This window comes from Delphinapterus leucas, chromosome 6, assembly GCF_059928025.1.
Source record: "Delphinapterus leucas isolate spDelLeu-1000000601 "Yukka" chromosome 6, BTC_Dleu_Yukka2, whole genome shotgun sequence".
Classification (NCBI taxonomy): domain Eukaryota; kingdom Metazoa; phylum Chordata; class Mammalia; order Artiodactyla; family Monodontidae; genus Delphinapterus; species Delphinapterus leucas.
Genome location: NC_143134.1, coordinates 98,736,866 through 98,808,954, shown reverse-complemented (window position 1 = coordinate 98,808,954; position 72,089 = coordinate 98,736,866).

Sequence of the window (72,089 nt, the reverse complement as noted above, 5' to 3'; positions counted from 1 at the left end):
GCCAAGGGATGTGCCTCCCGCCGGAATGCGCAGCCCAGAAGCTCCTCCTCGAAGCCGCGTCCGTTTGGTTTGGTTCTGTGGGCGTGTTTGTGTGTGCCCGTGCCCACGTGGCATGTTTTGTTGTGGTGGTGGCGGCGGTTGTGGCTGTTTTTGTTGTTGTTTGGGCCAATGACAACAGAGGCCTCGCTGGCTGGCTGCTGCTTTCCACTCTTGGCACTTCCCAGACTCCCAGACAGGAAATTCGCCTAACGTTTGCAGCTGTGAATTGGCCCATTTTTCTGGAAAGAGGATAAAGAAAAGAGTTCTGTGGGATCTTTTGCTTCTCTCGCACAAGCAGGGACGCGTTGAATACAAACAGGGACCTGGGGAGGGGGCGGGGGGGAGGACGGGGGAGGGAGAGACTGTGCACTTGGAGCATGCGCAGTGCTGTTCCCGGCGGCTTGATGTCGGGCTGCCCGGCAGGTGACACTGCCTTGGGTCCTGCTGGGGTTTCGGCAATTTGAACCCATTTGACAGCCAAGAGAGACACATTTGCTTTCATTCCTTCAACAAATATTTAGAGCTTGCTCTGCGACTGGTGGTTTGCTGGGGGCTGAGGATACACCAGGAAACAAAACAGATAAGGTCTGTACCTCATGCAACTAACAGCTGGGTAGACAAAGTGCAAGTAAGCAAACACATATCACAATCACACCCTTTTGGCAGTGTTTTCCATGCAACTTAATAGGCTGCCATGGTAGAGAATGATGATTGTAACGATAATGATGATGGTGATTCACAGTTTTTAATGAGTACTTCTTATATGTTAAGCACTGCTCTGAAGGCATTGCTCACTTAAACCTCATAATAACTCTATGGGGTGAATATTATGCAAATAGGCATTTGGGGGTGGTCAGGAAGGCCTCTCTAAGGAGATGAAATCTGAGCTGAGATATGGAGGATACAAAGGAGTCAGCTGTTTAGGCAGTCAAGGGGAGGGAATAGCAAGGACAAAGGTCCTGAGGTAGAGAAGAGCTTATGTGTATTCAAGTCATTGAGAAAGACCTATGGGATAGGGTGTAGAAGTAAGACGGTGACTGGAGTAGGAATTGAGGAGACTGGTGTGGTGTGGGATAAACTTGGGGAAGTAGTCAGGGCCCTTGTGAGGACTGTGTCCTGGAAAGCCTTATAAGAATGGGAAGCCACTGTTGGATTTAGAGCTGGGAAGAGATGTGATTGGAATTACATTTTTAAAAGATTTCTCCATCTGTACTGGGGAGCATGAAATGGATTGGATCATACAAGTGTGGAAGTGGGAGTACAGAAAGCTATCACTGGCAAGAAATGATGGTGACGTGACTTAGGATGGTAGCTATGGACACGGAGAAGTGGAGGATTAGGTCTCTATGTTGGAGGTGGACACAAGAGGAAGTGCTGACCCACTAAGTTGATGAGGTGGTGAGACAGAGCAGTCACGGCTGGCACCCTGCTTTCTGGCTCTGGACACTTGATGGTGACGGATGGAAAGGACTGATGATGGACCACGGGTTCCTCCCTTGACACACAGAGCAAGTTTGTACCTCTTTGTATACTGGAAAGGTCGGTGCCCAGAGAGGAGATCTGAGGTCCTGGAACGAAGCGGAAATACCTTCAACTGAGGGGAAAAAAGAACCACCATATCATAGCAGGAGAATAATCACCTTACCTTTGTGACGTGATGTTTTTACGCTTTAAGTTCTGTCCCTTGCCTTATTTGTTCTTCATTATAATATTGTGATAGCATTATGATTAGTTCAATTTTATAGATGGAGAAAACGAGACTTGTGGGAGTGAAGTGACGTTTCATGGTCATGCAGCTGGTAAAACTAGTTATTGTCAACATGCATTGAAAACTAACTTTGTACCAAGTGTTCTTCTAGGTACTTTACATATGCTGAGTCTTCATAATCATCTAAGGTAGATATTACTTTTTCCCCATTTTTGCAGAGGGAAACTGAGGCATAGAATGTTTAAATAACTTGTTCAAGGTTGTATAGCTATCACTGTTACTATGTCTATAAGTAACAAAACTGGGCTGCAAATCTAGCTATTTGTGTCCTCAACCACCATGCTACACTGAGAATGACTGAATTAGGACTCTGACTGTCACAGCCTCTTTACTATTCTGAAATGCTTCCTCAATGCTACTTCTGCTGATACTCTTCCCCTCCAATGGATTTGTGTATCTAGGCCATTTGCAGTTTTGCTTTAGGTAGCCCATTTAGATGCCCATTCCTCAAATGTTTTCCTCCAGAGACTCTACAGCATCATGATGTGACATCCGACAAGAGACTAGAACTCTTTTGTTGAAGTGACATACCTTTCAAGCCAATCAAAATTCAAAAAGAAAAGAAAGAACCTGTGAAATAATTTGGTCTGTATTTATTTATTTATTGGAAACCATTTTTCTTTTCTGTTCTAAGTTTAAAGTTAATACGTACGTCATGGGATGTGACTTCTTATTTTCTTGAAATTCTTAGGGCCAAGTAGGAAGGCAGGCATGTAAACATTATATCAGTTTCATTTTCCTGTTAACGATGATCCGTGCACATAACAAAGGTGAAAGACTTAGGCCACAAACAGTCTCCATGTATCCCCTGATTAAGATCCTGTGGGTGATCATCTTGGCAGCACTGAATGTACTTCATGTCACATTTCTTCATCGAGGGCAGACAGGAGAGCGATAAGTCCAGCTTTCTTTGTGCATATGTATCCGATCAAGCTTTCTGACTGTGGATGTGAGAGTGATGACGAACATGCAATCCGGCACTGCACAGCCTTCCAGAAAGTGGCTCTGTTCCTGAGTAGGGTTGAAACAACCACAGGCAATGTGCTTTTTTTTTTTTTTTGCTATTGATTGGTTGAGTAACAGTGGAGCTGGGTCCTCATTCTGAAAATGCTCTCTTGGTATCTCTCATCCCCAGATGGTGGTGAACAGCTGCCTCACTTCAGGCTGGTTGTTCTGAAGATGAGGTGAGATGATTTCTCCATTCTGGCCACCATTCAATCAGGTAGTGAGGACAAGAGAGGCAAGATGCCTACACCATAGTTCTCAAAAAAATTACGGCAAAAGGTTGCTTTACGTTGTTCCCAAAACGTGCTCCTCAGTTAGGTTTGGGAAATCTTGCATTCTATTTCTGCCATGTATTGGCATATGAAAAGCTCTAAGTCCTACAGTAAAGAAACATGTTTGATTTTGCTGAACATAGCACTTCCCAAACTATCTATTGTCGTGTGTGCTGATAATCAGTTGCGTGAATCATGCCCCAGCCAGGTCATTCTTTAGCCCATTCAATGTGTGTTGAGACCAAATATGCCTTAAATAAATCCCTAAGAGAAAAAAATAATGTCTAGGGTAAGGTGTTTCCAGTCAGATGACCTGGAGCTCATGAACTGGCTTAGTCTATTAGAAATTCTGTAATTTTGGGGAAGCATACTTAAATTCCTTGAGTTCCTTCATTTGTAAAATGGAAAAAGGAATATTTTTTTAAAAGGTGATTGTGATTTATTTATTCATTAGTGAATGTATTCACTGAACAAATATTTATTGAATATCTTCTCCATGCCAAGTATTGTGCCGTGGACTGGGGATTCAGAAGTTAGCCAGCTCTATTAGTCAATCAGCGTTCTCTAGAGAAACAGAATCAATAGGAGATAGATAGATAGATAGATAGGGAACCAATCATAGATATATATTATAAGGAATTGGCTCGTGCAGTTACGGAGGCTGAGATATGCCAACTGCAAGCTGGAGACCCAGGAAAGCCAGTGGTGTAATTCAGCCCGAGTCCAAAGGCCTGAGAATCTGAAGCTGTGAGGCAAGAGAAGATCAATTTCCCAGCTCAGGCAGGAAGGGCCAAATTCTTCCTTCGCCTGCCTTTTTGTTCTGTTTGAGCCCTCAGTGGATTGGATGATACCCACCACATTGAGGAGGGCAAGTTGCTTTACTGAGTCCATTGATTCAAATGCTAATTTCATCTGGAAACACCCTCACAGACACATCTAGAAATAATATTTAGCCAAATATATGGGCACCCCGTGATCCAGCCAGGCTGACACGTAAAATTAACCATCACACCAGCACACTTGGAGTTGTATTGTTTACTCACGAGAAGTTCCTGATCTACCTTTTGCCTTTATACTGTCCTGGGACATCAGTTTCTGGTCCTATGTTTTGGTATTACATAGCAAGAGAGATTCACCAGTAAGGCTGGTCTCTGCCAGACCAAGCCAGATGTTTTTCAGAACCTCCAAGCAGAGAGGAGTGTTACTCACAGCCTGGATGGGTAATGTAAAATATGCCCAGGCGAAAAGCAGCTACTTGTCAAGGCTTCTCCTACAAAAGTTTTAAAAATGCTATTCTGACTTCTACCCTTTGTACTTTTTATTTTTTATTATCCTGTAGTATTCAATCTCTGCTCTTTCATTGGAGAAATTTATTTTTAAAAATTGACGTATGAAAGATTTTCCTTTGAAGATGAATATATTACTAAGGGGAGAGGGGGAAAACATGGCAGATGGCTGGTTCACTTGTGTCCCATGTTGTTATTACTAGTGCCTGGATAGAGAAGATACTTGGTCTCCTTCCCTCCTCCTTCCCTCCTGCTGCCCTCCTAGCCTTGAAGGGAGCCCTTTTAAAAGAGGTCACCCTTGAGGAAAGCACTAAATTAACCATACAGTCAATACAAGGCCTTGGTATCTAGACAAAGGGCTTATGGACCATCGTGCTTTTGTTTGTGGTTCACTGACTCCTTGCTTACATTTGTAAGAAGTTGGTCCAATAAATTCTTCAATACTCATAACTCATCCTGTTCAGAGCTTCTTGCTCACAGATCTAGGGCAACTTGTAATACTTGGAGATGGGGTGGGTACAAGAATTAAAAACAAAAACAAACCTACTTCCTCTATGTGATTACTCAAATGGAGGGCAAGAATATCAAAACAGATGACTCTAAGTGGGAATTCAGTGGGAATGGAGAGACTAGCAACTTTTTGGCCTTTTGTTGTATGTTGCTCCCAAATAGGGTTTCTCAAACTCAGCACGATTGACATTTGGGCATAATTCTTTGTGCATGGTTGCTGTGCTGTGCACTGTAGAACGTTTAGCTGTATCCCTGTACTCTACCCATTCAATGCTAGTAGCAACTGTTTCCAGACATGTACCCAGGGGACAGGGACAAAATCATCTCCGACTGAGAACCATTGCTCTAAAAGCAAGAATTCTTAAACATTCTGTGGCAATGGATCCTTTTGGTAATCTGGAGGAGATGATAGACTCTTTTTTTTAGATTAGTGTTTCTAAATGTATAAAATAAAATACACAGAATAACAAAGGAAAACATTTATTTTAAAGTTATCAAAGTATTAAAAAATCAAATTTGTGCTATGGTAATTTATGTGCTTCTATTAACATATTAAATAAAAATACCTGAAGCTGGACCCAAACAAGTACCTTACTTTCAAAGCAGTGGTGAGCTCATAAGCTATTTCAAGAAACCTGCAACAACCATTATGTAGATATAAACATACCTGTGACTTGAATTGTGACAAAATTCTAAGACTACTACAGCCTGTTCCCTACGTTTATATCTGAAGGTAATGTTAAATTTCAGTTAGCAGTTGATGGAAACGAAGATGTAACTTTTTCTTGTCCATGTCCACAGAGCACCTGAATTCAGCGGTACTGAATACAGAATTCCCTTTTCTAAAGCGTGAAGGAAAGAAACCATGTAAGTTGAAGTTCTTTTTGTGATATTTAATTAATAACCCCAAATTCAAATCAGAGTGCCTGAAGTGAAGGTGAAGCTTTGGCAGTCGATCAATTATGAGCAAACCACGAGTGCAGAGAGAATCTTTAAATCCAGGAAAGCACGCATTTTACAGGCATAACCTAAGCACTCCATCTTACAAATGCAGAACTCAAAGACAGCAGAAGAAGGACTATAAAATAATTGGGCTGAAACCAAAGAAGGTATCCTGGTGTGGCTGAGGGGTCTGAAGGTCTACTGGGCTCTGCTGATGGTGGTGACAGCAGTGCTGTTGGGAATTGGCGCGGCCAACAGCTAGCTGCCCATCTGAGCAAGTTTCCTAACCAGCTGGGCCTCAGGGCCTTCTCTGTACAGTGATGGACTCAGCTCGGGCCAATGTTGATTGAATATCTGTTGCTCACTGACATAGTTTAATACGTTTCCACCCATACAAAACTCACTTAGGCTAACCAAAATCGCAGAAACGTGTACTTTAAGGTGAAGGCATTGAGATGGAAAGAGAGATTGAGTCCCGTTGTTTAGTTGTACAGGTAGTTAATGGAAGAGTTAAGTAAGCTTGTTGGGACAGGAGCTGAGTTTATGTTTTTTTCCAGGAGTCTTGGCAAGTGCCAGGAATATATTAGGCACTCAGTAAATAGTTGTTGAATGAATGAATAAATGAGTATATGAATGCATCCATAAATCACAAACTTCCATTTTTAGAGCTGAGTCAACCCATTTATCTCTATATTATACTCTTTGAGTAGAGGAATTGTGGGGATACATTTTTATCTCATTTTCTTACTTATTGTGTAATTCTAATACACTTATCTACTCATAAAACACACACACACACACACACACACACACACACACACACAGAAGTGTCTTATTTTGTGGGCCTGTTGGCTTCTGTGGGATAGAGAAGTCCAGTTCGGGGTTATCTTCCAGAGAGTCCTGTCAGAACCTTAACCAGGTTCTACTGACAGCGGGACGGCTCCTGCAAGATTTATTGCCATGTGATGTTACCACCCTACTGAAGTCAAGTTTCTGATAAACTGATTGGGCCAGTGAACATGTGGTAATAAAAACTCTATAAAAAAAAACAAAAACAAAAAACCCACAAAACTACTATATAGAGATTATTTAAAGTATACCTGAGGATATGCACAGGTTATATGCAAATGCTATACCATTTTATATATGGAACTTGAGCATCTGTGAATTTTGATATTCGTGGGAGTCCTGGAATCAATCCCCCGTGGATACCTAGGGACGACGCTACATGTCCTGTTTTTTTTTTTTTAATAAATTTATTTATTTACTTGGCTGTGTTGGGTCTTCGTTGCTGTGTGCAGGCTTTTCTGTAGTTGCGGCGAGTGGGGGCTACTCTTTGTTGCAGTGCGTGGGCTTCTCACTGCGGTGGCTTCTCTTGTGGAACATGGGATCTAGAGCGCAGGCTCAGTAGTTGTGGTGCACGGACTTAGTTGCTCTGCGGCATGTGGGATCTTCCTGGAGCAGGGATTGAACCTGTTTCTCCTGCATTGGCAGGCGGATTCTTAACCACTGCGTCACCAGGGAAGCCCTCTATATGTCATGTTGAATGAGGCGCATCTATTCACTTTTAGTTCATTATTATCATGCTAGAATGTAGGTCTAAAGTTCTTCCAGATTTTAAAAAATATCTGAAATTTGAGTTTTAAATGTTGACAACTCGTTTCAAATGTTGAAGACCCAGTGAAGGCCAGATTTGATCCTAGGCTGGCCTTGGACGGTCTCCAAAGTCTTGCAGTATCAACAATTCAGTGAATACAAGTAGATGTGCTTATTGTCTGTGAAATAATTCTTTAAATTCACTTTTTATAGTGCTTTACAATTTGCAAGTCGTTTGCATGATTTTATCTGAGTCCCGTGAAAACTTTGCGCACTGCTGTTACCCTGTTTTACAGAAGGGGAATCTTAAGTTCTGGAATGTTGAGTGACTTGTTCACAGGTCCAGAGCAAGAAAGTGGCAGAACCTAGATCCATTCTGTAGTCTTGAACTCCCTGGCACTTCTGCCAACTATACTGCCTTGTCCCATCACACAAGACCTTTGTAACTGTATTTCTGGGGGTCAATAAGAGGAAACATCACCACTCCAACCATTGACCTGTGCAATTCTGTCCTTGGAATTAGGAAAGGTTATGAGATGATCAGTCTTTCAGAAGGAAAATCTGAATCTCTGTTCTTGTACCACGTTGATGCCAGGTCAATATTTCTTCTAAAGCTTCAGGCATTCCCCAGTCACTTCAAAGTAGAAGTAGGACTGGGGGAAGGAGCCTTATATCCTGATCATGATTCAACTGCTAACTGGCTGTGTGACTTGAGGCAACAATTCCTTTGTCCTCTCCCTGAACTTTAGGTTCCTCATCTGTAAAACAGGAACTGTGATATGTTAAGTGGCAGAGCTGGAGGCCAGATCAGCACCCCACCCCATCCCATGAAACGTCACCAGCTTATCCTTTAGAGATCACAGGCAATTGGGGGAAGCAGCCCTCCGACATGCAATAGCTCTACAGGGTGATATGCGCTACTAATGAGAGATGCATGGAGAATGATACATAAAGAAGACACACAGCAAGGCATTGAGGTATTTAGTAATTATTAACTCTTTCTATTAGTGGTTATAAGTAGATGTAGCACAGAAGCTGGCTCAATTTGTGCTATTATCTTAATACCTTTCAGAAAGAATTAAAAACTGTTAGTATAAAAGGATATAAGATAGAAAGGAGTCTCCCTCTCACTCTGACCTCAAATTCTACTTTCCAAAAGGTAGCTTATCATAGATTTTTGTGTGCCTTCTCAGAATTTCCTAGATTTATAGAAGTACATTTTAGTGTGGTGTATATGTCTATCTCTATTTGTGTCTGTATCTAGTTTTATATTCCCTGTTTTTCACAAATAGGAGCATGCTACACACATCCTTCTCTACTTGCTCTTCTTAGTTAAAAATTTAGTACATATAGATCTATCTCATTCTTAATAGTAGCTGTATAGTATTCCATCATTACATCTCTCTCTTCTCTCTCTCTCTCTCTCTCTCTTTTTTTGGCCGCACCATGTGGGATCTTAGTTTCCCGACCAGGGATCGAACCCGCACCCCCTACAGTGGAAGCGTGGAGTCTTAACCACTGGACCACCAGGGAAGTCCCACCATCACTGCATCTCTTTATGTGCCTGTCTTAGTCAGTTATGTCTTCTATAACAAATCCTCATAGACTTGGTGGCTTAAACAACTTTTGTTTTTCACAGTCCTAGAGACTATAAAGTCCAAGATCAGGATGCCAGCAGTGTCGGTTTCTTGAGGAAGGTCCTCTTCCTGGTTTACAGAGGGAGCTGTCTCTTCCATGTATCCTCACATGGCAGAAAGCAGAGAGGAAGAGGAAGCAAGCTCTCTTGTGTCTCTTTTTATAAGGGCACTAATCCCATTTATCAGGGCCTCACCTTCATGACCGAATTACCTCCCATAGGCCCCACCTCCTGAAATCATCATAGGTTAGGATTTCAACATATGAATTTGAGCACACAAAAATATTCAGTCCATAATATTTATTTAATAATTTCTAATTGATGAACATTTAGTATATGCCTACTCCTTCGCTGTTTCAAAATGTTTCAATGTACATTTTTGTGTATATCATTGTATACAAGTTCATCTTAAAATAAATTTCTACTATTGCTTTATTATAGGTTTTGAACATTTACATTGCTCTTTAAAAAGACTGCACCCTTAATACTTTAAGGAACATTTTGAGAAAGTACTGGCACATTTTTACTAATGTGCTGTCTTATAAAGCTTTGATTTTTGTCCACTGAGAGGTGAAAATATTCTGTTTTTATTTGCATACTTGCTTTTAGTGAAGTTGAACAGATTTTCAAATGCTTTCTAGACATTTGTGTATCCTGTGAAGAAGCTCACTTGTGATCATTATCCAGTTTTCTATTGGGTTGTTAATTTTCTTTCTTATTGAATTATAAGAGCTCTTCATATATTAAGGAAACCATACTACTTGTATGTCACAGATGTTGCAGTTTTTTCTGCTGTTTGTCATTTGTCATAATATCTTCTACATACATCTTTTTAAAGGTCTGTTTTTCAGTGGTTTAAAAATCAAGATTATTCCTCAATATTACTCTGATTATGTGGCTGATGCTGCTGAGAATTGGGTTTGCACAGCTTCACTAAGAAGCTTCTCTTTGTTTATCACAAGGGGATGATGTAACACTTCTTGAGGACCTGGTTTCTGCCACTGTGAGTCATTCAATTACTGGAAAAACTAAATGACCACTGGATACTATTGGAACATTTCCCATAATTCTCTAAGGAATCGAGGGCATTCTAGAGGGAATGTTTCTCATTCCCTCTGTAACCAGTCATTATCCTGACTGACTTCAAGGCTTTGTCTCTGTGTGAAAAATTAAGGAAAATCCCAATGCAAGAAAAGTTGCCCAAGTTATTTTGAGTTTATAAAAAAGTGTTCATCAATGGAAGCAGGAATTTTGGAAGGAAGATCCAGAAGACTTATTGGAGAAGCTCAGTGCCTTCAGCCATCATGATTTGGTTTGCAGGCCACACAGTGAAGTGCTTAGAGTGTCCCAGCCAAAGAAGAGAGGACTTCCATTAACCAGGCAGAAATATCGACAGAAGAACTTGACTTCAGCCTGAACCAGTGGAGACAAAGATCATACACAGTCACCGAGGTAAGAGAGGTGCACGATTTTATTCTGATCCAGATTTGATAAGACAAGACACAAAAACAAACCCCTCACTATGGACTTTGAGGATGGGCTGTTCATTTGAAAACCATCTGGCATGGAGCGGTCAGATTCACCATCTGAAACAGCATCAGAGATATAAGGAAGGGAAGACTACCTTTCTTCCAAGGTCACAAGCACCACCAAAACAGAGGGTAGGGTCCTGGCAGTGCACATCTATGCCATCAGAGTCCTAGCTGATTGACAAAAAAAAATGTTTATTTAAGGGGGAAAGGTGGTAGTGTGCATACTAGTCTATAAGGGATGTTTGCCTATAGTTGCTTATGACTCTTGGTTGTCTATTTGTTTATAGTAAGAAATAGAATGTAGTGTGTTGTATGGCTGTTGGCTTTTCCGGCTTAACCAGAGATAAAAATTCTACATTAGGTGAAGTAGAGAGACCAATTCACCCTGTTTACCCAGGACTGTCCTCGTTTTAGTGCTGAACCTCCAGTGTCCTGGGACGCCCCTCAGTGTCAGGCAAACTAGGAAAATTGGTCACGCTAGACCTTAGTCTTGTCCAACTTATTCTTTCTCTAGTCTTGTTAGTCTACAGAGAAGTTAAAAAAGATAAAATGGGTTTAAATTTAAGAGGAAACTTGGTAATATATAAGTAGGATCACAGCTTTGGAGTGAGAAATACTGGAATAAGATGTGCAAGACCATACTCTCAGGAAGAGAAAAACACTTTTTGAGATCACTTCTAGTTCTGTGATTCCCTGATTCTACAATCAACTCCTATCATCTTAGGAAAGTTAGGTGAGCTGTAATGAAAATAACCTTTATTGCCATTTATTGAATAGTTACTGTGTACCAGGCACTGTCATAAATTCTTTCATTTTAGTCTCATGACAGCCTTAGGAAAAAGATATTATAGATATAATTTATAGGTGAGAAAAGCCTAAAGAGGTTATGTCATATCCAAAGTTACACAGGTAGCAAACGGTGAAGATGAAATTTGAATTTAGGTCTGTGTTGTTACAAGGCCCACGCTCACACTAGTTCTACCGCATCTTCCATTATCCACAAATAGTTCTGAGCAATCATTTCTGCTGTCTCTCTGATGTGAGGTTATCAGTACAGCCTATAACATGATCCCTGGAGACCAGAGAAATAGTGATACTAACGTGCATTTGCATACCTTATTTTGCATTTCAACACACTTTTACTTCTCTTTTCTACTGTCATCATTCTGAAGATGCTGGGAAGTAGCTAACATTGATCTTATCTCTATGTGAATGAGTATGGTCAACAGTTGATGGACACACAGGGGATTTGTAGCAAAGCAGGACTCACAGCTGCAACTCATGATCCTAACTCTTGAGTACCAAGTCCATTCTGCAGAGATTAAGGGATTCTGTGACTTTCCTGGTTGATATCAAAGGCCTTCCAGAATGCGGCAGGAATCAGTCCAACTACATTTTCCCCACTTCTTTGTCTCCCTCACTAGATGGTAAGCTCTGAGAAGGCAGGTTCAAGTGTCTGTCTTACTCATTTCTGTATCTCCAGAACTTGACACACAGATTCTCAATAAATATTTGATAGATAAATGGATATCCTGCACAAACCTTTCTCTTAATTCAGATGGTGGTTCCCATTTCCCAATTCCCGTGCCATGGTTGCTTGCCATCATACTTTCTTTCACACCATTTCCTCTGCCTGGAATTCATGTTTTCTTCTCTCATTTCTACATGATCTTCAAAGTATGGCTCAAATATCACTTCTTCCAGGCAGCTCTCCTAGCCCTCTCAGCTGCAAATGTTCTCTCCTTAATACCCAGCATCTGCCACTAGCATCCCCTCTTTTGTTGTGTTTACCTCTGTCTCTCTTTTCTTATAGTGATTTGTAACTTGTGTAAGCAAAAGGGAATAGTGGGGACTGTGGCTAACCACCTGGTAGCTCTTCCATCTGATAGTGGCACAGCTGCTCAATTTTAGTCCATTAGATTTTCCAAATTTTTTTTAATGGAAACTGAATTTGAGTTTTAAATCTTGGTGATGCTTTCAAAGTTCTAAAGACACAGTGCAGGCCAAATCTGAGCCCAGGATGGCCAGTGTTCCAATATTAACCATTCAGTGAATGCAGTAGATATGCCATTGTCTGCAAAATCATATTTTAGTTAACATTTTACGTGCTTTAATGGTTGCAAGTCACTTTCATGATTTTCTATGAGTCTTGTGAAAATGCTGTAGGGTCCTGTTATTCCTATTTTACACAGAAGGAAACTGAAGCTCAGGATTGTTGTTAAGTGACTTACCTAAGGTCACACAGCACGGAAGTGGCAGAACCTGGACGTGTTCTAAAGTCTTGACACTCCCAGCCCTTTCTGCCAGCCATATTACTTTATCCCTCTCCTCCTGGACATGTTAAGTGTAGACACCTGTATAAATCTTTTCTGTTAGCCACTGTTACATAGTAGTGTCTTATATATATAAGTGCTCAATGCATGTTTGTTTATATGAAAGGAAGAAAGAAAATATATAGATACACTTAGAGGTAGAAAAACAGCCAACATGGATTATATTTCCCTTTTTATTCCAATGGACCGGTTGCATTACAATTTTCGTGACTACTTTTCGTGATGTAGGAATCCACAATCAGAAACTCAAACCATTCCACTTCTTGGTGGGAATTCTTTGAGTTCTCATTACTTTCATGGATGTAGTCTGTATTCAAAAGTGTTTCTGTAAATATGTATTGATTAGCTGTGCTAAGCCTTCCTTATAAAAGATTTGAATGTATGTGTATGTGTGCATGAGAGAGAGAGAACAGAGAGGTCTGGATTATTTGAGGGTGTGCTTAGTGTTATGGAATTAGGGAACCAAAAGAGATGAATAAGTAAGTGGTCTCTGTACTCTAGTAGTTTGTATTTCATCAGAGTTTCTAATATGTAGACGGGGAAAATAGTACCGTTTTAAAGAAAAGAAAGACTGGGAGAGAAGTAGATCTTAATGAATCAATACAAATTTATTTGATTCCAACTCAGCCCAGATATAAGAGCCTCTGTCTTCAAAAGATTTACTATCTAGTTGGGAGACAAAGTTTATACATGTTCACACGGATACACACACTTATATTCACATGCAAACTCACTAGCCAGAAGTATCTTTACTTACTTTTATCTCTAAGGTGATTTAGGGCTAAATCATTACTTTTGGTCCTCTATTATTTTTTAGACACACTGAATATTTTTCAAAACATGTAATTTTGGAAACCCAAATAGTTTTTCTTCTATTTAGCCAATCATTCTCTAACCTAATTTGTATATTTTCCTACTTAGCTACTCTGAAAAGAAGCCAACTTGCCACATTTTCATGTAAGAAAGACTCCTTGGTACTTTCATTTGCATGATGCCAGGAACTGTTATTTCCAGTCTGAATCAAATAAAAATCACTCTACCCCCAGGAGATGCTCTTGTACCCTATCGAGAGCCCCCTGTTCCCCAAACACAGTTTCTATCCCCCTCCCTGGGGGCCAGGAGGACTTCATTTTTATATTTTGTAGGCTCTTTAAGGCAGCTTTGGATGAACTGGACCTCTCTTTATTTTGCACAGCTCCTGTGAATAAGCCCTTGAATCATGAGTCCACAGCTTGGTCCACTAAGTCCAGGGGCTGCTGGAAAGAACCCATAGTCTCTGCATCCTTGGGCATCAGCCCATACCTCCGAAGGAGGCCAGCAATGGTCTCTGCAGGCTCTTCTAGTTATAAGAAGGAGTGAGACAGGGGTTGGATGGTCGAAATGTGATGCCTCCACTTGGAATCAGAAGAGGAGGGCTTGAGATTCATCACGAGGGCTGGTAGTTGTTGCTCCCTATTAAGAGGGAGCACCGCTGCATGACTTGTGTGTATGCTGCCCATAGCCACCTGTGTGGCCAACTCAATGGGATTATCTCTTAGTGAGATTTTAAAAAGATGTTTGTTATTGTTTTATCCACCTGAAGAGTTGAAGGAAAATATGAAAAACTATGGATCCAAGACAACATCAGACCTTTGAGATTTACCTCTCTCCTATTGCTATTTCAGAATTCAAATAAAAATCCACAGAACTGTTTTAAAAAACGTAGACATCAAGAGAATCACTGAACAACCCTGAGATTGTGGGCATTCAGGCCAGGTGCTGGTTTTCAGCGCAATATTGTTTGACCCCAGATTTTTGTTTTAGATTTTCCACTCTGAATGCTAGATAATATCTAATATAAGGCTCAGGGAACTGGGGCAAGATAATAGCATTCACATGACACTTGATAGAGAAACTAGAAACATTTAGTAATTTATATACTCAGGCAAAATAAAAATAATTTGCTACTTTAATGCATTTTGATAAAGCAATGTTTTGTGTGATAGGTTTTCTTATCACAAGGAATAGCTGTATGATTTTGATAAAATATGTGGTGCTTTTGGTTTTCATTCCAAAAAGACAAAAAACAAACAAACAAAAAAAGCAGAACAAAAGCAAAACAACCTTTACTTCCTGACAGAACCTGAAGATGACGCCCATCTGAGTAAATGATTCTTCTCCAACAGTCTGCTTTCTCATTAGTTGGTGAGGTGCACAGATGCCTCTTCCCTTCCCTCTTCCAGATCTCCACACCGTCCCCATGCCGAGCTTCACCCATCATTATAGAAGCAGATGGGTAAGATGCAAAAGGTTCACACAAACCTCCCCTGCCTCATCTCAACCGTGAGACTCAGAGCAGTTTTTTTTTGTCTTCTCTGAGACTTTCTCACAAATCACACGAGACTAACAATACCTACTGCACAGGTTATGAAGGCTGAGAGAGTCTAAAATTCCTTTTCTCCTGCCCAGCACGGAGTAGCCCCTTGACTTAGTTTTAGGTTCCCGCTACCTTCCCTTGTCACCTGCATTTCTTCTATTGATACTTCTCTTCCTAGAGCCCCTTCCTGTCTCCTCACATCTCACAGAGCATCTCTGGATGGCCTCTCTTTGCCAACAATGACCACATGTATCACAGAGATGGTATGGAGGGGAACCTCCTCGCCTAGAAATTCTTCTGTGGGTTTGTCTGGAGGAAACTGGACTTGCAAAGTGTCTCAGCCTCTCTTGTTGTTCTGGACATGAAGCAGAGGTGGAAGGTTAAGAGTCCAGAAATCAGTGGAGAACCCCTGAAAGGAGGTGTAAGTTACTGAGGGTGAAAACATAGGCTCTGAAGCTGATGCTGGGGTTTGGACTCACCACCCTCAGAGGCTCTAACCAAGTAATTCTAGTTGTGATTCTTGCCTGTTCCTGCTCCTGGCCTTTGCCTGTACATTTATATGTCTTGGAGAGTCCTCCCCACTCCCATCTGTACATATCCTTAAAGGTCTGGTTCAGTCTCACATCCTTCATGAAGTCTTCCTAGATTTATTTTTGCCTCTATGCTTATTATTGTTTATTTCACGAAGGTGGTACTGAACACTCACCATCTTGAATTATGCTGTGTGTGTGCAGCTTGTTTCCCACCACCCCTGAGGCTGTGACTGCCCCTGGGTGGAGAGCATTGTAAAGGAGAGTTGTCAGAGGCTGGTTGGAAAGAGTAGCCACGAAGGGAAACTGGAAATGACTCTCCCAAGGGAAAGGAAAACTGAGAGGGTAAGGATATTTGGGAAGGGAGAGGAAAGCAAAAAGAAGAGGCTCAGTAAGCTTATTAAATTTTCTTGCAACCTTTAAAAGGTTCACCCCAGGGACTTCCCTGGTGGTGCAGTGGTTAAGAATCCTCCTGCCAATTCAGGGGACATGGGTTCGAGCCCTGGTCTGGGAAGATCCCACATGCTGTGGAGCAACTAAGCCCGTGCACCACAACTACTGAGCCTGCGCTTTAGAGCCCGCGAGCCACGTCTACTGAGCCCACGTGCCACAACTACTGAAGCCTGTGCACCTAGAGCCCGTGCTCCACAATGAGAAGCCCGCGCACTGCAACAAAGAGTAGCCCCGTTCGCCGCAACTAGAGAAAGCCTGCGTGCAGCAACGAAGACCCAACGCAGCCAAAAATAAAATAAATAAGTAAATAATTTAAAAAAATCATACAAAAATGAAAGGTTCACCCCAAGGAGTTGTGGTCCATAAGCAGTTTAGCCAAGCAGCACCCCTTGCATAGCAGGTGGATTCTTAGCATAGGGTAAAGGAGGGTGTCTTGGTTTGGATTGCTCTAACAAAGTATCATAGACTGGATGGCTTATAAACAACAAAAATTTCTTTCTCACAATTGTGGAGGCTGGAAGCCCAAGATCAGGATACTGGCATGGTTGGGTTCTGGTGAGGACTTGGTTGGGCTCTGGTGAGGTTGCAGACTTCTTGTTGTGTCTTCAAATGGCAGAAAGAGGGCTACAAAGCTCTCTGGGGTCCCTTTTATAAGGACACTAATCCCAAGCACGAGGGCTTCACTATCATGATCTAATGATCTCCCAAAGCCCTGCCTCCCAATGCCATCACATTAGGGTTAGGATTTTAAGATATGAATGGGGGGGGGGCGGGACACAGACCTTTAGTTGATTGCAGAGGGGATGTCCGAGTGAGAACTGGTAAGATGTGCCAGCCGTGGCAAAGGATAAAAGTGGTTCAGCATGGTCAAGCAGTGGAGGGTTCCTGCCCAGGCCTGTGATCCAACATGTGCGTAGCCACAGGAAGGCTGGCCCTGGGTGAAGGATGAGAAGGGGGACCATCTTAGTTATTAACAGCATCCCCCCTTCACTCTCAAAAGTATCTTGGGAAGGGTGGTATGTTATATGTTCACCCAAGACTGGAGGCAGCCCCTTCCACAGAGGTTTTTTTGTTTGCTTGTTTTATTTTGTTCTGTTTTGTTTCCCATTGTAAAGCATTATTTCCCAATGTAAAAGCATTATTTCATGGTTTTAGTTTCACTTAAGGTAAAACCATATTGCTCATGAAGGTAGGCACAAAACATTGGACGTCTATATGCTGCATTGGTTTTTTAAAAAATCATTGTTTTTAACTAATAGTGAAGGATATATATACATATATCACATTAATAACACATGTTAAAATGAGTGGGCAGCTGGTGGTCTGAATCATGTGCTTGAGTGTGCATGCTTGTGCACGAGAACACACACACACACACAAATAGATTCAGTGGGAGCGGGCAGGAGGGTGGAAGGAACAGAGTTGGTGATTGAGGCCAAGGTGAATGGCATTCAAAGTCCAGGGCAACCCACAAGTTCTCAGTGTTGCTACATAGCTCATGCTCAATGTTTGATTTACATTCCATTGTATCTTCAGCTAATTAAGTTCTTATGATAATTTGGATAGGAGAGAGCTTATCTTGCATTTCAGATACTTCTAGGCTTTCTAGAAAAGGACAACCCATCATCCATAATATCCAATGAACCTATCCCTGGGCGAGTGATATAAAAATCACACTGACAGGTGTGAGGATGAGAATTTGTAGAGTACTTTCCGCACACCCTATGCCTCAGTTCTCAGCAACTTCACCAGGATATACTTTATACACGAGGGAACTATATTCTCAGAGAGGGTTAGCAGCTTGGGAAAATCACAGAGCTAGTAAGTAGGGGCAGGATTGACCCTGGGAGTCCACTCTGTGGGCTCTCAGCCTCATCCTGGCTGCAAAATACAGAAGGCAGTGAATGCAGTGACATGGTGAATCCAGAGACATAGATGCCCGCGCGTTGGATCTTGAGCTCCCGTGTTCACTGAGTCCATCCCTGATCTACTGACTCCTTCCAGGCCTCCCTGCATCTGCATAGCCTTTCCCACATCGCCGCACCTCAGACAGTATTATGTTACCTGACGATGTCATCTCCTCCCACCTCTCCCCGCTCCCAGCCAAAGATAATTCCATATATTCACACGGTTCTTGGTACAAAGACCAAAAGCTTCAGTGCAGCTTCATGAGACCTGGTGGCGTGTGACCTGGACCACCCCACCACTACTCCCTGCACCCACCCACCAGGCTCTGGCACTCCAGACCGCTGCCCCCTCTCAGTTCCCCTGACGGCTCATGCTGCCACCTGTCTCAGAACTTCTGCCACAAAATTCCCTCTACCTGGAAGGGTCTCACCTGGTCAACATGTACCCATCCCTCAGATCTCAACCTGAACATTCCTCCTTCAGGAAACTTCCCTAAGCCACTCAGACCAGGTCTCAGTAGACTCTATAGCTTTGCTCTATAACACTTGGCTTTATAACCACCAATGTCATTTTATCTTTATTGGTATAATTACTTGTTTGATATCTATCTTTTAAAAAAGTTTTTTATAGAAGTATAGTTGATCTACAATGTTGTGTTAATTTCTGCTGTACAGCAAAATGATTCAGTTATACATATATATACATTCTTTCTTTATATTCTTTTCCATTATGGTTTATAATAGGATATTAAATATAGTTCCCTGTGCTATACAGTAGGATCTTGTTGTTTATCCATTCTATATGTAATAGCTTACATCTGCTCACCCCAACCTCAAACTCCATCCCTCCCCCAACCCCCTCCCCCTTGGCAACCACCAGTCTGTTCTCCGTGTCCATGCGTCTGTTTCTGTTTTGTAGACAGGTTCATTTGTGCCATGTTTTAGATTCCACATATAAGTGATACCATATGGTATTTGTCTTTCTCTTTCTGACTTACTTCACTTAGTATGATAATCTCTAGCTGCATCCATGTTGCCTCAAATGGCACTACCTCATTCTTTTTTATGGCTGAGTAGTATTCCATTGTGTATATGTACCACATCTTCTTTATGATTGATATCATCTTTATTAGACTATAAGCTCCATGAAAACAAGGGATTGCTTTGTTTTTCATCTTGCTTTATCACTAACATTTAACTCGTGGATGCTCAATAAATAACTGTTGAATGAAACTTCTTTGCTATCTAATGGTCCCATATGGCTGTTTAAATGTAAATTAATTAAAATTAAATAAAATTTAGAATTAAGTTCCTCAATCACACTAGTGACATTTCATGTCCTGGACAACCACATGTGGCTATTCTGTACTGGACGGTGCAGTTATATAGCTTTTCCATAATCACAGAGCGTTCTGTTGAACTGCACTGCCTCAGAGGTTTGCAGAACCAAGAAATACAATGTATTTGCATCATGTTCGTGTCCAATATGGGCAAAGGTTAGGTTTTTCTTAAAAAAATTTCAAGAGATGCTGTTCAGTTTGGCCCGGGGATCCCTGGGGAATCTGTTCTGTGAACAAAAGAAATCTGAACATGAATCAGCAGAGAATTCTAGATGGATTTTTCACTCTCTCATTTTCATTCATTAGATAGTTGTTATGTATTGCACTGGCTACATGTAAAGGAAAAATCATCCTGAATTAAAAAAAATTTTTAATTGACGTATATAGTTGATTTACAATGTTGTATTAGTTTCAGGTGTACAGCAAAGTGATTCAGTTATATATATATATATATATATACACATACATATATACATATTCTTTTTTTTTTTTTTTTGCGTTACGCGGGCCTCTCACTGTTGTGGCATCTCCTGCTGCGGAGCACAGGCTCCGGACACGCAGGCTCAGCGGCCATGGCTCACGGGCCCAGCCGCTCTGCAGCACGTGGGATCTTCCCGGACTGGGGCACGAACCCGTGTCCCCTGCATCGGCAGGCGGACTTTCATCCACTGCGCCACCAGGGAAGCCCTATACATATTCCTTTTAATATTCTTTTCCATTATGGTTTATCACAGGATAATGAACATATAAAATATTTTTTTGGAGAGGCGACAGAGGTCAATGATGGAGAATACAGACTGTGAAATCAGGAAGACCTTTGTTCAAATGTTGACCCTGCTGCTCGTGTGTGTGGCCCTGGGCAAGGTGTTGAGTATCTCTGAGCTTCAGTTTCTTCCTATGACAAATGGAGATCGATGTAGTACTTACCTGATAGGGTTAGTGTGAGTATTAAATGAGATAAATGTGAGATGTTTTTATTAATAGTAACTTTATTATGATTCTTTGAATTTCTATTCTCATTTGGGATTGGCGTTAGCTTTCTGCATTTTGCTTATCTGTCCTTCCCGAATTCTGATAAAAATATTCTGGCATTTTCTCTTTCAAAATAAATCAAGTGCTGGTTCCTGTATTCCCATTAGGTTTCAGTTGATAACATATGAAGACAGACTTGCTCAAGACTCAGTGGTAGTTTTGTCTTGCTACCAACCTTCTTGCCTCGATTATCCCACCTGCAAAGTGAAACAGAGCTATTGAGAGTTTTCGGAAGGGTGAAGGGGGTTTGCGTGGCTCACAGCCTATAATCGATAGGGATCTAATTGCATACCCTCTTCTGGATGCTGGGAGAACCCAGGAGGACACAAGCAGTTATTTTTTCATGAAGACTTTGAGCAAGTTGGTGAGCAGCCCTTAGGGCTGCCCTTCCAACTGTAGTACATTGAGATCAAGTTTCTCATTCAATCTTTGAACTTTGATTGAGAACCGTGTGAGAGGCCCTCTGCTAGGAACTGCAGATTCCAAAATGAGGAAGACATGGGCCCTGTCTTTAAGGAGGCCACAGTCTAATGAGGGAGGAGAGTAATCCTAGAAGTCTCCCTGGAGGATATTCCACCAGCTCAGTGCTGGATAAAGAGAAATAGGTGGAGAAGAGGAGGGTAGTTTCAGAAGCGAGAGTGCCATGCACGTACGCATGGAGCGAGAGAGTGAGTTAGAGGGTGAAAGTAGGCAGACGGTGATGAAAGATGGAGCTACATACGTATAAAAGGGTCAGATTATGGAAAGCTTTTTAAGCCAAAGGAGCTTGGACTGAGGGCCATGGAGAGCCACTGAAGGATTTTCACAGTGAGTGACACAGTCAGACACAGTCACATTTCAGAAAGATCACTCTTACTTGCATGAAATCATTGGAAGTGGACAAGAATCAAGGCAGGGAGAACTGATCGGAGGCTGATACAGTGATCCAGGTTAAGACACGATACTGGCTTGAGCTAAGGTGACAATAGGAAAAAACAAATAGGATTAAGAGATATTAACAGGCAGAATGAGTAAGATTTATTAAGCAGTTGTATAAGTTGAGTGATGGAGCTGGAGAATCAATCATTACCTCTGTTTTTCTGGCTTGGGCAAAATGTGCTGATAGCATTCCATCAGTTGGAAATTCAGGAAGAGGAGGAGGGAAGAGGATGAGTTAAGTATTAACCTTGGGGTGCTTGTAAGACAACCAAGTAGAGGTGTGCGTTCAGCAGATAGCGATACACTTTTGGAGGTTAGAAGAGGGAGCCAGGCTGCCATTAGCATAGCTGAAACCATGGGAATATTGGAATGAATTTATTTGTTGAAATGAAATTTGAAACAACTGAATAAATAAATAAAGGAAGGAAGTCATCCATGGAGCAAAAGCAGAGGGAAGAGAGAAGTAGCCATGGGATGGGCCTTGTTTTCTTTCTCAGTGACCATATATATATTTCACCTACTGAGGACTCAGTGGTCTGGTTGTGTCAGGCTGAAGATGGGAAAAGACTTTGGGAAGCCACAGACATTATGCAATTCAAGATCAGCAGATTTTTAAAGATGCTGTATTTTGCTATCTTTGCAGCCAAGTTAAGTTGTAGCATGTAGAGTCTCAGTGAGTGTATGATCTGATGGGCAAACAACCAAAACTAGTTTGAGAGAGAGAGAGAGAGAGAGAGAGAGAGAGAAGGTTGGTTTCCTGCGTCAGCGATGACATAAACACAAACATGGCCACAAAAAGTGAAAATCATTTTCTCAGAATTGCTGACGTAATCCGTGGCTGGGCCCGTTCTCCTCAGTCTTGGAGACCCTTAATCCTAATACAGTCACTGTCTTTTGAATAGCTCCTGGCAAGTTGCTCAAGAGCAGTAAAAATTTTTAGTGTAAGATGTGATCCATTTCTCAGTCATATATCTGGGAAATGAGACTTGCATAGACTGTTAACGCATCTCTGCTCACCCTATGTAGTCCTAATCACCGTCGTCCTCCCACTCCCAAGTGCCAGGCTGGTGTCATAGTGGATAGAGGATTTACAGAAAAATTCTCTCTCATCAACCCTGTTCTAACAACACCACAGAGCCTACTGCATATTGTACCTTTGCTGTAAGCTGAGCTACTGTTCACATGAATAGGACTTAAGTGCATGCCAGGAGTCTAAATTATGCAATGGAGACCATCACTGTGTTTCAGAGAGGAGAATTCAGCCTTAAATGATGGGGCCAGAGGTCACACTTGGAGTTTCCAATTGCTCTGTCTTTCAGCCCCCAAAAAGCTTGCAGCTTTCATAAGAAGCTCTTTCCAAGAGCAAACTATGCTAGCGTTACTTTTTTTTTTTTTAACTTCACAAAAATGTCCTTTGGCAACTCAAAGCACATGAAAAGCAAGAGTATAAAAAAGTAAGGAGGCTTCAGTGGGTGTTTCATGCTTGTTTTCTGACGCCATGAATTTAATGCTTATCCAGGTGTGTGCACAAATCAGAGTGGCTAGCATAGTTTAAGCTCTAACTTTTCTGCAGTAGTAAGGGGCTCAGAGAAAGGAACGAGGCTGTGTATCTCAGGCACTGCTGGGCAGGTGCTCAGAGTTCTACCTGAGAACTTGAGAGAGTCTGGGGATCTTCACTGGAGGAACCAGTAACCCCAAAATTGAGCTGATGGCCAGTTCCCAGGCCGAGTCTCATCCAAGCCATGAGGAATAAAAATTCCATCTTAATCACAGGAGGTGAGGAGGGAACTATCATTAAAAGAAGAAAGTCAAGGTGTACATCTTGGTCCAGAAGAAAAACAATGATGAAAAATTGTGTCTCTTTATATTATAGGCCCTGGGCTGGTGCTTTATAAACTATGATGCGGGTATTATTCTTCTTCCAATTTTACAGATGAGGAAGATGAGGCACAGGGAGATTATGTCACTTGCTCAAGTTCACATCTAATCAGTGGACAGGAAGGGACTTAAACCCAGGTCCACCTGACTCCATAGCCTGTTGTCCTACCCTCATTTTATACTAGAAAAGAGAAAGGTGATGCAGAACAGAGCATGATTTTACCCTATAAGTATTGCTACTCGGGCTTTCTTTTGATTTCCATGTGTATGGAATACCTTTTTCATCCCCTCCCTTTCAGTCTGTGTGTGTCTCTAGATCTGAGGTGAGTCTCTTGGAGGCAGTATATATACAGGACTTGTTTTTGTACCCATTCAGCCACTCTATGTCTTTTGATTTGAGCATTTAGCCCAGATACATTTAAAGTAATTGTCGATATGTATGTTCTTATTGCCATTATGTTAATTGTTTTGGATTTGTTTTTGTAGATCTTTTTTTCTCCCTTTCTTCTTCTTTTGTCCTCTTCTCTTGTGATTTGATGACTGTCTTTAGTGTTATGTTTGGAGTCCTTTTGTTGTGTGTGTGTATATCTATTATAGATTTTTGGTTTGTGTGTATATCTATTATAGGTTTTGTTTTTTTATAGCAGTCTATAGAAATACATGATTGTTTTAAGTTGCTGATATCTTAATTTGAAATTCATTTTAAAAACCCCCTGCATTTGTACTCTCCTTCCTTCATAATTACTGTTATTTTCCTCTTTTTTTATTGAATTATAGTTAATTTACAATGTTGTGTTAGTTTCAAGTGTACAGCAAAGTGATTTAGTTGTACACACACACACACATATATTCTTTTTCAGATTCTTTTCCATTATAGATTATTACAAGATATTGAGTAAAAAGATACATGCACCCCAGTGTTCATTGCAGCACTGTTTACAATAGCCAGGGCATGGAAGCAACCTAAGTGTCCATCCAGAGGAACAGATAAAGAAGATGTGGCCCATATATACAATGGAATATTACTCAGCCATAGAAAAGAATGAAATAATGCCATTTGCAGCAACAAGGATGGACCTAGAGATTGTCATATGGCTTCATATGGCTGAGTGAAGTAAGTCAGACAGAGAAAGACAAACATATGGTATCATTTATATGTGGAATCTAAAAAAAAATGATACAAATGAACTTATTTACAAAACAGAAATAGAGTCACAGATGTAAAAAACAAACTTATGGTTACCAGGGGGGGAAGGTGGGGAGGGATAAATTGGGAGATTAGGATTGACATATGCACACTACTACACATGAAATAGATAACTAATAACGACCTAGTGTACAGTACAGGGAACTCTACTCAGTACTCTATAATTACCTATATAAGAAAATAATCGAAAAAGGGGTGATATATGTATATGTAAAACGGATCCATTTTGCTGTACAGAAGAAACTAACACAACATTTAAAATCAACTATACTCTAATAAATAATTAATTAAAAAAACAAGATATTGAGTATAGTTCTTGTGCTATACAGTCGGTCCTTACTGTTTACCTATTTTATATATAGCAGTGTGTATATGTTAGTCCCAAACTCCTAATTTATCTCTCCCCCAGCCACCACCCCCCCACCACCCACTATGCCCTTTGGTAACCATAAATTTGTTTTCTATGTCTGTGAGTGTATTTCTGTCTTGTAAGTAAGTTCATTTGTATCATTTTAAAAAAATTAATTAATTAATTTATTGGCTGCATTGGGTCTTCGTTGCTGCGTGTGGGCGTTTTCTAGTTGTGGTGAGTGGGGCCTACTCTTTGTTGTGGTACACAGGCTTCTCATTGCGGTGGCTTCTCTTGTTACGGAGCACGGGCTCTAGGTGTGTGGGCTTCAGTAGCTGTGTCACGTGGGCTCAGTAGTTGCGGCACATGGGCTTAGTTGCTCCGCAGCATGTGGGATCTTCCTGGACCAGGGCTCGAACCCGTGTCCCCTGCATTGGCAGACAGATTCTTAACCACTGAGCCACCAGGGAAACCCTGTATCATTTTTAAAGATTCCACATATAAGTGATATCATGTGATACTTGTCTTTCTTGTGTGACTTACGTCACTTAATATGATATTCTCTAGGTCCATCCATGTTGCTGCAAATGGCGTTACTTCATTTTTTTAATGGCTGAGTAACACTCCATTGTATAAGTATACACCACATATTGTTTATTATTACTGTTTTTGACGTCATATTTTGCATCTAATTGTTTTGTGTATCCCTTAACTGCTTATTGTGGATATAGATGATTTTACTACTTTTGTCTTTTAACCTCCCTACTAGCTTTGTGTGTGGATAATTTCCTACCTTTACTGTATGTTTGCCTTTACCAGTGAGCTCTTTAATTTTGTAATTTTCTTATTTCTCCTTGTGGCCTTTTCTTTTTTTTGTCTAGAGAAGTCCCTTTAACATTTGTTGTAAAGCTGGTTTGATGGTGCTGAACTCTTTTGGCTTTCGCTTGTCTGTAAAGCTTTTGATTTCTCCATAAAGTTTGAAGGAGAACCTTGCTGGGTAGAGTATTCTTGGTTGTAGGTTTTTCCCTTTCATCACTTTAAATATCATGCCACTCCCTTCTGGTCTGCGGAGTTTCTGCTGAAAAGTCAGCTGATAGCCTCATGGGAGTTCCCTTGTATATTATTTATTGCTTTTTCCTTGCTGCTTTTAATATTCTCTCTTTAATATTTGTCATTTTAATTATGATGTGTCTTGGTGTGTTCCTCTTTGAGCTAATCCTGTGTGGGACTCTCTGTCCTGGACTTGGGTAACTGTTTCCTTTCCCAAGTTAGGGAAGTTTTCAGCTATTATGTCTTCAGTATGTCCTCAGGCCCTTTCTCTCTCTCTTCTCCTTCTGGGACCCCTATAATGCAAATATTAGTGTGCTTGATTTTGTCCCCGAGGTCTCTTAAACTGTCCTCATTTCTTTTCATTCTTCTTTCTTTTTTTTTTTTCCGTTCAGCGGCAGTGGTTTCCACTACTCTGTCTTCTAGCTCACTGATCTATCCTTCTGTATCATTTTGCCTGTTGTTGATTCCTTCTAGTTTATTTTTTATTTCAGTCATTGTATTCTTCATCTCTGTTTGGTTTTCTTTATATTTTATAACTTGTTAAAAACTTCTAACTTCTCACTCCGTACATTCATTCTTCTCTTGAGTTCTTTGATCATCATTACGATCATTTCTCTGAGCTCTTTCTTGGGTAGATTGCCTATCTCGAGTTCACTTAGTTCTTGCCCTGGGGTTTTATCTTCTTCCCTCGTCTGGAACCTGTTCTTCTGCCGCTTCATTTTGTCTAAGTTGCTATCTGTATTTTTATATGTGTGATAGGTTAGTTAACGTTTCTTGACCTTGAAGAAGTGGCCTTCTGTAGGAGACGTCCAATATGTTCCAGCAGCACACTCCTCTCTTGTCACCCAAATTTTATGCTCTAGGTGTGCCCCCTAAGAGGGCTGCATGGGTCCTTCCTTTATGGTGGGCTGACTATGTGGGCAGTCTGGTAGGCTTGGTTGGCCCCTAGTCCAGTTGGTTGCCAGGTCCTGGCTTGTGCAGATGCTGCTAGCTGCTGATCAGCAGGGCCTGGTCATGAGGCATCCAGCTGCAGAACCTTAGGGAGCCCCAAGGTTAGTGCTGGCTCACTGATGTAGGAGTCCGGGTCCAGAAGACTCCAGGGCTGTTGCCCACCCACTGGTGGATGAAGCCACATCCTGCAGTTAGTGCCAGATTAATGGCAGGCAGAGCCAGGTCCTGGAGGCTGTCTGCAGGGCCCAGGGATCCCGAGCTGGTGTCAGATCGCTGGGTGGGGTGGGGGGGTTCCTGACACAATTAGGTATGAGACCTGGGGTGTCCTGAAACTTGCGTTGGCCTGATAGTGGGCAGGGTCAGGGACCAGCTAGTCACAGGGTAGGGTCTGGCTTTCTGTAAATGGGCTGGGTCCACATGCTGTGGGGTTGTGGTTTTCTTGTGTTTGGTGTCTGCCCCCTGGTGGGTGATGCTGGTCTAGAGGCTAGTGCAGGCTTCCTGGAGGGCATGGCCATTGCCTGCCCACTGGTGGGTGGAGCTGGGTCTTGGCCTTCTGGTGGGCAGGGCCCAGTTCAGGGGCATGTCTAGAGGTGGCTGTGGGCTCAGGAAGATTCTAGGCAACCTGTTTGCTGATAGATGGGGCCATGTCCCTACCCAGTTTGTTGTTTGGCCTGAGGCATCCCAGTACTGGTGCCTACAGGTTGTTGGGTGGGGTCACGTCTTGGCACTAATGAGCCAGTGGTACCTCCAGCATTGGCTTCCATGGTAGAGGAGCATTTAAGATATGGCTGCCACCAATGTCCATGCCCCCAGGGTGAGCGTCAGCCACCCACTGCCTCTCCAGGAGACCCTTCAAGACCAGTAGGTAGGTCTGGCCCAGGCTCCTATCATATTATTGCTTTTCCCTGGGTCCCAGTGCATGTGAGATTTTATGTGCACCCTTTAAGAGCGAAGTCTTTATTTCCCCCAGTCCTTTGGGGCTCCTGAAATTAAGCACTGCTTGCCTTCAAAGCCAAATGCTCTGGAGGCTCATCTTCCCAGGCCCACACCACTGGGCTGGAGGCTTGACTTGGGGCTCAGAACTCTCCTGTGGATGAACCTCTGCAATATAATTATTCTCCAGTTTGTGGGTTGCTCACCCGGGGGGTATGGGATTTGATTATATCATGAAACTTCCCCTCCTATCCATCTCCTTGTGGTTCCTTCTTTATGTCTTTAGTTGTAGGAGATCCTTTCTGGTAGTTCCTGGTCTTCTTCATCGATGGTTGTTCTGAGATAGCTGTGGTTTTGGTGTGCTTGTGAGGGGAGGTGAGCTCAGGGTCTTTCTTCTCCACCATCTTGGCTGCTCTCTGATTGCACCCTTTTAAAACAGCCTGGGGTCCAGGCTTGGTGAGAGAGTTCTAGGTGCCGCTCCTGAGACAGCCTGTTGTACTGAAGATGTCATCAGGTAGATGGGCTGGCAAGGAAACTGACAACCAAGACAACTCTCTAGACTGACAGTTGAGTGCAACACAGAGAGGGGGATATTCTGCCACCCAGACATGCATGCCTGTTCTTGCTTTTTATCTTGGTTACTATGAATGAGAAAGGGAAGTAGCTAGAACTCTGCCAGCACAGGTGATATTGTACAATGTAGCAGGAGCTGCAGGAACAATAAGGTTGGCTCCACATTCAGCGTGACTCTGGAGAGACTCACCATAAAAGAGACAGAAGTGAGTCATGACTGTTCTGAGTCACTGCAGGAACCCCAAAATAGGAGGTAATGACTTGAGTGGGGGCTGGGATACTGGAGATTTTGCTCCAGGAAACTCCTTGCCCTTGCTTGGCACAGACTCTCCAGATGGGCTTTTGTGTTCCTTAAACCTACCAGCCTGTTCCTACCTCATGAACATGCTTCAGCTTTGCCCAGAACTCCACCTGGAGAGCTCCTTCTTGGTCTTCCCATCTTAGTTTTGAGGTCACCTCTTTAGGGTGGCACTGTGTCATCAAATCAGCAGCCTTTTCCCAAAGCCCATGCACTTGTCACTCTCAGCCACATTACCCTGATTTCTCTTCACACAGCACCTAAATCATCTTGTTCCATTTGTCTGTTTACATATGTTAAGTATCTCTCCCCCTTCCTTGGAATGTAGGCTCCACTCTTTCAGAGACCTCATCTGCTTCACTCAAGGCTGTACTCTAGCACACAGAACCGTGACTAATTTAGTGAATTCTCAAGAACTACCTCTTGAATTAATGAATGAGTGAATGAATCAATGAGTAGAATATAGCTGTGTCATTACCATGATTATAACTTTTTTGTGCTACTAAGCCCTTGATGGTGGGAGGAAATGTGTGTTCCCAGATGGCTAAGGCCCAGACGATCTACTCAGGAACTGATTGAGAGGAAGCAAAGAATAATCAGGTACGGCATCTTTTGTGGGCTAATGTCATCACACATGCTAAGTCATGTAGCTGCTGCAGGTGAAGAAATGTAGGCATAGGCTACCTAGGCAGTAAGTGTAGAGAGCAGAGGTATTTACTCAGGTCTCTGGTTCCAATGCTTTTTCCATGCAAACAAAGGGCCAAGTAGAGTTCTAAGTATTCTGTTATTGACCTTATTTTGCAAATTGGGCACAGAAAGTTTTGGTAATTGGCATAAAGTTGTTTAGCTAAAAAGTAGAAGTTAGCTCCAAAATCCATGCTCCTAATCACTGGAATATAACGACGTCTTCCAGATCAGATGAAGAAGAATCTTCTTCTGACCCCCTTTTGCGAGAGCACTGAAATCACAACTAGCTGCTGAACAGTCGTCAACAGGAAGACGCTGGAACTCACCAAAAAAGATACCCCACATCCAGACACAAAGGAGAAACCTCAGTGAGCTGGTAACGGGAGCGCAATCACAATAAAATCAAATCCCATAACCACTGGGTGGGTGACTCACAAACTGGAGAACAATTATACCGCAGAAGTCCACCCACTGGAGTGAAGGTTCTGAGCCCCACGTCAGGCTTCGCAATCTGGGGGTCCAGCAACAGGAGGAGGAATTCCCAGAGAATCAGACTTTGAAGGCAAGTGGGATTTGATTGCAGGACTTCAACAGGACTGGGGGAAACAGAGACTCCACTCTTGGAGGGCACACACAAAGTAGTGTGCACAACAGGGCCCGGGGGAAGGAGCAGTGACCCCAGGGGAGACTGAACCAGACCTACCTGCTAGTGTTGGAGGGTCTCCTGCAGAGGCAGGGGGTGGCTGTGGCTCACTGTGGGGACCAGGACACCGGCACCAGAAGTTCTGGGGAGTACTCCTTGGTGTGAGCCCTCCTGGAGTCCCCCATTAGCCCCACCAAAGAGCCTGTAGGCACCAGTGCTGGGTTGCCTCAGGCCAAACAACCAACAGGGAGGGAACTCAGCCTCACCCATCAGTAGAGAAGCGGATTGAAGTTTTAGTGAGTTCTGCCAAACAGAGCAACACCTAGCTCTACCCACCACCAGTCCCTCCCACCAGGAAGCTTGCACAAGCCTCTTAGGTAGCCTCATCCACCAGAGGGCAGATAGCAGAAGCAAGAAGAACTACAATCCTGCAGCCTGTGGAACAAAAACCACATTCACAAAAAGACAGACCAAACGAAAAGGCAGAGGACTATGTACCAGATGAAGGAACAAGATAGAACCCCAGAAAAAAACCTAAATGAAGTGGAGATAGGCAGCCTTCCAGAAAAAGAATTCAGAATAATGATAGTGAAGATGATGCAGGACCTCGGGAAAAGAATGGAGGCAAAGATCGAGAAGATGCAAGAAATGTTTAACAAAGACCTAGAAGAATTAAAGAACAAACACCTAGAAGAATTAAAGAACAAACAAACAGAGATGAACAATACAATAACTGAAATGAAAAATACACTGGAAGGAATCAATAGCAGAATAACTGAGGCAGAAGAACTGATAAGTGACCTGGAAGACAGAATAGTGGAATTCACTGCCATGGAACAGAATAAACAAAAAAGAATGAAAAGAAATGAAGACAGCCTAAGAGAGCTCTGGGACAACATTAAACACACCAACATTTGCATTACAGGGGTCCCAGAAGGAGAAGAGAGAGAGAAAGGACCTGAGAAAAAATTTGAAGAGATTATGGTCAAAAACTTCCCTAACATGGGAAAGGAGATAGCCAACCAAGTGCAGGAAGCTCAGAGAGTCCCAGGCAGGATAAATCCAAGGAGAAACACACCAAGACACATAGTAATTAAATTAACAAAAATTAAAGACAAAGAAAAATTATTAAAAGCAACAAGGGAAAAATGACAAATAACGTACAAGGGAACTCCCATAAGGTTAAAAGCTGATTTCTCAGCAGAAAATCTACATGCCAGAAGGGAGTGGCATGATATATTTAAAGTGATGAAAGGGAAGAACCTACAACCAAGATTACTCTACCCGGCAATGATCTCAATCAGATTCAACTGAGAAATCAAAAGCTTTACAGACAAGTAAAAGCAAAGAGAATTCAGCAGCACAAAACCAGCTCTACAACAAATGCTAAAGGCACTTCCCTAAGTGGGAAACAGAAGAGAAGAAAAGGACCTGAAAAAACAAACCCAGAACAATTAAGAAAATAGTAATAGGAACATACATATTGATAATTACGTTAAATGTGAATGGATTAAATGCTCCAACCAAAGGCCACAGGCTCACTGAATGGGTATAAAAACAAGACCAATCTATATGCTGTCTACAAGAGACCCACTTCAGACCTAGGGACACATACAGACTGAAAGTGAGGGGATGGAAAAAGATATTCCATGCAAATGGAAATCAGAAGAAAGCTGGAGTAGCAATACTCATATCAGGTAAAATAGACTTTAAAATAAAGAATGTTGCAAGAGACAAGGAAGGACACTACATAATGATCAAGGGATCAATCCAAGAAGATATAATAATTATAAATATATATGAACCCAACATAGGAGCACCTCAATACATAAGGCAAATGCTAACAGCTGTAATAGAATATCGACAGTAACACAATAATAGTGGGGGACTTTAACACCTCACTTCTACAAATGGACAGATCAACCAGACAGAAAATTATTAACAAAACATAAGCTTTAAATGACAAAATAGAGCAGATAGGTTTACTTATATTTATAGGACATTCCATCCGAAAACAGCAGATTACACTTTCTTCTCAACTACACTTGGAACTTTCTCCAGGATAGATCACATCTTGGGTCACAAATCAAGCCTCAGTATATTTAAGAAAATTGAAATCATATCAAGCATCTTTTCCTACCACAACACTGTGAGATTAGAAATCATTTACAGGGAGAAAACCTTAAAAAACACAAACACATGGAGGCTAAACAATATGTTACTAAATAGCCAAGAGATCACTGAAGAAATCAAAGAGGAAATCAAAAATACCTAGAGACAGATGACAACGAATACATGACAATCCAAAACCTATGGGACGCAGCAAAAGCAGTTCTAAGAGGGAAGTTTATAGCAATACAATCCTACCTCAAGAAACAAGAAAAATCTCAAACAACCTAACCTTACACCTAAAGGAACTAGAGAAAGAAGAACAAACAAAACCGAGAGTCAGTAGAAGGAAAGAAATGATAAAGATCAGAGCAGAAATAAATGAATTAGAAACAAAGATCAATCAAACTAAAAGCTGGTTCTTTGAGAAGATAAACAAAATTGATAAACCTTTAGCCAGACTCATCAAGAAAAAGAGAGAGAGGACTCAAATCAATAAAGTTAGAAATGAAAAAGGAGAAGTAACAACTGACACTGCAGAAATACAAAGCATTGTAAGAGACTACTACAAGCAACTCTATGCCAATAAAATGGAGAACCTGGAAGAAATGGACAAGTTCTTAGAAAGGTATAACCTTCTGAGACTGAACCAGGAAGAAATAGAAAACATGAACAGACCAATCACAAGTAATGAAATTGAAAGTGTGATTAAAAATCTTCCAACAAAAAAGTCCAGGAACAGGCATCCCTGGTGGCGCAGTGGTTGAGAGTCCGCCTGGTGATGCAGGGGACACGGGTTCATGCCCCAGTCCGGGAAGATCCCACATGCCGCGGAGCCGCTGGGCCCTTGAGCCATGGCCACTGAGCCTGTGCTCCGCAACAGGACAGGCCACAACAGTGAGAGGCCTGCATACCGAAAAAAAAAAAAAAAAAAGTCGAGGACCAGATGGCTTCACAGTTGAATTGTATCAAACATTTAGAAAAGAGCTAACACCCATCCTTCTCAAACTCTTCGAAAATAATTGCAGAGTAAGGAGCACTCCCAAACTCATTCTCTGAGGCCACCATCACCCTTATACCCAAACCAGACAGAGATACTACAAAAACAAAATTACAGACCAATATCACTGATGAATATAGATGCAAAAATCCTCAACAAAATACTAGCAAACAGAATCCACCAATACATTAAAAGGATCATACAACATAATCAAGTGGGATTTATCCCAGAGATGCAAGGATTCTTCAGCATACGTAAATCAGTCAGTGTGATATACCATATTAACAAATTGAAGAATAAAAACCATGTGATCCTCTCAATAGATGCAGAAAAAGCTTTTGACAAAGTTCAACACGCATTTATGATAAAAACTCTCCAGAAAGTGGGAATAGAGGGAACCTACTTCAACAGAATAAAGGCCATATACGACAAACCCACAGGAAACATCACTCTCAATGGTGGAAACTAGAAAGCATTTCCTCTAAGATAGGGAACAAGACAAGGATGTCCACTCTTGCCACTATTATTTAAACGTAGTTCTGGAAGTCCTAGCCATGGCAATCAGAGAAGAAAAAGAAACAAAGGAATACAAATTGTAAAAGAAGAGTAATACTGTCACTGTTTGCAGATGACATGATACTATACATAGAGAATCCTAAAGATATACCAGAAAACTGCTAGAGATAATCAGTGTATCTTGTAAAGTAGCAGGATACAAAATTAATGCACAGAAATCTCTTGCATTCCTATACACTAACAACAAAATGTCTGAAAGAGAAGTTAAGGAAACACTCCCATTTACCATTGCAACAAAAAGAATAAAACACCTAGGAATAAACCTACCTAAGGAGGTAAAACACCTGTACTCAGAAAACTATAAGACACTGATGAAAGAAATCAAAGATGACACAAACAGATGGAGAAATATACCATGTTCTTGGATTGGAAGAATCAATATTGTAAAAATTACTATATTACCCAAAGCAAGCTACAGATTCAGTGCAATCCCTATCAAATTACCAATGGCATTTTTTACAGAACTAGAACAAAAAATCTTAAAATTTGTAAGGAGACACAAAATACCCCGAATACCCAAAGCAGTCCTGAGGGGAACAAAATGGAGCTGGAGGAATCAGACTTCCTGACTTCAGACTATACTACAAAGCTACAGTAATCAAGACAATATGGTATTGGCACAAATACAGAAATATAGATCAATGGAACAGGATAGAAAGCTCAGAAATAAACACACACACCTATGGTCAATTAATCTACAACAAAGGAGACAAGAACATATGATGGAGAAAAGACAGTCTCTTCAATAAGTGGTGCTGGGAAAACTGGACAGCTACATGTAAAAGAATGAAATTAGAACACTCCCAAACACTGTACATAAAAATAAACTCAAAATGGATTAAAGACCTAAATGTAAGACCAGGTACTATAAAACTCTTAGAGGAAAACGTAGGAAGAACACTTTTTGACATGAATCACAGCAAGATCTTTTTTGACCCACCTCCTAGAGTAATGAAAGTAAAAACAAAAATAAACAAATGGGACCTAATGAAATGTAAAAGCTATTGCAAAGCAAAGGAAACTATACACAAGACAAAAAGATAACCCTCAGAATGGGAGAAAATATTTGCAAATGAATCAATGGACAATGGATTAATCTTGAAAATATACAAACAGCACATGCAGCTCAATATTAAAAAAACAAACAACCCAATCCAAAAACGGGCAGAAGACCTAAATAGACATTTCTCCACAGAAGACATCCAGATGGCCAAGAGGCACATGAAAAGATCGTCAACATCACTAATTATTAGAGAAATGCAAATCAAAAGTACAATGAGGTATCTCCTCACACTGGTTAGAATGGGCATCATCAGAAAATCTACAAGCAACAAATGCTGGAGAGGGTGTGGAGAAAAGGGAACCCTCTTGCACTGTTGGTGAGAAAGTAAATTGATACAGCCACTATGGAGAACAGTATGGAGGCTCCTTAAAAAACCAAAAATAGAATTAGCATATGACCCAGCAATCTCACTACTGGGCATATACCCAGAGAAAACTATAATTCCAAAAGACACATGCACCCCAATGTTCTTTGCAGCACTATTTACAATAGCCAGGTCATGGAAGCAACCTAAATGCCCATTGACAGAGGAATGGATCAAGAAGATGTGGTATATATATACAATGGAATATTACTCAGCCAAAAATAGGAACAAAATTGGGTCTTTTGTAGAGACGTGGATGGACCTAGAAACGGTCATACAGAGCGAAGTAAGTTAGAAAGAGAAAAGCAAGTATCGTATCATGTATGTGGAATCTAGAAAAATGGTACAGATGAATCGGTTTGCAAGGCAGAAATAGAGACACAGATGTAGAGAACAAACATATGGGCACCAAGGGGGGAAAGCTGGGGGTGGTGGGATTAATTGGGAGATTGGGATTGACATATATACACTAATATGTATAAAATAGATAAGTAATAAGAAACTGCTGTATAAAAAAAGAAATAAAATTCAAAAAAAATGTATCAGTTGTTGAAGAAAAAAAAAAAAGAGTCTTACAAGGAGGAGAGAGCCAATCTAGGACTATCACAATGTGAGGGGACTGTGGGAAAGGCCTTCCAAGCCAAGGATATCTGTCTGAGCTATAGCCTGCTGTGTTCTTCCTTCCTGCCTCCTGACTCTCTTACTGATCTGTCTGAAACCCATATATTCTCAGAAATGTTGCTGCCTCTGATTTCTGGGTAGATGACACAGCGGATACTAGAGTAGACAGGTTTCATGAAGGCCACTGCTTCTCTTTGAACCATTCTGTCTTTACTGTCTCTGAGCCAGGTTCATGGTGGTCCTAAGTGTTTGTTGTCTGAAGCATGCATGGCCAGGTGGTCCAGCCTGAAGGTTCTGCTCTATAAAGTGTGGACATAGTGCCCACCGAGGGGGCACTATGTTATAGGTCCCCATTTGCCTTTCACGTGTAACAATTAAATAGCTTCACGGCAGCCTGGTTGCCAGCAGGCTCACACCCCACTGCAGTATAATCACATCTAATCTCATTGAGCTGTGCTCAAAGTAGCTATGATTGGTGGTTTTATCCAAATCAATAAAGGCAGTTTCAATATATTGATTATCATACAGAGTATAAAATCCTCATCAGTTACCTGGAAAAGAGAAGCAGGTGCCAAGGGAAATGGTCAGATATTCCATTTGAACAGGGGAGGGAAGGGGGAGGCGGAACCAGTGAATTTTAAGGTAATAGTATCAAATTACCTGAAAATGCACACAGTATATTCTTGTAATTTGCAACAACAGAGAGCCCAGAAATAGGTCAATCATTTAAGTGAGTCTTCCAAGTTTTTCTCTTGGTGATGCACTGAGCCAGCTTGCATTAGCAGTCTTAAAGGGGCTGGGGCCAACCAAGACAGAGAGGGCTGCGGAGCTCCTTCCTTCTTGTACTTTATAACCCATAGTGGTACCTTTTCAGTCAGACACGGCTCCACCCAGTTTCTTGTATCCAGTTAACGATCCACAGAGATTCTCAGCCACTGTCATGAGTGACTATGGGAAAAGTAATGAGCGGGAAGGTGACTGGACCAGTCCGTCTGATCCTGGGGCAGAGAGTGGAGACGTTCACCTCCAAAATGAGTTGGAAGGCATTTTTCCGCAATGGCCTTCCGCAAAGGAAGAAGGAAGGAATCTGCCCATTTCTAAAGGTTACATTTCTAACCACAGAATTGAAAATGAACTGGTTCTGTTATTTATTGCAAGATGAAGCTCGTTATTCTTCTTTCTAGCAAATATTGAAACAAAAATTGCATTAAATGATTCAATATCATTCATGAAAAACACAGTACAAAGAAGACAATCCATTCATAATCTTTTTATTGCAACATATTAAGACTGGTCTTGGGTAATTCTTGAGCCCAGTTTCCTCTTCTGTTAAACGGAGGTGGCAGTGACGACAACATCTTCCACATAGGGCTTTTTCGAGGAATTTAAATATATATATATAAAAGAATAAGAAGAAATAGATGGAACTCAACAAATAAGTACAGAATTTCCCTTTAGAAATTATTTATGTGAGTTCTCTTAAAGTTTTTATCCATATAACTATATCATTTCTATACAGCTATGATTATTACAGAAATATCACTGGTATCTCCTTTAATTTTTCCCCCTAGTTCTTTCTTCATAAATATGCCATTGTAAGAGCTGCATAAAATTCTGTTAAATGGGTATTTATTTAATTCATCTCCTGTTGTGAGATATTATCTTTCTATGATAGATATTTCAGTCAATGTCTCTGCTACAAGGATTGTTCTTCCTTTTGGATTATTTTCTCAATATAATGTGAAGTGGGGTTTTGGGGTCAAAGGTATTGTGATACCATAGGCACTGGAAGTAGAAAGGCTTAACCTGGCAGGGAAACCATAACAATAGTCTTATTAGGGGAATAACAGTCAAAGCCAAAGTTAGTTTGCAATGCAAGAGTATTAGATAGAAAATCAGTACAGTTTCCATTTTATAGGTGAAAAAACCCTGAAAATTTGGAGAGGATATTTAAGAACAGACACATAAAACAGTCAAGAAATAGAGTAAAGGCCTTCACGTACTATGATGTTGTTGAGGACAAGTAGGTTGGTCAACAATATTCTTGCATGTTCTGAGCTGGACGGCTATACCATAGCAGTGGGGGCGGGACCAAAGTGTGAGAGAGGAGGGAACACAGGTGGTGGCTTGATGGAACAGAATTTGCAACCGGCTGACTCTTAATGAAGATTAATTGTGGCATGTCCATTAATGATCCCCAGGTTTTTATCTCTAAAAGTGGGGGATCCCAGCGCTCCCATTTCACGTGATGGTTGCATGGGATTTCTGCTAGGTAAAGATTGACTTCCATTGTTCCTTTCAAGGAGGCAGAGATGGGGGACAGATTTTAACCTTCACCTATTGGATTTTATTTAACTTAATTATTGCAATTATAATTATGCATGAGTTCCCAGGGAATTTTTGGTTTATGAATAATGACTAAAGTTTTAATATTTTGGAATAGCAAATAATAAACAGGACAAAATTAGCAGAATAAATGAAGAGAATAGAATGGGATCACCAAAAGCTAGGTTTTTGGGGGGTTTTTTTGCCTTTGATTACATTTGTCTTTATAAACTAAAGTTTTCCCTGATGGCAGCATTCAGTACAAAGCTAGAAAGTGGGTAGTCCTCCAAGTATATGGTTACAAAGAAATAAGGCACAGCCATAGCTGCTGAATTGCAGCTACCAGGCCCGGGGGTCCATCCTTAGTCCCTACAGAGAAAGGAGTGTACATTTTCCCTGGATTATGAAATCTACTGCCATAACTTCAGTTATACTCTCTATATAAGTGACTCCAGCGTCCCCATCTCCAGCTAAGACCTCTCTCAAGTTCCAGACTTGTAGGGATGCCCATGTACCCGCTTCTCCAATTGGATATCCTTGAGCACCTGTAATTCAACTAAACTTTTTCTCCTCCTTCGTATCTCATCTGCTGCCCCATCATACCCTTAACTTCATTGCAAGTGCTTCTTCCCTATCTTTGAAGTTTCCATGAATGGCTCTATCATCCACCCAGTCACCCAGCCAGACTAGGGATTTATCCTTCTCTCCTTCCTCCCTCTTATGTTCAAGCCATCATCAATTTACCCACTTTTAACTGCCGAGTATCCCTGTGATTCACCCCCTCCTCTCAACCTCTGTAATGTCTGCTCTGGGTTATTCCCTTACCGTCTCTGGCCTGGGCCAGGCCAACAGCTTCTTCAGTGGCCTCCCTGTTTCCAAGCCTTGACTCCTTTCAATGTATCTTTGCTTTGCTGCTGAAATTAATATTGTAATAAACAAAGGTGACCGTGTCACTTCCTTGCTTAAACTTTTTCAATGATTTAACATATAATGCTAGGAAATCAGTACATAACATGCACGTGTGTGTGTGAAGGAGTGAATGAATAAAAGATACTGACAGAACTCCTTAACTTACAGGACGCTTCATGAACTGCCTCTGCCGCCATTTCTAGCCATATTTCCTGTAACCTCTAACCCACTGCTTTACATACTAGTAGTTTCACAAACACACCATATTGCTTCACTTCTCTGGACAGGCCTGGAAAGCTCTTCCTCATTTTCATCATTTGGATAACTTTTAGACTTCCTTTGGGACTCAGCTTATGTGTCACTTCCTCTGGCTCACCATTTATAATTCAGTTTTCCTCAAACACTTAATTATCCTACTGTGTGCCAGGAACTGTGTTAGGCACTGGGACCAAAATGGCAGATTAGATCATCTCTGCCCTCAAGAGAGGAGGGAACAGACAAGTGAGGAGACAGACATGGAAACAAATAAGCATCATTCATTCACTGAAAGAAGAACTATGAAGAATGCAAGGAAATGGTGAACAGGAAAAAGGAGAAATACAACGTTTAGTTTATCAACTCTACCTGTAGAAATTGAGGGCTTGGTGGTAAAAAATTCCAAGCAAATGGGCCAATATGTGCAAAAACTTTTTTTTTTCTTTTTTAAAAAATGATTTTATTTTGAAACAGTTATGCAAAAACTTGAAAGGGACTGGAGGGGTGATGTTATGGGTTGAATTGTGTCCCCCAAAATTCATATGTTGAGGTCCAAATCCCCAGCACCTCAGAATGTGACCTTATTTGGAAACAGGATCTTTACAGAGGTGACCAAGTTAAACTGAGGTCGCTAGAGTAGACCCTAATCCATATTGACCGGTGTCCTTCTAAGAAGAGGACAATTGGACACAGACACATAGAGAGGGATAACAGTGTAAAGGCACAGGGAGAATACAATCATCTACAAGCCAAGGAGAGAGGCCTGGAACAGATTCATCCCTCATGGCCCTCAGAAGGAATCAGTACCTTGATCTCGAACTTCTAGCCTCCAGAATTTGTAAGACAATACATTTCTGTTGTTTAGCCATCCAGTCTGTGGTCCCTTGTTACAGAGGCTTTAGTAAACTAATACAGATGGTAACTTCTTTGGGTTTGAAGACGGTAAGAATGGGCAGAGTTAAGAACAATTACGGGAAGTCTCACGTGACACGCTGAGGTTCCCTTTTCCAGTTGAAGTTTGGAAATTTATTTTGTCAGCGATGAGAGCAGTGAAGACAATTAAGCAATTTAAGACTGAATTGGAGAAAACCCATTCTGGTGGCTGGGCAGGGGAGGGGTCAGGCGTGGAGAAGCATGGGGAATGGTTGACTACAAAACAGCTGTGGCAGTAGTCCAGACGGGAGGGCTGAGAGCTTGGCCCAAGGCAGTGGCTGAAGGTTGGAGGAGACGAAACAGTATGAAAAAATTCAGGAGGGAACATTGGTGGGACTCAGGGACTTGACCAGATGTGTGAGTGAGTGGCACTGCCAAATCGCTTTAATTGCATTTGTCTTTAAATTAATATTATGTGGGACTAAAGAAGCCTATGCCTGAAAGTACAAATAAACAAGACAAGTCAAAGAAGAATCTGATACAGACAATCATGCGCTTCCTCCCGAAGACTCCAGCCCTGATTCAGACATCATGGCACACTCCAGACACTTGGAAGTCATAATCCTAATGCTTCAGTATTAAAGAACAATTGGAACTTATTAAAATTGATTATGTATAAAGCCTACAAACAGATGAAACTGTTAAAAGAAGCTACCAAGAGAATAAAGAAAACGTCATTGGACTTCCTTCTGGAGACAGCAAAGAACATTCTTCTTCCCTTTCTCCCTTCATCCTTTCCTTCTTTCCCTCTTTCCCTCTTTCTTCCTTTCAACAAATAATTCCTGAGCTCCAACTTCATGTGGGGTGCTACATTAAGTGCTGCGGTACACAGAGAACAAACAAAGCTTTGTCAGAGGAACTTATGATTTACTGGAGGAGAGACGTATAAACCCAGAATCACAGTCTAGTGTAGTAAGAGCTGTAGGCACTGTGAGCTGCTTGGCAATGCCTGCTGTGATTGAAGGAACTAGGAAAGACTTCCCAGAAATGGTGACTCGAGCTAGATCTTGAAGGCAATAGGGAAGGGCTCAAAGTGTGGGAGAGGGTGGTATCTTCAAGGAAATGTGCACAGTTGTGTGACTGCTGATTGAGGCCATCTCAGGGCAGACAGAAGCCACGTGAAGTGGCTGGAAGGACAGCCTAGAGGTCTGAGCTTGCAAGCCTAAGATTTTGCCCCTGAAATGACCAGTGTGGACAACACCATGGCACCAGAAAACTTTTTTATTTTGCTTGGAGTATAAGTTGGTTTACAATGTTGTGTTAGTTTCTGATGTACAGCAAAGTGATTCAGTTATGCACATATATATGTATATATATATATTCCTTTTCATATTCTTTTCCAGTATAGTTTAGCGCAAGATACTGAATATAGTTCCCTGTGCTCTACAGTAGGTCCTTGTTGTTTATTTTATACACAGTAGTTTGTATCTGCTAATCCTAAACTCCTAATTTATACCCCTCCCTTCCCCCCTTGGTAATCAGAAGTTTGTTGTCTATGTCTATAGGTCAGGTTCGTAAATAAGTTCATTTGTATCATGTTTTAGAGTCCACGTATAAGTGACATCATATGGTATTTGTCTTTCTCTGTTAGACTTACTTCACTTAGTATGATAATCCCTAGGTGCATCCATGTTGCTGCAAATGGCATTATTTCATTCTTTTTTATGGCTGAGTAATATTCCATTGTATGTATGTACCACATCTACTTTATCCATTCATCTGTCAGTGAACATTTAGGTTGTTTCCATGTCTTAGCTATTGTGAATAGTGCTGCTATGAACCTTGGGGTGCATGTATCTTCCTGAATTAGAGTTTTCTCTGGATATATGCCCAGGAGTGGGATTGCTGACACCAGAAAACTTTTTTTGTTGTTAACATCTTTATTGGAATATAATTGCTTTACAATGTTGTGTTAGCTTCTGCTGTATAACAAAGTGAATCAGCTATATGCATACGTATATCCCCATATCCCCTCCCTCTTGCGTCTCCCTCCCACCCTTCTTATCCCACCTCTCTAGGTGGACACAAAGCATCGAGCTGATCTCCCTGTGCTATGCAGCTGCTTCCCACTAGCTGTCTATTTTACATTTGGTAGTGTATATATGTCAGTGCTACTCTCTCACTTCATCCCAGCTTACCCTTCCCCCTCCCCATGTCCTCCATTCTCTATGTCTGAGTCTTTATTCCTGTCCTGCCCCTAGGCTCATCAGAACCATATTTTTTTAGATTCCATATATATGTGTTAGCATATGGTATTTGTTTTTCTCTTTCTGACTTACTTCACTCTGTATGACAGTCTCTAGGTCCATCCACCTCACTACAAATAACTCAATTTCGTTTCTTTTTATGGCTGAGTAATATTCCATTGTATATATGTGCCACATCTTATTTATCCATTCATCTGTCGATGGACACTTAGGTTGCCTCCATGTCCTGGCTATTGTAAATAGAGCTGCAGTGAACGTTGTGGCACATGACTCTTTTTGAATTATGGTTTTCTCAGGGTATATGCCCAGTAGTGGGATTGCTGGGTTGTATGGTAGTTCTATTTTTAGTTTTTTAAGGAACCTCCATGCTGTTCTCTATAGTGGCTGTATCAATTTACATTCCCACTAACTGTGCAAGAGGGTTCCCTTTTCTCCACACCCTCTCTAGCATTAATTGTTTGTAGATTTTTTTTTTTTTTTTTTTTTGCAGTATGCAGGCCTCTCACTGTTGTGGCCTCTCCCGTTGCAGAGCACAGGCTCCAGATGCGCAGGCTCAGAGGCCATGGCTCACGGGTCCAGCTGCTCCGTGGCATGTGGGATCTTCCCAGACTGGGGCACAGACCCGTGTCCCCTGTATTGGAAGGTGGACTCTCAACCACTGCGCCACCAGGGAAGCCCTGTTTGTAGATTTTTTGATGGCCATTCTGACTGGTGTGAGGTGATACCTCATTGTAGTTTTGATTTGCATTACTCTAATGATTAGTGATGTTGAGCATCCTTTCATGTGTTTGTTGGCAATCTGTATATCTTTGGAGAAATGTCTATTTAGGTCTTCTGTCCATTTTTGGATTGGGTTGTTTGGTTTTTTGATATTGAGCTGCATGAGCTGCTTGTATATTTTGGAGATTAATCCTTTGTCAGTTGCTTCATTTGCAAATATTTTGTCCCATTCTGAGGGTTGTCTTTTTGTCTTGTTTATGGTTTCCTTTGCTGTGCAGAAGCTCTTAAGTCTCATTACGTCCCATTTGTTTGTTTTTGCTTTTATTTCCATTTCTCTAGGAGGTGGGTCAAAAAGGATCTTGCTGTGGTTTATGTCGTGGAGTGTTCTTCCTATGTTTTCCTCTAAGAGTTTTAGAGTGTCTGGTCTTACATTTAGGTCTCTAATCCATTTTGAGTTTAGTTTTTTTATGGTGTTAGGGATAACATGTTAGGGATAGCATCTTTTACATGTAGCTGTCCAGTTTTCCCAACACCACTTATTGAAGAGGCTGTCTTTTCTCCATTGTATACTCTTGCCTCTTTTATCAAAGATAAGGTGACCATATGTGCATGGGTTTATCTCTGGGCTTTCTATCGTGTTCCATTGATCTATTTTTCTGTTTTTGTGCCAGTACCATACTGTCTTGATTACTGTAGCTTTGTAGTATAGTCTGAAGTCAGGGAGCCTGATTCCTCCAGCTCCGTTTGTCTTTCTCAAGATCTGAGTAACCTTCTTAAAGGCTCTGCTGTTAACTTTTGTGTAAGACAGCATTACATGGTGGAAAAGCTGTAGAATTTGTATGTTAGTTGTTGCCCAGTGATGCACCAGCTTTACATCCTATTAAGTTTCTGTGTTTCTCTCAGCCTTCTTTGCTTCCTTAGAAGTCCTCATATGCTAGCCTTTGATTAACCTTTTCTTGGGAAAGCTGCAGCCACTGTGGACTCAGGGGTTCCATAGTAAAAGTACACATACAATGAGAGGGAAAGAGAGTGGACTCCAGTCTCTTCAGGGGTGGATGCCAGAGCCACCAGCTGGAGTTGCAGTGAAAGCTTTGGGGGAATTAGAGCATGGCTACCACCAGCTTCCTGGGTGAAGTAAAGGATTTAGAAAATCAAAGTTCTCCAGTCAGTAGCCTTTGGCTCCAACAGGGCCATTCTACTCAAAAGGCACACCCAGGCATGGAAAATCACAGACTAGAAGAATCATAGGGCACCAGTACAAGAAGGAACCTTGTAGATCATTGAGTCAAATTCCCACATTGCACAGAGGAGAAACCAGGACTGGGAGATTCTAGGGGGGCTCAGCTAATCAAGCATCATTAAGCACCTCTTTAATCCCCTTTATTAGGAACTTTATTAGTGGAAACCTGGTGTTGGAAAAAAGCTTATTTTGCCTGAGCAATTGGTTTGTTCCTTGTCTTTTGGGCATGGAAAACATAATTACCGTTAGTATTACCAGGTAAGATGCAGGAAGCCCAGATAAAGTTGAATTTCTGGTGAACAATAAATATTTATTTTGTATAAATATGTCTCAAATATCATATGGGACAACTTACACTAAAGTTATTCATTTTTTTAAAAACAAATTCAAATTTAACTTGGCATCAAATTATTATTATTACTATTATTATTATTATTTTGCGGTATGCGGGCCTCTCACTGCTGTGGCCTCTCCCATTGCGGAGCACAGGCTCCAGACACGCAGGCCCAGCAGCCATGGCTCATGGGTCCAGCCGCTCTGTGGCACACGGGATCCTCCCGGACCGGGGCACGAACCCGTGTACCCTGCATCGGCAGGCGGACTCTCAACCACTGCGCCACCAGGAAAGCCCCTATTGTTATTTTTTTAGCAACCCTAATCATAGTGTCATTTCATGTATCACCATTGCCTCCTAATAGGACTTTATGGTATGCACTTAACTTTATCTTTCCTTCCCATTTGTTTGTGTTCCCTTCACCTTCTTTTGTTTATTTAAAAAAATCAAATTGTTATAAGTATCTCAGTAAGCCATATCAAAAACTTTGCTTTTATATGATTTAAAAAAAGAACAACACAAGATTAAGTAATTATTAAGGGCCAGACTTTGTACTGTATCCTGCATATGTTAATGTGAGTAATAATTGCTATTTGATCTCAAAAACCTTAATCATGTGGAGGAGATAGTCATTCATGTAAACAATCATAATGTAGACAAATGAATGATGAATATGGCCCAAGGTCACATAGCTAGCTGGTGGCAGAGCTAAGATGTATTTCATCATGCTATATTCCATGTAGTTGGCTAGCTGACAACTCTTTCTTACACATGTCTACCTGTAAATGCCTATAGGACAGTGCAGAGGACACTGGCTTTCTCAGAACTCATCCTTTTTCTGGAAGTAGCACCCCCTTTGGGGGCAAAATTGCTCCCCCTCTTACTTAAACTTTGTAATATGAATAGGAGTTAACAATCAGAGAACTTGTCCTCCACAGTCTTGGGTGATTGCTTCAGAGTGTGGACACATGATCCAAGCCAGGCCCGAGTCCTTCCCCAGGAAGTTCCAAATCGGAAAAGGCAAAAGCCAGTCCCTCTCTGGTGGTAAAGAAGCAAATATAAGTATCAGCCATATTGTCTGCTGTGTCGACAAAGCTTGGCTGAGCACATACAGGTAATATGCAGAGAGCAGCAGAGACAAGAGATGAGATAGCTCTTGTAATAAGTGAGTTTTTAATTTCAGCTGTTCTCAGAGCTCAGCTGCAAATCTGCTTAATCCTTTTAGCCTAAAATAATTTGAATTGTGTTCTGTCACTTGCAATCAAAAGGGCTGGAGTTAATAGAGATGGTTTGAGTTGAATAGCATTATCATCTCCCCAACTCCTAAACCATAAAGGGGCACCAGAGTGGGCTTTTGGAATTCTGTGGCTCAGAGCACAGTTTATACACAGAGCTGCTGATTCTGCCTCCAAACAGTGAAGAAAACCTCCTGACCTTCTAAAGACTCTGCCCAAACCAGTGTTTTCCCGACCTGCTTCCATGATGCCCTCAAAATTCTTTCACTTATGACAAGGTTGTATCCAGCAAAATCAAACAGCACTGCAATGGGACGATGCTGAAGAGCTAAGCTGACCTCAAGATCTCTAAACTAGCTTCATGCTGCTGTTATAACTGCTTTGATTTTAAAGATGGGGAAATTAAAACCCAGAGAGGAAAAGTTTATTCAAATTCATACATGTTTGGCTAGGTGTATTCTAGAATCTATGTCTTTTGCCAATTAGAACAAACATTGCATCTTTCCAAGATGCTCGCTCTTAATGGCTGGTATCATTCATTGAGGATCCTCAATGTGGAAAGAAAGTGTTGATTGCGATGAACATAAAAAGAGCAAAAACTTTTCAGGCTATATGGTTGTGTATTTAAATGAAACGGTCATTTGGGGGAGAAAAACTGGGAACGTTGTTAAGACATAATATTCATTTGAGCATCTCCATTTTGGGTACACATCACAATCATTTGTGAAACTTTTCAAAAAGAAAGATTTTGGGGTTTCCTCCGCTCACACCAAGATCTACTGAGTCAGAATGTTTGGTAGGTGGGTGTCAGATTTTATATATTTAAAGATCTGCAAAGATAATTTTGGATTGAACTGATCTAAGGACCAGCATTTGGCATTACTAATATAGATTTTTTGGTCTACATCATCTGTTATTTTATTAACAACACTTAGGAAAAAAAACCTCTGTTAGGTGTATTGATGTAAAATCAACACAACTGTTTATACAACCAATGTAGACCTGCTATTTAAGCAATGCTATAACCCACTCGGTCAACAAATATTTACTACTTCCCTACGAGTTGCTGGGTTCTGTGCTAGACTCTTGGATTCAAAGATGAGTCAGATGGAAACCCTGCCCTCAAGGAGCCTAGAGGGGGAGATAACACATGTTCAAATGTTGGGATGTCAGAGCACCATGGGTGAGTGTTCCAGGGAAGAAGTTGGAGAGAATTAGGCAGAGCTTTGTGGAAGAATATTTGAACAGGGTCCTGAAAGCCAGGTAGGATTTGGATTAACAGATGAGAGGAATCAAGTCAGACAGAGGAAAAAGCACTAGCCTGGGAGCAGGGAGATAATAGCAATAATTATGATGATAGTTATAATAGTAAAGCAGCAAGCAATTTTTGAGAGCTTGCCATATGTACCAGTTACTTTTATAAGTGCTTTACATGGTCATCTCTTAATCTTCACAACAAAGCAATGAAGTAGGTACTTCTGTTATTCCCACTATACAGCTGAGAAAACTGAGTTCATGGTAGATTTGGTAACTCGCCTAAGGTCCTGCCTAAGTTCAAATAAATTAGGTGGTGGAAGAGGGGCATTTCTATTTTGTTCTATATTTGTTTGTGGAATGAATAGATATTTTAATTCAACACCTTCATTTCACAGATGAGGAAACTGAGGCTCAGAGAGGTCAAAGGACCTCCCCAACGTCACCCAGCTGGTTAGTGGCAGAGCCAGGATGAGAGTCATTTTAGTGCGCTTTGTACTATGCCACGGTGCATGCATGCACTATGCATGCGGTGTGAGACTGAGAAGAAAGGGTTAGGATAGCATTTCCTTTTATCATAAAAATTTGGAGGAAATGTGATATCTGGAAAGGTAACTAAATCCAGAGCTGACCCCTAACCAAGCTATAGCTTTTAAATGCAGGAGAACAAATACAAGGAAGAGGAAGTAAGTAAAGCACAGTAGAGTAGAACTCATTTTGGACAAACCTTACCTTTGTGTCCTCATCTGTAAAATGACGAAATTAGATGGTTCTTCCGTTTTGGCTATTCTGTGTGATCCTAGGAAGGACTAGAAATAGAGATCATGTCCATGTATGTCTGTCTGTAGGTTTAATGGCCTGAAATATAGCCAGCAATGGATAATCATGGTCTGTGAAACCTACATCTGGGGGCCACAGGGCAGCTGCTAGATAAACGGAGAGAACAGCATTCTTCGGCTGAGATCTGATTCTACACGTATGAGGCTGAGAAAAATCTCTTTATCCATTTATGGAAACTTCCAGGACCCAGTCAGTTTCCTCCTTCCAAACGAAGGGACGTAGCAAGAGAGAGCATCATTTTCTGTGGTGGGAAAGCTGAAGAAAAGACAGAGCAGATCTTGGGTCGAGGCCACCTGGCCTTTTCTGGTTGTTGTTTGTTTTAGCCCAGACAGCATGCCTCACTTGACCCCAGAATCAAAAGCTTTACCCCCTTTAAGTAACAACACAGGTTCACATGTATTCCTTGTGCTGTGCTATATTTTTTTAATTAAAATAGAAACAATTAAAAATATATGAGAGTTGAGGGTTGTTTACAATTCATTTTGATTTATGCCTTTGCAACTAATGCCATCTGTAGCTGCTTTAGCAGCCTGAGAAGAGCAGGGATCCTGGAAAACATTTTTTTCCACACAGAAGCAATGATTACACATTGAATTTAAACAGCACCCATTTCTGGAGAGCCTCAGAGAGACCTTGAGAATATTTTTTCATTTCTCATTTTAAGAAGACTGTGAGGCTGGTTAAAGAGGGTCTTTTGCCAGGTAGAGAGTTAGACAGTGAGGCAGACAACTAGCCTCCTGATTTCCTGAAAACTTCTCCAGTGAGTCTTTTCATTGCCAAAGTCAAGGTTTTACATGACCCAAGCACTAAAGGACAGTGCTTATTTATTGAGTCCCTGTTCTCTGGTGAAATGCAAAGGCAAGGAAAGTCCTTGCTCTCAAGTTTTGTTTGTTTTGTTTTGTTTTTTTAAATATCAGAGTCAATGTTGAGCATAATCAGAGAAAAAATTTATAAATATGGAAAAGGGAAGTCTAGAAAGAAACCTGAGGTGTTAGTTTGTAATTGAAGATGGAATAAATTCATAGCTTTGCTTTGAAATGTCTATCTATCTATCTAGATATAGAAATACACATAGATGTGTATACATGTATGTATATGTATGTGTGTTAATGTATGTATATATGTGCACAAGTTTCTTACCTCTGTCTGCTGAAAGGGCCTAGAAGCAATGCCATTCCCATAGCAATGAGCACACCACGCCCCCACATCTTGCTTTTCAAGTAGAATTTTCCACTAAAAGGAGTCAAGGCCCCTTGGAAAAAAGGGTTGACTCCAGAGTTGGGGCATGAAAAGTGTAACATGAGCTTCCCAATTTTTGGCAACAGAAAGTAGGAAAGTGCTGGAAGAATATGGGGACAAGTCAAAAGGAATCGGGGTTCCTGCTGACCAAATCTAGGACAATTTAAGAATCAAAAGAAATGGTTGTAGCATATTGCCTCCTGTTGCAGAAAACAGGAATTACTGGGTCTGTCGTGAAGAGAGAGAGAAAGAGGAAGAGAGGGAGAGAAGAGAAAGCTCTTCCTTGTAGTAAAATTCCAACTAATAAATGATAAATGTAGTAAGGATGAGGAAAATAGAAAGTGCTTATCAGGGCAGTGGCTGTTTCAGGCAGGAATTATTAATGAATGCCAAAGCAGGTGAGTGGAGGCTTGTTGAAGTACAAGATATTGGTTAGTTTGGAATATCTTGCTATAAAATATTTATTAGTCACAAAGATAAATGTGGGGATTCCAGAGTGGAGAAACCTGGCAGAAAGCAATTTGGACCACCTGGTTGACCCATTGAGGCTGGTTAGAGTGACATTAGGTACCTCCCCATGGAATGCATTATGAGGAACAGAGCAGCAAGTCTATGATATTTTTGCCAAAAGTACATGCTCTGGGTCTGTTCATGAGGAGACATTGGATGAACCCAGATTGAGAGACATCCTATGGAATGAAAGGCTTATCATCCTGTCTAGTTCAAGAAAGACTGGAAAAGATGGAGGAACTCAAGAGACATAGCAACTAAGTGCAATTCATGACACTGAATTGGATTCTAGACCATAAAGTGAAAAAGGGACACTGTTTAGAGAGAGAAACAGCTGAATGGGACCTGTAGATGATGGTGCTATATTGATGTTGATTACCTGAGTTGAATGGGGACACTGGATTTTGTTGGAAAGGGTCTGTCTCTGTTTTGGGGATATACATATTGATCTCAACAGATTAAAAAAAGAAGAAGAAAATTTAATGTGTGTGTGTGTATGTGTGTGTGTAGGGTGGGGAGCAAAAATACAGCCCAAGGCTGACAACTGAGAAATCTGGGTGAAGAAGATATAAGATCTCTTTGTACTGCTCTTGCAACATTTCTTTTTAATTTTTTTAATTTTTAAATTTATTATCATATCTATTTTATTTAGTTTTTAAATTGAAGTATAGTAACTGTATAGTATTATATAAGTTACAGGTGTACAATATAGTGATTCACAACTTTTAAAGGTTATATCCCATTTATAGTTATTATAAAATATATCCTTGTAGCTTATTTTATACCTAATAATTTGCACCTCTTACTCCTCTACCCCTGTATTTCCCCTCCACCTTCCTCTCCCCATTGGTAGTCACTACTAGTTTGTTCTTTAGATTTGTCATCTGCTTCTTTTTTAAGTTATATTCGGTAGATTGCTGTATTTTTTAGATTTCACATACAAGTGATATACAGTATTTGTCTTTTTCTGTCTGACTTATTTCACTTAGCATAATGCCCTCCAAGCCCATCCATGTTGCTGCAAATAGCAAAGTTTCATTCTTTTTAATGGCTGAGTAGTATTCCATTGTATGTAGACACCACATCTTCTTTATCCATTCATCTGTTAATGGGCTCTTAGGTTGCTTTCATATCTTGGCAATTATAAAAACTGCTGCTATGAACATTGGGCTGCATGTATCTTTTCAAATTAGTGTTTTTGGCTTTTTTGGATATATACTCAGGAGTGGAATTGTTGGATCATATGGTAGTTCTAATTTTAGTTTTTTGAGAAACCTCCATACTGCTTTCCACAGTGTGCTCTTGCAACATTTCTAAACATTTAATACTACTAAACAATCAGAGCTAGTTTTGTGAGTTCAGATGAAAGTATGCTTCAGTCTGAAGCCTTTCCCATGTCCCCACACCCTAATCGCAAATATAGTCATTAAAAGAATCATTCTCCCCACACCAAGAATTTGTTTATTTATTCAACAAACATTTTCATGTACTTAGTACAAGGTACAAAGTATGGTAGTAGATGATAAGAAAGGTAGAATTAAGCTATGGAGCTCAAAAGTAAGAGATTGTATTTCATTGGGAGGACAGACGAGATTTCATAGAAATGAGGTTTGAGATACGTCTTTAAAGCGGGTTAAAATGTGGTCAGGGAGAACCAGGAAGAAGGCATTCAAAGCAGAGGAAGGAGACAGACAATGACATATAGTTAGGGAAAGAGGAGTGCTAACATCAGTACTATTTGGATTATAAGGGGCAGAAACCTATTCAAACTTCTCAAGAACAAAAAGAGACCTTATTGTTTCCTACAAATGAAAAGTATATAAGTAGTCTAGCGTCAGGTATAGTTTGAACCAGGTGCCTACAATATGCCATCGGGACCAGATTCTCCATCTAGAGTGGCTCTGCTTCCCTCTGTATTGATCTAATTCTCAAGTCACCTCTCCCTAGTACTAGTTGCAGTGGAAAGGCGCAAGAATCTTGGTGGAAAAAAGAGTTTTTCTTTCCCAAGAGTTTGGGAAAGAATTATACACCAATTATGCCCCGTTGGTGTAGCTTCAGTCTCAGGCCTATTTCAGAATCAATCACGATAAAAAGAATGGAATACTCTAATTGCCAGGTCTTGCCATTATTCTTTACTGGGGTTGGGGTGGGGTTAGCCCTGAAGAACCACAAGACTGAGAGTTGAAGAGTAGCAGTTTTCTAAAGGAAAACTCAAGTGCTGTAACCAGAAAAAGAAAAAATGGGCATGGAGCAATCTAATTCCACCATTGAGTGTTTGGGGAGCACTGACTGGTCCAAACTGACTCTAACATGGGCCATGTTAAAAGAAGAATAGTAATTAAAGTGGGAAGCAATTGTTTGGAATGTCTTAAATGCTAGACTGAGACCATGGTTCTTATTTTTATTTAACGTATTTTTTTAAATAAATGTATTTTATTATTTTATTTTATTTTATTTTTTGGCTGTGTTGGGTCTTCATTGCTGCGCGTGGGTTTTTCTCTGGTTGTGGCGAGCGGGGACTACTCTTCGTTGCAGTGCGCGGGCTTCTGATTGCAGTGGCTTCTCTTGTTGCGGAGCACGGGCTCTAGGGCGCACGGGCTTCAGTAGTTGTGGCTCGCGGGCTCTAGAGCGCAGGCTTCAGTAGTTGGGGCTCATGGGCTTAGTTGCTCCACGGCATGTGGGATCTTCCCAGACCAGGGCTCGAACCCGTGTCCCCTGCATTGGCAGGCGGATTCTTAACCACTGTGCCACCAGGGAAGCCCCATGGCTCTTATTTGATGGGTTAGAGCAGGGATTAGCAAGCTCTTTCTATAAAAAACAGATGGAAAATGTTTTAGGCTGCAAAGGTGATATCGTCTCTACCACAACTACTCATCTCTGCTGTTGTAGCGTGAAAGCAGCCATAGACAATACATAGAAAAAAAACATGTCTGTGTTCCAGTAAAACTTTATTTCTGAAAATAGGTGGTGGTCTGGATCTGGCCTGTGGGCTGTAGTTTATAGATATGTGATTAGAGGAAAAGCCATCTAAAGTTTTGAGCGTACAAATGATATCATCAGAACTATGCCTTGGGAAGATGCATCCAGGTCCTGGATGGAAAATGGATTAGAGGGAATAGATTGAAAGTGGGAATACAAATTAGGAGGCTGTTGCAATGGTCCAGATGTTTGTACCATGAAGAAACCACAGCTTTTATGAGCCAAATGTACCTGGGAGTTTGGCCTTACAGACTTTAGCTGGCGCACAGCTGGGTCTGTCTGTCCTTAGCTGACCTAGTTTCTCAACATCTTGCCAGTTCAGCCACCTCTGAAATCCTAGCCACCTCTGAAATCCTGTGTCAGAGTTTGTAAATCATCTTGGGAACTTGATTATTCCTTTTCTTTGCTCTACAGTATTTTTGATTTTGAGGACTAAGTCTGTACTATTTGTATGAGATGGAAAAATCAATAGAAAGAGAAAGTTTAATAAAAAAAATACATTCTCCATTGACTTTAATTAACTTGGCCTTAGGTTTACAACTCTGGCAAGTATGGAAAATAGAAAAAAAAAAACCCAACCTTACATCTCACCCTATACACCAAGCTTTTTAAGAATAAAATCTCAAATTAAAATTCATGTGTATCAGCAATTTATTTGCCAGCAATAAGTGGAAGAAAAAGAATAAGAAAGGAAAGAAAAGCAATTTTCTAGTAGGATCTGACTGAACAGGCTGGCACTTCTGATTCCCACGATAAATGACTGAGTACCAAAATCAGGTCAATGATTTATTGATGTCAGAGAACCTTGCATTTTTCTCAGATGCTCATGGCTTTGCTGTGTTCTTCAGTCTCATGACTCAAGACTCATAGTCTTTAAGACCTGTCTGCTTGTCCCTTCAGCATGGCTGCTTTCTGCTTTAGGGTGGGGTTCTCTTGTGAGGGGGAATGACATGACATGGGTACCTGCCTTCTGCCAGGTGCCTGCAGAGAAAGCCCATGAATTTGCAGACAGTTCATATAACTGTGAGATTTTCCTATCATTTACAGTGACACATGGCTATCTGTAGACATGTACGCTAGTGTAGTACATAAACACACACACACACACACACACACACACACACACTCATGCATATGGGGTGCCACTGTAGTCCATAAACTCACATGTACATTCAATTGCACGATAGGTACATGAATGAACCATTATACCATTATCATAGGTATAGCATATCTAGACATAATCAAATGAACTGTGTCACACAAATATATACATACTATTTCTATTTCTCTATATGTATATAACATATTTAGACAATAAAAATACACATAAGGCTAAATGCATTTAAGACTAAAAACATAAACATGTCTCTGTGTGTATTCCACATACATGCATAGCATCATTGTATTGTACCCATATGCTTTATATGATCTGGTCCCCAGCATCTCTCTGACTATATTCCCTATAATACTCTCCCTCCATCCTTAACATTCCAAGATACTCCTTGCTGTTCCATAATGTCAGGTCACGTTCTCACCTCAGGGTCTTTGCACTGATGGCAACTGGAAAACCCTAGCCAGCAGCTATCACATAGACTATTTTCTCACTTTCTATAAGTCTTTGTTCAAACATCAGCTTCTCAATGAAATCTACATAACACTCTATCACTCTGTTTAAAATTGTAACCCAATTTTATTGTGTATGTATTGTGTATGTTCAAAGAAACTGAGACACATTGGTAAGGGGTGTGTATATGTGTGTGTATGTGGGTGTGTGTGTACTGAAAGTATTTGCTCCTGTTAACTGTGCTCAGCAAAATTCACATTAGGGTGTGGAAGGAGTTGAATCTCATGACTCTCTGTGAGCCCAGCTACAGGAACCTATCATTACAATCCATAGAGAGATAAGTTCAGGGTGATAAGAAGTTTTGGAAAAGAAACTTACTGGACACTGGGACACAGATTTTGGACTACGAGAACTATGTTAGTTCTTAGAACCTAAAGGTTATGCATTTAGCTCTGTCTTCTGTTAAGCTTAATAACTAACACAGAATTTCAACTTTGAAAACTTTGCCATAAGGTGAGCTAGAGGAACAAGGCAGAACAGCTTTTACTGCTTTAGATCTGGGCTCAAATATATCTCTCTCTTTCAAGATTTCCATCATGTTCAACCTGGGGAATATGAACAAGATGGGAAGTTTAAGTCAGAAGCCTTGACTTTTGGAGATTAGAGAAAATAGAAAAAGTCACATACTTCTCTGCTTCCCTCATCACTAACCAACTCTGTGTCTGTGTGTTTGTGTGTATGTGCGTGCACGTAAGCATGTGTATAATGGGGTAGGAAATGTTTAAGAGATAGTTTGATTTTTTCCACTAATGTAACAAAGAAACCAAGTCCAGATCTGAGCCTCCCTCAAGGAGTTGGATAGATGCAGCCCATCAGAGACTCAGGATACCCCTGAGGCTCCTTGAGAGTCTTCTGGAACTACCAGAATTTGAATTGTCCTATCTGGTTTTCTGACTGCCTTGTGACTTCTCTAGAGACATGGCAAATTTCCAGGTCCTAATCTCCCTCACATCCTTTGCTCTTTGACCTAAAAATATCTATGAGACATAGCTATGGTGACCATATAATTTATTGGCCAAACTGAGACCCTTTGGAGAGTAACGGGGACTATATTGCTAGTTATGTCTCTTCTGCCTGTTCTTCCTCCTTTTCATCTTGCTTCCTTATGTATTCACATGACTGTTGAGTATGTATTTTGTGCCAGCTACTGTGTGGGTCCTTAGGCATACAATGATCTGCAAAAATAACAGTATATGTCCTCATGGAGCTTTCGAGTTTAGTGAAAGAGAGGTGCTGACTCATTCTTTCAACAAATAGTTCTTGAGTATCTACTGTATATTTGGTGCTATTTTAGACACTGGGACACAGCAGTGATCAAAATAAATAAAGTCCCTGCCCTGCCCTTATGAAACTTAGAAACAGACATAAATAAAATTTTCATTATAAACTATAATTCCTTCTCTGAAGCAAAGAGGTGCAATGCTAGGAAAATCAAACAACACCTGATTCTATTCTGGGGTCAGGAACGACTCCTCTCAGGAAATGATATTTGAGTGAAGGGTTAACTAGATGAAGGAGAGCAAAAGGATAGAGAAAGAACCTTTGGGGCAGAGGAAAGAGCATGTGCAAAGGTCTTGAGGCAAGAAGAAATATGGTGTCTTCAAGGAACCAGGAGATTGGAGTACAGATGCAGGGTGGAGGTGGGTGGTGGGTGACATGAGGTGAGTCTGGAGGAAGCAGGAACAGACCTCATAGAACTTTGTAGGCTGCGGTAAGGCCCTACTTTCCACGTGGTTGCCCAGGGAGATGGTGTGTTCCTGAGATAGTTTCTGGGGTATTGCAGCAGCTTCCCAAAGTGCTCGGGAAGATGAGCCTGAGTGTAGCCCCACAGACAGAGTCTAGGGCTCTGATAAGACACAGAGAACAGTCAGATGTCTTCCTGTATGGTCACACACAGGACAGGAAGTGGCAGTGAAAACTGGTGGGACAGAGGAAACCTGTGGTCATGATAAAAAGATGCGGTCTCAGATGAACTGGTAGAGACCATGCCTGGGGGTGCTGTTTATATTCATGCATTTATTCAGTCATATTTACTGAGCCCCTAGAAACCTTGTTAGGCAGTGAAGAATCAACCATTACCATGATAGATGCTGTTTCCACCACCAAGGGAATTATATTCTACTTGACAGAATAGGTCTAGGCACCATATTTTAAGAGGGACAGTGAAAACTAGAGTCTGGGCCTTACAAAAATGATAAAGAATCTAGACATCAGAGCCCATAGAGAGTTGAACATTAAAGGTCAACACGGTGATTGTCTTTCTGTTCTCCGCAGGAGAGGGTGCAGGAGTATTCTGTTGTATTTCAGGAGGTGGGAGTTGAAGCAGGGGATAAGAGTTCTGAAGAGGTCTGTTCTGGTAAAAAATAAGCAAGAAGACTGTTTTCACGGTAGAAGAGTTTTGGGATACAGTAAGGTTCCCTTTCACAGGAAATGCTTCAAGTTTGATCTAGTGAGCATCCAGTATAGATACTGCTTCCAGGTCCAGAAGATGAGCTGAGAGTTTTCAGCTTCCTAAGGGACCAAATGTACGCATATAATGTAGAAGAAGTAAACCCAAGAGTGGGGAGGTGAAATGAGGTGGTGAAGAGAAATGGTTAGTTGGGCAACACGGAAGGCTCAGGCTTCCTGGTTGTACCCTGAATCACTGGTGGTAGGTACTTCATTATTCAACGTGCCATCTCAGAGCTCTGGTAGGTAAAAGGATGTCCTCTCAGGTTTGGGAACAGAAAAATTGTCTGGTGCGACACTGTGCTGCTCTATTAGCTCCTAGCCAAGTGGTCAGTGGGAGGCAAATCTCTTGGATCTGGAATCTTTCAACTATAAAATTTTTTAGTTTTAAGTCTCGGATTCTATTAGGCAATGTTTAAGCAGTGGATTCTGATCCTGAATGAAAGTCTGGTGATAAGGTTCATCGAAGATTTTTGTTATCCCTGAGACTGCTCTTCACCTAAAGCCAAACCTTGAAAGAAATGTGTTGTGAAGTCACTCTGAGAAGGTAAATTCCTCCGTCCTTCGTAATGGATAATCTGGCAGGGACGCTGTTAGCAGGACTTAGTGTTTGTGTGCTAATTTTAGACCCTTGGAAGAGCTGACGAGAGCAGCTATTATTATAGTTGTCTCCATTTTAGAGGTGAGAAACCTGATGCTCACAGAAGCAAGAGTTTTGTTCAATCATCTACAGAAAGGACTTGCATCCGTCTGAATAGAATGGGTTACATGGCAGTAACAGGCAACCCCCAAATCTGTGGGATATCAAATAATACAAGTTTAATACCCTCTCATGCGAAGTGTGGAACTGAGGGTCCACTAGGAGGCCTGCTCTGCATCATCATGGTCCTCACTCTGGGACGCAGACTGACAGGGCAGCTGTAATTGGTGCATTGGCCATCACCATGACAACAAGAAACGAGAATTCACCAATTCTTAAATCTGCCATTGAGAAGTGGCTCACCCGACTTGTGCTCATGTTTCATTGGTCAGACTTAGACCACAGCTAACTTTAAGTGGGTGGAAAATTCAGTCCAGCCTGGGAGAGGAACTGGACTATTTGTAAACGGCCCTAGTGACTGCCAAAATGCTAGGGGTGGGATTCCAATTCATTTCCTCCATCCCAGCAAATCCATTTCCTTTTCTCTGAACTCATTGTCTCTTCACGCTAAGTGTGGAATCAAGACTGAGGTTGACATAAGCAGTCCTAGCTGGAAAACTAGCTGGAAAAATCCATTACTTGCTTGCTTCTCAGTTTTGTCTCTTGGTTTCTTTTTTTTCCCCTAGACCACAGCCTTTTGGATGTTAACATATGTCAGGTTCCTCCTTCCATGTGACAGTGTGGTCTGGCTGGGAGACATTGGACTAGGCTCCTCAAAATTTAACTGTTATAAACCTTGTTATGTTTTCTTAAGTGAATTGTTCAAAGATTTACCTGGAACACAAGTCCAAAGGAATGATAGCTATTCTCTCCATAGAGGAAACACATTTCATCTACCATTAAAACATGCTTCCAGCTCTACCACCAGCCTTCTCAAGACATACATACATACGTATATACATACATACATAAAAATTCATAAATACATAAAATTATTGGCGGGGGGAGACAGTGGAGGAAGTAATCCCAGAAACATTGTTACTTATTGTTCCCAAATGTCATCTTTGATCCTGTGGACACTGTGTCTTCAAGAATCTCTAGCCTAGACTACTATGTGTTGAGTTTTTTCAAATAACTTGAACTACTGCAGACAAGAGGATCCTAGAGTCCCTCATTTCTCCAATAAATTAATCCTAACATTCATAGCGGCATCAGAAGTGAGAGAAACAGTATCAGCTAAAAGAGAGAAATGAGATATTTATTAAGAATTCACACAACAAAAATAATAAATAATCAGGTAAGCAGTAGTAAGAAGGAATCTCAGCAAAACCAAAAAATGTAAATGGTGATAATTTTTGACTGAAGTTTCTCTTCTCTGAACCCAGTGTATATAACTGGAGAGTTTTGAACCAATATCCTTTTTACTCTTTTGTGCCCTGGATGTTAAAGACATCTAGATAAAATGAACATATAGACAGAATTGTCAAGTCGGTAGATGATGTGCGTACTTGCTACACCTTGACTTATGGCCCCTTATGCCACAGAGCCCAATAGGTTGATGGGAAGAAGGAGAAAACATAAACTGATCAGGATCAATGCTTGGTGGTCTTACATATATTAACTTATTTAATACTATGCAATCCCTGCAAGTTAAGTGTTACTATCCAGTGAGGAAGGGAAACAAGGATCAAAGAGATTTAAGAGCTTTCTTAGGAATACACAATTGGCAGAGCAAAAATTCAAACCCAGATCTGGCTGACTCTCAGATGCAAGCTTTTTTTTTTTTTTAAACATGAATTGCTTCCTCTTGCTGACCATAGGGCTCATACCTGAGAGGACTAGCTAATGATTTAACCAAATTGTAATTCCCTAGAGAAATGCCAACAAGGGCTAAAACTGGGCAACCCCATCATGCAAGGTGGTACAATCCACTGGCTGTGGTCGGAGCATAGGTATATGGTAGCATTCTGGATGCAGCTGATCATTTGCCACGGAGGAGGGTGTTGGAACATATTTCTATTGTGAATGTATGCTGTACACAATTTGCACAGCTGTATATGGCACTGTTTCCTGGACGAAAGGTTTAGAAATGTGGACAGCACTTAGCTTTCCATAGATGGGTGTAGGCCAAGAGTTAGCATGGAATCCAGGACCCAGCCAGGCCTGCTGGGCTGAGAGCTGGACTCCATTACCAACAAGTAAGAAAGTGCTAGTTAGCAAAGAGAATCCAAATGTCTTCATACACACTAAGTAAACACATGTAATATAAGGACCCAACATTTCAAAGTCGATCAATCATTGCTAGAGATAGGCGGAATGTTTAATTACTTGGGATTACAACTCTGTAGATGGGACAATGGCCAAAATAAATGACCTGCTAAGCTTCTTGGATATGGTGACGTCTGAGCTTAGTCTTGAAGGACATATGTGAGTTAGCTCTGAAAGGTCGGGAAGGACACTTCAGTAAAAGTGAGTGGTATGTGCAAAAGCAGAGAAACAAAAAGAAGGTACTCCCCATTCCAAGAATATGTATTTCAGCGTGGTTAAAAGAAGTAGCACTGAGATATGACCCTGAAAAGGAGACAGGAACCACATCACGAAGGACCTTTCATGCTATGCTAAAGAATTCCAACCTTATCCAAGGGCAAGAAGAGTCCACGAAGTGTTTTAAATAGAGGAATACCATAAGCAGATCTGTAGTTTAGGTAGACACCGTGGCCATAGAAAACAGATTGTTGGAGGCAAAGGAGGGGGACAGAGATTGGGACGGAAAGATCAGTTGGAAACTTGCAGAAATCCAGCCCCCAAATGGAGCAAGGCAGGAGGTTATGGGTAAGGAATAAGGAAAAGGACAAAAGCATCTTTAAGTAATAGTCCCATAGAACTTGGTAATTTACAGGATGTGGGGTGGGGAGGGAGAATAGAAGTCAAGGATGAAGCCCTTATTTCTGGGAGCATGAGAGGGTGGTACATTCAAGCAAATGAGGAATAAAGGAGGAGGAGCAGGTTGGGGATTAGAAGAAGGGATATGCTAAGTTTAGACTGGGGTACATCCCCCAATCTGAGATTCCTTGGGGACATCCAGTGAAGACATGCCATGGGACGTCATGCGTATGAGTCTGTTGCCCAGGAGAGAGGTGTGGGATTTGTATTCCCCGGATTGAGTTGGGACTCATCCAAGCACGAGCCATGGTTGAAGCCACAGGGGTAGTGAGATCATTCAGAAAGAGCAAGCAAATTGAGAAGATAGCCAAGGACATGACCCTGGGGAATATCAGTGTGTGCAGTATGGGCAGAGAAGGAGAATTCTGGCGAATTAGATATAGAGGAATGATCAGAGAAAGAGCAGAAAGGCCACGGAAGTGGAGTGTAATGTAATGCAAGGGAAGTGAGAGAGCCAAGGAAGGCATGTGCAACAGAATTAGATGCTACGGAGAAGGCAAGTCATATAAGGACTAAATAATTTTAAGTGAAGTTGATGACGATCGAAGCCAGACGATAGGGAGTTAAGTATGAGGTGCAGACAGGGAGTGTAGACTATTCTCCAACTTGAGTCTAAGGACATTTATTAAATACAAAATAAGTATGTAAATTCCCACACGATAGTAACTATTCCTTTTTCAGCCAACAGTTGCCCCTTGCAAGTTCTCTGTCTGTTCCACCAGGACCCCAGATATTCCCAGCTCAGAGGCTTCAACTCCTGGGAGCTCTTTGAAGGAAGAGTCCATGTGAGGGGAAAGTGTAAGAAAGGTTGTCTCTAAAAGGTTGAATGTTTTCTGCCCCTCTCCCCCAAGATGGAAGAAAATGGAGCATGCTTCTATAATAGTAGCAATGAAATACGTTTGTTGTCATTAAAACCTGAGGTAGATTTACCTGTCATTCCTACAATCCTCATAGCTATGAGGGAAAGATATTATCACTCATGTTCCTGCTTCCTCATCTACCAAATTCAAGTGGGAAAATAGGTTTCCAAAATTATAATTTAATGTTAGTAACTATGTAAAATAAAAAGTTGACTTCTGCTTCTATCAAAAACAATCATATTTATGTTTAAGAAGTGAACAACTATTTGTAAGAAAGTTCTTTAATAAATAAAAAATTTAAAGCTACTTTTAAAGATTATTTAGTTATGAAGCTTCAACTATTTGATTTTGGAAAAAGATTGTTATTCTTTTTCTCTGACCATGATTATCCTTGGCTAATCTAAAGAAATAGATTAAGAACCAGGAACAATTGCCCGTCCCCATCCCTATCCTTATACATCCGTCAGTGTTGTAGGGAATGCACCTTAGGGAGAGATTCTCTTCTTGGGCAAAGTGTCAACCTACCAGAGTCTTGGTTTCTTCATCTTTAAATGGAGAGAATTATCTTTACCTTATGAGATTGTTATGAGAATTAGAAAATTAACACAGCACCCGACACATAGGTGTTTCATAGATGGCAGCTCTACTAAATGCTCATGTTGAGATTAATTGCTCACAATAAAGTGAAAATCTTAGCTTTATAATGGAGTGATCAAATTTAGCATCACTAATCACAGAACAGCCTGACATGTGTTTCTGAAGGAATATGGAATACTCGGCATCACCATTGAAACATTCTTGCAAAATACCATATTTAGCTTGAATCGAATCAAGTTTCTAGTCTTCGCTTCTAGGTTAGAGGAAACACAGGTAATTGAGGAAGCAGTTAAATGACACCACAAAGAAACCATGAGACAAATTCAGAATGTGGATATTTTAATGACAACTGACATGGTATCTCCAAAAAGTGTCATGATACAAAGTTTGTGTGGGGACTTTTGTAGAGTAGAAGAGACAAAAGTGACGTAACAATCAAACAAAATGTAGGAGCCCTCATGGATCCTAATTTTTAAAAAATCCATAAAATATAATTTGGGATCAGTTTGGAAAATTTTTAATATAGACTAGTCATTAAATGAAGATTATTTTCTGGATGAAATGGTGGTATTGAGGTTATGTAGACTAATGCTTTTACTTTTAGGGGATGCAGGTTGGAATATTTAGGGGTAAAGAGTCATAGTGTTTATGAATTATTTTCAGCAAAAAATAAACACATATATATATATATAGATAGAGGTATAAAATAAATACAGCAAGATGTTAGTTATTGAGTCTAGATGGTGCGTATATTAGTGCTCATACAATTCTTTCAACTTTTCTGTGTGCTCAAAAATTTGATAATAAATATTCAGAAGAGAAATGGAAAAGAAATTACTTAGTAAGATGACGACAGCCAAACTGACTTAATCAAAAGCAGCAAATTTAGCAACAGAATCTCAGCACACTATCCATAGCATGGAAGAAAAGTTTTTGTATATTTTTATATGAACATGGAATGCTAAAAATAAAATATAGATAAAATGTAAACAGTTTATTATATACTCTAAGCAATTTCATAAATTATTTAAATAAAAATACATTCAGGAAGCTAAGGGTTTATCTGGCACTAACTTGAACTTCTTGAATTTGCTAATACTGAGAACTAACCAGGTGATAATAACTATTGCTCCCTCTTTTGGAGAAGAATGTAGATCTGTCTCACTTTTATTTTTTTCTCTTTTGGGTTCTGACCATTGTAACGAGGGTGGGCAGAAATTTTTCATACATCCCTCCATCCATTTATCCATCATTCATTTATTCTAGTCACTGAGTTCTAGGGATACGGAGATGGAGAAGCCCACTGCATAGTGTGAAAAACAAGCATTTGCATGAATAATCACAATGCAACATTATAGGGGGATTAGGAAAGGCTATAAAAAGTGCTTTAGGATATTAAAGAAGGGAATATCCAACTCTGGCAAGGAAAGTTTGAGAAAGTTGAATTTGAGTTAGTTAATAGGAGAAAGCAAGGGACAAATCAAATGCACTTCTTTTTTAGAACTCCATTTGAATTTATCTACAGACTTTTAATTTATACCTATTAAAAAGTTTTGGTTCTTGTACCATTTCACAGAAAACATAAGACTTAGTGAGAATTTCTAGAGGTCCTTCTCTATATAGCTCTCTTCTTTCTAGTACCTTGCCTGGCAAATTCTAGCTGCCATAGCAGCCCTGAATTCTGATCTACGTTTCCTGTTGCCCAGGGAGACTGATGCTTTCTGTTTGGCTCCACTTCTGTGAGCAGAAGTTTAAAAAATACCCCCATGCAGAAACCTAGGATGAATGTGGAGCTCACCTTATGTGTTTCCCTGCTCTCAGAATTAGAGTTCTGTACTCTGCTGTGCAACGCCTGAAAACAGCTGCTTCATGTATTTGTCCCACTTTAGAGTTGCTTACAGTGGGACAGTGAGAATGACAGCCATTAATTCATCATGGTTGAACTCCATGACTATTTAAAAGGTCACAGGAGAGTACTGTCAAGCCCATGTTATAAGGTACAGAGAAGATATGTATATATCTAAAATATATATACATACATATTATATGCATGTCACTGTATCACTGCATATCAATAAATATCTATATAGAGTGATATATACAAAAAATATATGTATATACCATGTGTTATTTTACATTTCCCTCAATGCATTCTTTCAGAAAGATGTTTTAAAAGGGTCCTATTTATTCTTCACTCAAGTTAAACCAGTTTGTAGAAATAAAAGACCAACTTACCAATTTGGGAGAATTTGTCAGTGAGGCCTCCAGGACTATGGATAACATCTAAACCCCCAGTGGCATTGTAGTTAAGCCTTCCTCACCCTCTGCCCTCATTTCCTGTTATTTCATATCCCATCCCAACCCCTGTACCATTTAAGGCCCCTAGAAATCTACTTGTGATTTCCTAAATATATCATACTCTTTCACACCTCCATGCCTTGCATATGCCATTGTCTCTGCTTGGTATGTCCTTCATTTCTCCTCTTTTTTTTTTTTTTTAAAGATAACTGTTTCCCCTTTTCTTCAAAGGCTGTTTATTTTCCACCAGAAAAACTAATTATCCTTCCTTATTGCTGCCATAGCTTTAAATTCTTTCCTCTAATATGTCATTTATCTCAGTGTCTTGAAATTATATCTTTATGTATCCATCTCCCTACATCCCATCCCCATTAGACCATAAAATAGAGTCGGATCATGTCTTATTAATTGGTGTACATTCCCATCACATTCGCAGTACCTGGAACACAGTAGATTCTCCATGAATGTTTGCTAATTAGATGAATTAGTAAATATACATATGGTGAAATGAAAATAGATGTTGCTACTTTCTAATGATAATACTCCTAACCCCTGGACAGTAGGATCTAAAGACCAAGTCACGTGCTTCCCAAGCTGTCCAACATTCACTCTTTTGTCTCCGGGTGCAGATCTGAATTGTATCATTTCTCAAAGACCATTAAGAAGCCTTCAGAGAAAGCACGAAAAATTACCGCCAGTGCCGGTTTGCAATAATGTCCTTTTGTTCTCAGATAGTCTCCAGTTGACAGTTATCAAGGTTGTTCTAATTTGTGTCAAACGGGCCATCTACAGGGAACATTTTGGAATAGGGAAGGTTCAAGAGACAGAAAAAAAAGTAATGAATATAAAGTGTAAATGCCATAGTAAAGTAATAGAGACATATAATAACATCAAGGGAAATTTGACCTTCTGGCCAGAAACTCGATCGTGAACCAATTGGAGAACTTTAGAAAATTGGATCAGCCTCAATAGTCACAGAGTAAACATGGGAAGTGCAATCCAGTCTTATTAAACATAATGCACACTTAATGCATAATTTTATTGCAACCAATTTCATGCTGCTGCTTTAAGTGAAGCTGGGTTTACTTCCATTGCACCAGTCCACTACCATTAGTGCCCCTTAAGAGAATAGCAAGGCCAGTAAACTGTTACTGAGCTGATCTCTTCCTCAGCCCATACTTTCTGCTCCATAAATTCACCCTGCTCCCACTGCTTGTACTGAGATCTTGTCTCCATTCAGAACATGGCTTTTGAAACACTACACTATTTTGGCAAGTTGTTTGCATATGGGAATGTTAGAGCATTTCCATTTTATGCCAGCATGGAAAGCAGTGAACCTTCGTCATGGTAGAATGTTTGTTGAATCCTAGACCCAAGACCTAGGGTTCCTATTATCTGTACATTCAGTCTGGGACAGAGGTAGCCTCTGCTCTGTGATAAGAAGGGAAATGTGATTATGAACCAAATAAAAAAAAAGAGAGAGAGAATAAAACCCACAATATGCCTCTTCTTCACATCTTGAGGCAAATTTTTTCCTGTCAATGTTAATTTTGGAAGATATGTCCTCAAATTGTTATGTTTGTCTTACTCTGGGATCTGGTCTTCATATGTCTAAGTATAATGGGATAAGGTGAGATGCTAAGGAGAGATTATAAAATCCAAAGCCTGATTACTGATTTTGGGGTCCCAGTTCTGCTGTTACCTGTGTGTGCACTCAGGAGATCATGACACCTCTCTCAGCCTCTTTCTTCATCTCTAAGGTGAAGTCCATAGTCATCTTGCAAGCAGTAGTTGAGGGCAGCCTGCAAAAGTACTTTGTAAGCTTAAAAGTGGTTTGCACATGTTATTGGAATGAAAGAAAAAACATCAAATGTGTTAAGTTATGAGCAAACAAAATCCTGGAAAAGCCACGCATCTTCCTGTAACCTAATAGACATTAGATTTCTAAAGATACCTAAAAGTGTATTGGATGCCTTTTAATTCTCCCACAGAATTCTGAATTCACCTCTCCAAAAACACAATCTACATCAAATTTTTGTGTGGAAACAAAATTTCTGAAAATATTTCCCATCTGCTATGAGGTGAGAAAGCAGACAGTACCAAAGTCTACGAACATAGGCAACAGCAGCAGAAGAGCTTCAGAGATTTCCGGGGCTCTTTAAATCTTGTACGAAGCTTTGCTTTCCCCTTGAACAGCTCACTCACCGCAGGACTCCCTTGAACGCGCCTCTCTGCAGGAGCCTTGGAGAGCTCTGGCACTGGGGTTTGTAGACGCCTCGTAAGAAGTACTCTCAAGGAGGCCACGGGAGATCCAGAAAGAACAAGAGTCATCTGCATTCTGAATTCTGGATTCATCTGTATTTCAAAGAACATCTACAGAGGAAGGCAACTGCTTCCGGATAGTTAAACATTAAGGCCAGTCAGAGTTTTCTACAATCTCCAAAATCTACCTAGTGTTGTAAAGGGAACAGTGTTCGGTTGTGCATCACGCTATGGCTGTTCAAAAACAATAAGCGAAGCCGCTCCAACGTAGCAGAGGATTGGGGCTGTGCCACTGGGGGAACCGAGGCTGGTTTGGGGAAGGGCAGAGGCAGCATAGGCTACAAATTCCCTTTGCTTCTGAGATCACCAACATTCTTACATTGTTTTGTTTGTTTTTTTAATTCTTTATATGTGTACTCTGTCCATTTCCAGATGGAATTGGAGGTTCATTGATTTGTTCACCAATAAACGTCAGCAGAACCCAGGATACTGTTAGCTGGTCCTGTGCTAGGCCCCCAGGATACAGAGAGGATTCTTCACTGAAGGATTTATAATCTATCAAAGAAACAATCCAGACCTGAAAGTAGCATAATAGAAGATAGGGTGCCATTAAGACCCCAGAGAGAGAGATGAAATTCAAGGTTAGAGGAGTTCAGAGGAGAGACTGGTCATCCCAGCTGAAAAGATATTTATTTTGTACTATATCAAAACCAGTTATTAGTACTCTATTATTAATATTATTATTATATAATCTTTTAAAAATCCTTTCCAGATTTAAAGCATAATGTTTTAAAAATCTGGGCAGCACACATCACCTGCTGTAGGGCACATCAAGTTATCTACCAAATGTATGGCACCCATAGCATGATGTACCAAAGCTCAATGTTCAGTATGTTAGGAATGAAGTTGTAATTGGTGGGTACAGTTTAAGATGACCCCTGACATTAAGTGATGGGTTGAAAGGGCCATGTGAATCTGGCATTTCAATAAATCTATTCTTCATTGAAGAGGTGGCCAGCTTACCTTCGGGTCATTTTTTCTGCATTCTTGGACATCATTGTCCTTCTTTACTTCCATGTGGTAACTCGACGTTTAACATTTGCTACCTTACTTCTCTCTCTCCTCCTCCATTCCCTCCTCTTTATTCTCTTTCTTCTTCTCCTCTTCTTCCTTTTTCTCCCCCTCCTCCTTCTTTACATCTTTAAATTGAGATATAATTCAAATATCACCATTCACCATTTGAAGTGTACAACTCACTGGTTTTTAGTATATTCTTAAAGTTGTACAACCATCACCACTGTCTAAATCCTTCACCCTCTGAAAGAAACCCCATAACTCTCAGCCATGACTTCCCTGCCTCCCACAAACTCCTCTTTGTGCTTCCCTAACCCCAGTCCTAAGAAACCACTAGAAACCTTTGTCTCTATGGGTTTGCCTTCTCCAGATATTTCATGTAAATGGAATCGTACAATATGTGGTCTTTTATGCTGCCTCCTTTCATTTAGCATAATGTTTTCAGTGTTCATCCATGTCGTAACACGTATCCTTTGTATGGTTGAGTAATATTCCTTTGTATGAATATACCACATTTTGGTTATCCATTCATCAATTGATTGACATTTGGGTCGTTTCCACTTCAGGTTATTATGAATAATGCTACTATAAATATTTGTAGACAGGTTTTCCTGTGGACATAACGTTTTCATTTCTCTTTGTCATATACATAAGAGTGGAATTACTAGGTCGTACGGCAAGTCTGTGTTTAACATTTTGAGGAACTGTCAGATTGTTTCCCAAAACAGCTACACCATTTTCCATTCCCACCAGCCATATGTGTAAGTTATAATTTCTGTTCGTCCTGGTCAACATGTGCTCTTGTTCGTCATTTAGATTATAGCCACCCTAGTGGGTATGACGTGGTATCTCATTGTGGGTTTTGTTTGCATTTCCCTAATGGCTAATGATACTGAGTAATCTTTCATGAGCTTATCGGCCATTTGTATATCTTATTTGGAGAAAAGTTCTTTGCCCTCTTTTGATTATTGAGTGATAAGAATTCTCAATATATTCCAGATAAAAGTTTCTTATCAAATATATCATTTGTAAATATTTTCTTCCATTCTTTGTGTTGTCTTTTCACTTCCTTGATGTCCTTGGAAGCACTAATGTTTTTACTTTCAATGAAGTCCAGTTTTTCTATTTTTTGCTTTAGTCACTGTGCTTTTGGTGGTATACCTAAAAAAAAGGCTTTGCTTAACCCAAGGACACCAAGATTTACTTTAATGTTCTCTCCTAAGAGTTTTATAGTTTTAAGCTTCTACATTTAGGTCTCTGATCCATTTTGAGTTGATTTTTGTATATGGCCTGGGGTAGAGGCCAACTTCATTTTCTGCCTGTGGATATCCAAATGTCCCAACATCATTTGTTGAAAAGACTACTGTCTCCCCATTGAATGGTCTTTGAACCTTTGTCAAAAATTCACTTCACTTCTTGATCAGTACAAGACATCCACAGTGGAGACTTGAGAGAAAACTACCACATTATTCTAGACAAGGGAATAAAAGAAGTCTAGGCATCTAGATAACCCTGATAATTGTGTGTTGCTGTAAGATTGGAGGAAAAATGATTAATCCAGGAGTAATAAGCAAAAGAAAATATGGCAATATTACATGAGTCCAATTGTTTTTCCTATCCTTCTCTACTAATACTAAGTGTGTGCTACAGGCTAGAGATTGGCAAAGATCTTAGAGATCTGATAGCAATATACAGAGTTAATGTTTCTCATTAGAAAGAATGCTTGGAGTTTTTTTGGGGGGTGTATGTGCAAATCTGGGAGCAGTACACATTTCAGAGGCATTGAATAAGGACACAGGAAGGAAGGAAACCTCTCTCTCTCCGTCAGCATCCATGGGTGGACAATATGGGCATTCATAGACTCAGATGGCCTAGCATCCGTATGTAATTCACAGGCATAATGCTTTTTGTTTTGTTTTTTTACATATTTATATATGTTTATTTGACATGTTTATTAGGCATGATGATTACAGCAAACATATCCTTCATTTTTTGGGGGTTTTTTCAGCCATAGTTTATTCTTGAAAAGATGATTAAGGAAGGTAAGATTATAATTTCTTATTTTAACAAAAAGAAATATCTTTGCCAAAAATAAAACTGCTACATTAACATTTTTAGATAATTCTACATTATAAAAGGAATGAGAATTATTTCATATTCTTTGTGTGATTTTACTTTTCTGGTCACACACTACTGGTGAGGGACTGTAATATGAAAAATTAGTTCTCCCTCAATAGAGTAGAGCAATGGTAAAGAATATTGCTCAAGAGTGCTCATCCCCAAAACATGACTTTGATACCTACTTTTACATTTACGTTTGATTTAGGGTTATGGTTAATGATTGGGCACCTTTACGTGCTAAAAGAAATATATTTTGCATCTTATGTAAACGACCTAGTTCTTAAACATAATTAATTTAAGTAGTACTTTGAAAAACATGCAATACAATGCAAAAAACCTTTTTAAAAATTAGTTTTGTTGAAAGAAATGTGTAGTTTTTTAATATAGGAGGAAACCTAAAAATACTAACTCCTTTGGTCAAAGAAAATATGAGTCTTGGAATTTCTCATTTGGTACCTTTTATAAGTACTTTAATTCTTTTCATTTCATTGATATATTTATCTCTGTTTAATTTTTTGTCATTGTTTTTTACTTTTTACTCTGAAAAAAATTTTTTTTGATTTTAATTTAATTTAATTTATTTATTTTTATACAGCAGGTTCTTATTATCTATTTTATACACATCAGTGTATACATGTCAATCCCAATCTCCCTATTCATCACACCACCACACCCACCCCCCACACCCCGCTTTCCCCCCTTGGTGTCCATACGTTTGTTCTCTACATCTGGGTCTCTATTTCTGCCTTGCAAACCAGTTCATCTGTACAATTTTTCGAGATTCCACATATATGCGTTAAAATACGATACTTGTTTTTCTCTTTCTGACTTACTTCGCTCTGTATGACAGTCTCTAGGTCCATCCACGTCTCTACAAATGACCCAGTTTCATTCTCTTTTATGGCTGAGTAACATTCCATTGTATATATGTACCACATCTTCTTTATCCATTCATCTGTCGATGGGCATTTAGGTTGCTTCCATGATCTGGCTATTGTAAACAGTTCTGCAATGAACATTGCATTGAACATTGCATTGAACAATGAACATTGAGGTGCATGTGTCTTTTTGAATTACGGTTTTCTCTGGGTATATGCCCAGTAGTGGGATTGCTGGGTCATATGCTAATTCTATTTTAGTTTTTTAAGGAACCTCCATACTGTTCTCCATAGTGGCTGAATCAATTTACATTCCCACCAACAGTGCAGGTGGGTTCCCTTTTCTCCACACCCTCTTCAACATTTGTTGCTTGTAGATTTTCTGATGATGCCCATTCTAACCGGTGTGAGCTGGCACCTCATTGTAGTTTTGATTTGCATTTCTCTAATAATTAGTAATGTTGAGCATCTTTTCATGTGCCTCTTGGCTATCTGGATGTCTTCTGTGGAGAAATGTCTATTTAGGTCTTCTGTCCATTTTTGGATTGGATTGTTTGTTTTTTTGATATTGAGCTGGATGAGCTGTTTATATATTTTGGAGATTAATCCTTTGTCCATTGATTCATTTGCAAATATTTTCTCCCATTCTGAGAGTTGTCTTTTCGTCTTGTGTATAGTTTCCTTTGCTTTGCAAAAGCTTTTACATTTCATTAGGTCCCATTTGTTTATTTTTGTTTTTATTTTCATTACTCTAGGAGGTGGGTCAAAAAAAATCTTGCTGTGATTTATGTCAAAGAGTGTTCTTCCTATGTTTTCCTCTAAGAGTTTTATAGTGTCTGGCCTTACATTTAGGTCTTTAATCCATTTTGAGTTTATTTTTGTGTATGGTGTTAGGGAGTGTTCTAATTTCATTCTTTTACATGTAGCTGTCCAGTTTTCCCAGCACCACTTATTGAAGAGACTGCCTTTTCTCCATCATATGTTCTTGTCTCCTTTGTTGTAGATTAATTGACCATAGGTTTGTGTATTTATTTCTGACTTTCTATCCTGTTCCATTGATCTATATTTCTGTTTTTGTGCCAGTACCATACTGTATTGATTACTTTAGCTTTGTAGTATAGTTTGAAGTGAGGGAGTCTGATTCCTCCAGCTCCATTTTTTCCCCTCAGGTTTGCTTTTGGTATTCCAGGTCTTTTGTGTCTCTATACAAATTTTAAGATATTTTGTTATACTTCTGTAAAACAAATTGCCATTGGTAGTTTGATAGGGATTGCACTGTACCTTGCTTCGGGTAGTATAGTCATTTTCACAATATTGATTCTTGCAATTCAAGAACATGGTATATCTCTCCATCTGTTTGTATCATCTTTAATTTCTTTCATCAGTGTCTTATAGTTTTCTGAGTACAGGTCTTTTACAGGTAGGTTTATTCCTAGGTATTTTATTCTTTTTGTTGCAATGGTGAATGGGATTGTTTCCTTAACTTCTCTTTTGGATCTTTCATTGTTAGTGTATAGGAATGCAAGAGATTTCTGTGCATTAATTCTTTATCCTGAAACTACCAAATTCATTGATTAGCTTTAGTAGCTTTCTGGTGGCATCTTTAG